The 72,089-nt window shown below is 37.5% G+C and overlaps 4 protein-coding genes across 8 annotated transcripts; 3 read left to right on the top strand and 1 right to left on the bottom strand.

The window, feature by feature from the left end:
* Positions 1-2,589: 2,589 nt before the first annotated feature.
* mlh3 (mutL homolog 3 (E. coli)) lies at positions 2,590-10,703 on the top strand. Of its 2 annotated transcripts, XM_079802390.1 has the most exons (13): positions 2,590-2,904; positions 3,055-5,534; positions 5,615-5,716; positions 5,799-5,875; positions 6,015-6,119; positions 6,214-6,298; positions 6,862-6,930; positions 8,476-8,584; positions 8,721-8,880; positions 8,964-8,987; positions 9,662-9,740; positions 10,011-10,159; positions 10,544-10,703. In XM_079802390.1, the coding sequence occupies exons 2-13, from the start codon at positions 3,056-3,058 to the stop codon at positions 10,637-10,639; spliced, it is 3,534 nt and encodes a 1,177-aa protein (XP_079658516.1). In that variant the 5' UTR covers positions 2,590-2,904; position 3,055; the 3' UTR covers positions 10,640-10,703. The 2 variants fall into 2 exon arrangements, with proteins under 2 accessions (XP_079658516.1, XP_079658517.1); XM_079802391.1 differs by lacking the exon at positions 5,615-5,716 and having other exon boundaries at positions 3,055-5,333; positions 10,544-10,702.
* Positions 10,704-10,750: 47 nt separating this feature from the next.
* Positions 10,751-19,618, top strand: kansl2 (KAT8 regulatory NSL complex subunit 2). The gene is made up of 10 exons (XM_079802392.1): positions 10,751-11,010; positions 11,772-12,024; positions 12,117-12,295; positions 12,839-12,953; positions 13,542-13,705; positions 13,785-13,951; positions 17,055-17,145; positions 17,515-17,768; positions 18,908-19,111; positions 19,218-19,618. The coding sequence occupies exons 2-10, from the start codon at positions 11,774-11,776 to the stop codon at positions 19,311-19,313; spliced, it is 1,521 nt and encodes a 506-aa protein (XP_079658518.1). The 5' UTR covers positions 10,751-11,010; positions 11,772-11,773; the 3' UTR covers positions 19,314-19,618.
* Positions 19,619-20,570: 952 nt separating this feature from the next.
* Positions 20,571-54,588, top strand: nckap5l (NCK-associated protein 5-like). 4 transcript variants are annotated; one of them, XM_079802547.1, is made up of 12 exons: positions 20,571-20,773; positions 40,683-40,811; positions 40,896-40,964; positions 43,598-43,636; positions 43,848-43,967; positions 44,300-44,386; positions 44,466-47,635; positions 49,636-49,771; positions 49,866-49,941; positions 50,208-50,507; positions 50,631-50,779; positions 52,477-54,588. In XM_079802547.1, the coding sequence occupies exons 2-12, from the start codon at positions 40,692-40,694 to the stop codon at positions 52,726-52,728; spliced, it is 4,518 nt and encodes a 1,505-aa protein (XP_079658673.1). In that variant the 5' UTR covers positions 20,571-20,773; positions 40,683-40,691; the 3' UTR covers positions 52,729-54,588. The 4 variants fall into 4 exon arrangements, with proteins under 4 accessions (XP_079658673.1, XP_079658671.1, XP_079658674.1 ...); XM_079802545.1 differs by having other exon boundaries at positions 20,576-20,773; positions 44,297-44,386; XM_079802548.1 differs by lacking the exon at positions 20,571-20,773 and adding an exon at positions 33,121-33,624.
* Positions 54,589-54,970: 382 nt separating this feature from the next.
* Positions 54,971-66,445, bottom strand: ctdsp2 (CTD (carboxy-terminal domain, RNA polymerase II, polypeptide A) small phosphatase 2). The gene is made up of 7 exons (XM_079802544.1): positions 65,770-66,445; positions 60,926-61,077; positions 60,591-60,692; positions 60,361-60,417; positions 59,191-59,283; positions 58,829-59,014; positions 54,971-56,431 (listed from the first exon to the last, which is right to left on the bottom strand). The coding sequence occupies exons 1-7, from the start codon at positions 65,828-65,830 to the stop codon at positions 56,306-56,308; spliced, it is 777 nt and encodes a 258-aa protein (XP_079658670.1). The 5' UTR covers positions 65,831-66,445; the 3' UTR covers positions 54,971-56,305.
* Positions 66,446-72,089: the final 5,644 nt, after the last annotated feature.

Raw genomic sequence — 72,089 nt, 5'->3', positions numbered from 1 at the left:
TTACTGTGAAAGCTCAATTATTAACCTGGAAAATACTGTAATTTCACACTAACATTTTTAACATTGTGAATATATTTTTGCAACTGCTTTTTCTTTGCAAACCTCATGACAAGCATAAACCTTATCACATTGATTTAGATTATTTATTGGTGTCAGGGATTCTGAATGAGGGAGGACCCAGGCACAGAATGAACAATGAGACTTTACTAACAAGACTATAGAAAGGGCACAACAAGGAGATCGGTGTGAAAGTTCAAACAGCAGGGCAGGGGACAGACAACACAATGACAGGCAGGGAGGATGACCACTGAGACCAGTTTAAGACGACAACGGACTTGAGGACAGTTTGGGAGGCAACACCAGGCAGGATGATGGTGGGAAAAACCAGGCAGGAACAAGGAACCCGAGGCTTGATGCTTTCTCTCAGAAGTAGCTCCAGTCTTGGCTGCCAGGCAGTTAGAAACAGCAGGGGAAACTCAGGGCACAGGACAGGAACCAATGCAAGACACACACCCATACACCGAGCCCCAAGAGACAAAAACAAGGAGATAACAGACAAAACTAACACCTATGACTAAAGAAAACAAAATAACCTAAATAATAACTGGAGCTACCAAAGAGAAAAAGTAACATAGCAAATGATAAAAATGAGTGGAACGCAAAAACTAAATAAAACAAGACTGCAATCTCACAGGAAACTAGAGAGAAAAGAAATAAAAGATTAGCCAGCAAATAAATAAAAAACAAGACAGAAACCAAAAAAGAAGGGAGAACTAGATCAAAAATAAAGACTAGCACTAGACTAGAGAAAAAAATGTATGAACAAAGAACACCTTGAATTTATCAAAAAGGATATAATCAGCCTAAACTAAATCTAGCACTGACTGAGAAGATGAAGAGACTTCGATTAACGCAACAAACCAGCAAAGACATGAGGGAAAGGAGCACAATATAACGGGAGCAGAGCACATGAGGATCAGGTGAGCTGTTAGGGCAGACAATCCTGACAATTGGCCCTGTTCAGTGAGCTCACCAAGTTTCATTAGAAGATAGAGAATTATAACATAATAAACGATAATAATAATAATAAACTAGAAGCTAGAGTTTTCCTTAGAGGAAACATTTTCTTATTTCTATTCTGTCACTTGCTCAGTCTCATTGAGTTAAAAGCATGATATCATAACCTCCTGGGTGCCACTGTCCTCGTACGAGGACATTATATTTTAGTGAATTTCTCTGACACCATGTCACAGTTCAGCAGAAGCCAGCTTTAAGTCTCCCAAGGAGTTTGTAGTCTGCGCTCTTTGTACATACAATTTCTCAACACAATTATGCTCTTTTCAAGGTCTAGCTTACGTCATTACTGCAGGTTGAATGATTCTGATTGGCTAAGAGAAAATAGATAGTCATAGTAAATTTCCACTCATGGACTGATAATCAGATGCACGTCTTCATAGATCAACTGTTGACGCTTTCACCCCGGAATTAGGCTCGTTGTGACCTTACAGGTCGGGAATAGGCGCCAGCCTCTCCCTAGGATGCCCGTTGTCCACCTCCAATACTGATAGCGCACATACACAGATATACAGCTTCCTCAAGGTTGGAGTTGGTTGGGCGTCAACTGAAAACAACACAGTTCTCCAAAACATACAGATAACATGTTCTTCTCCTCAGAGAGAAGTACAGGCAATATTCATCTTTATTCTTTAGTGTTTCAGTAAAAATAAATAATATAAATGAAAGACAAATCTATCTTTCATCTCTGGAAGCCGTGCTGCAAGTAAGCACTGTTACTTCACTCCTGGCATGGGCCAGATATGTAGGAGGATCTGATTATACATTTAATATCATATATATATATGAAACAATATATATATATATATATATATATATATATATATATATATATATATATATATATATATATATATATATATATATATATATATATATATATATATATTGGTGAATGAAAAAAACAAAACAATGTAATTTTATTTTTAAACAACTGAGTCCCGGTGTCCACTTACGAGGACATAGCATAACATATGAATAAATGATCATTAAAATTATATATATTTTTTTTAATTATCTCAATTTTTTTCATGCTCTAAACAATGTAATGCCACGAAAAAAAGAAAAAACAATTCAAAAGACTTTGTTTTCCTGAGTCTTAGGAGGATAATATAGCTAGCTAAAAATTACACCATGCAACTTGACTTTAACTAGCCTACATATATCCTTATAGTTGTTTTTTTATGTCATTGTTTGTTTTAGTTTTATCTATTGAAAAATCTTCTCTGATAAAATATAATCAAATTATGCATGTTTATCAACAATAGGTTTCAGCAAAAACAAAATAACTTTGGTACTTTCTACAAAACATTTTTTTTTCTAAAGCATCAATGTGAAATTAATATTTATTGCTATTATGAAGTATTTTATTCATGACATTCAGGGTGATTGGGACACTTTTTGCCATTGAGATGACTTGGAAAAAGTGTCCCAATCACCCTGAATTCACACATCTTCTGCACTAGTATGTTGCCTTGTCTACGGTCGCTTGCTTCACGCTTATCCTTCGACGTCATTTCCGCTGCAGTTCACATTGTTGTGTGAGTAAAAGTAGATTGAACCTATAATAGAAATAATGGTTGTACCATATAAATTAATTAACGAATGAAATACCATACAAACGATATCTTCATCGCAAGTTATCGAAACGCCGTAATACATCAATCGGCTAAGGAAACCGTTGTTTTATAGGGACTGAAATGCATCTTTACGACAGTTAGCAAACTTACCGGTGTTGTTACATGGCAACCGTCAAAGCAGACAAAACTGACAGGCGTCTTTTTTTCTGCACGTTCAGTTACAAATAACATCTCACAACCCACCAAAGAGGTATAGACGCATATTAGTTTAATTCATTCAAATGAAAAGATAATTATACTTCTTTCATGTGTGTCTTTATTTACATTTTTGAATAATGCTTCATTTGGTTTTGATTATCATCTCCGTGCATTAAAGTATTTTAACATTTGTGTTTTTTAGAATGATCAAGAGTTTGCCCCAAGATGTTCAGGCACAGCTGCGCTCTGGTGTTGCTATTTTCTCATTGCAGCAATGTGTGGAGGAGCTCATATTAAACGGTGTTGATGCTGGAGCAACATGTGTTGCTGTCAAAATAGACATAGAAGCCTGCAAGCTGCAGGTGATCGACAATGGTTTAGGAATGTGCCGGGAGGACATGGAGAAAGTGGGATTGCGATACAACACGAGCAAATGCAGCTCGCTGGAGGATCTGGATAATCTCAGATTTTATGGGTTCAGAGGGGAAGCGATTTCCAGTATTGTCTCCCTTGCAGAAATGGTTGAAATGTCATCTAGGACTAAGCTGTCGGTGAAAACATACGTTAAAACCTTTAATGAAGCAAATGCATCGGATGTTTTTGAAGCTCAAACTGTTCGTCCCTCCGCAGGGACGACTGTGTCTGTCCACAATCTCTTCCACAACATGCCAGTCCGAAGAAAGCGAATGGATGCTGTTTTAGAAACCGAACGCATCCGTCAGAGAGTGGAGGCCATATCTCTGATGCACCCATCTGTGTCATTCACAGTGAAAAAAGAACATTCGGCTCACATGATGGTGCAGCTCTCTAAAACCAGCAGCACCTATTACAGGTTTTTGCAGATTCATGGCTTGAATCGAGCCCAAAAGCTCGGAGAAGTCAGTTACGTCCATGAGCAGTTCGAAATGACCGGTCATATCGGCCGTGAGGGTCATTACAATAACAGCTTGCAATTCCTATTTGTAAATGGGAGGCTTCTTCTGAAGACACGCATCCATAAAATACTCAACAGCCTTCTGAAGAGAGTAAACAGTGCTGCGAGACAAAACAACAGCCCGACCGCTTATCCTTTAACATCGAGTCCCAAACAAAGGGGTGGATGTGATGTCCATGGCGTCTATGTCTTAAATATCAAATGCCATTACTCAGAGTATGACATATGCCTCGAACCAGCCAAGTCCTTGATAGAGTTCAAAGACTGGGATAATGTGCTCATCTGCATTGAAGAAGGAGTAAAAGCATTTCTTACTAAGGAAAATCTGGTGACTGACTTTTCCATGAATGGCGATGGACCAACAAGTAGTCCATTGAGGAATGCAAAGACTCCTGTGGCAGAACAAAACCTCAGTGCTGAGCAAACACATGAAGCGTGTGACGCACCGCCTGAGAAAAAGGATAATGCAAGTGGTTTGGAACTCTCCGGTGGTGTTCAAATGTTGGAGCAAGTGTCAATAAACACCGAAACCGTCGCCAGTGAGGAATCAGATGCTGAAAAAGCTCTTCTGGGTGGCGATTTGCCTTTGCAGACCACATGTGCAGTTGCTACAGAAATGAATAACAATAGCAAAGAAAATGAAAATGCAGTTTGTCCAAATACAAGCCATAAGGATTTGCCAGTTCATGTTAACAACAAAAACAACAGCATAAATGTGATGGGAAGCAAAAAACAAAAGATTTCAATTCTGGATGTAAAAGGGGCACAAGATAGTTTAAAAAGATTTGGCTCTCCAAAAAAGAGAAAGTTGCCATTAAGTGACATTGAAGAAGACAAACATGTTTTTTATGGTACCAGCTCAAAGACCTGCAGAACTGCACCATGCCGTAAATTAACTCTGTCTTTTGAAACAGGATCCCTTGACAAGTTCAAAAGGTTGTTTGGGAAGGATGCTGAAAAAAAACAACCAAGTATGGAAAAAACAAGCCTTTTACGACCCGAATCCTCTAGACAATCCAATGACTGCTTTGTAGGATCTACTTTGTGCTTAGATGATTTAGACAAGCCCTTATTGAGGAACATTTCAGGTGTTCCATATAGTTCTGAATGTTATGCAGAATCTTCACCATGGAACAAGGGAGAAAAAATATCATTGGCTGCCAAATGTTCTCACTTAAAACATGACAAAATGGCATTCAAAGAGGTCAACGGCGATACAGACTTTCTTACTATGGAAACTTTGTCTTTTCCAGTTGTACAAGACTCGCACTTTGAAGAAAAGTCCTGTGAATTAGAAAAAAGCCTCTTAGAAGAAGATTTTTTATTTAGATCCTCTGGAACTGTTGATTCACTTGTCCATGATTCTACTAAAGACTTTCCAGTCTTCGCTCAGATTGAGGCGGACACAACAATACCATCCTCCATTTTAGAAGACTCACACCTCTGCAACAAGAATGTGACCTCCTTTTTGGGAAGTGTGAACAGTGTTGATGAAGCCGGCGTAACCTCGCAGCTCGATCCTCTTTGCAGCAACACAGGAAATGCAGGTCAGACTACAAATGACAGTACTGAAATAATCCCAATGTCCAGCAGCTGGCTGGCTCATTATGACAGTTGCTTAGGAAAGCTGGTTTACATAAACCAAGTTACAGGGCTCAGCAAATACGAGACTCCTCCTGTGGAGGAGACTCAAGTGCCATGTACCACAGATGTCACTAACATGGCAGTCAGTGTTATTTCAAGAACAGGTGGGAGAAATTAAGTGAGACGTTTTTGGATCGCTAATGTACAGATATTTATATTATAATCAGCTTGTCTTTGCTCATAGGATTTGAGTACAGGTGCTATCCATTTCACACAGACATTGTACTTCCCTTTCTGCCCAAGCCCAGAGCAGAAAGAGCTCTTAATTCAGGGACAGACAGCAGAGGTACAGCTCTAGACTGACATCAGGACTGAAATCAGCTTTTAAGTGCACATTAACTAATTGTTTTTCTTCTTACTCTATTAAGAGGATGCCCAAGGTCCCGATTCATTGTCGACTTTATTCTCAGAGTGGAGTAACCCCGTGTTCATACGGCCACCAGAGGTATAAAGACTACTGGTTTAATTAATTAAATCATATAGGCATTTTTAATACATTCAATAAATGTATTAAATGTAATACATTTAAACAAATATTTTTATAATATTTATATTTGGCTCACACTGTTAATTATTGCGAAAAGGTTGCTGTGGATGTAACCAGCGGTCAAGCTGAGGGTCTTGCGGTAAAAATACACAATATTCTTTTCCCCTACCGGTTTACCAAGAATATGATCCACACAATGAGAGTAAGTAATACAAATCTAATCTTTTTGTGCAGTGAGGAACCGACACTTACAGTGATGAAAATGAATGGAAGATTTTGTTATTTTTTTACCTCAGGTCATCAATCAAGTGGACAAGAAGTTCCTTGCTTGTTTGATAAATACAACAGAGCAGGAGGTGTCTGAAAGCAGTACAAATGAAGGTACCGTAGCCTGAACATCATTACATTGACTAGTGTGAGGATCAGTGTTGCCACAGTTACTTTGAAAAAGTAATCTGATTACTCCTTTAAAAAGTAACTTAGTTATTTTACAGATTACTTGATTTTAAAAGTAACTAAGTTAGATTACAAGTTACTTTATTAGTTACATTCAGCATTTGCCAACAATACCCACTTTATTGGAAGTGCATTTTTAACAGTAACGTTCAAAAATGTATCATTTTAAGTTGAAATAAAAAAATATTTCCTGAAAAAAAAAACATGTTTTAATAAAAAATGTAATAAAGACTTCTTGACTTCATTTAACATAAATACTCTCCCCGAGACGCAAGAAGAAAGCAAAAATATATATTTTTACTAAGGAAAATGACAAAAATAGTAACTCACAGTGACTTGGATAAATTACTTTAATCTGATTACTGGTTTGGAAATAGTAACGCGTTAGATTACTCGGAACTGGAAAAAAGTTGTCAGATTAGAGTAACGCGTGACTGGCATCACTGGTGATGATGTCCTAAACATTTGTCATTGCCTTCTACCTGCAGGAAATCTCCTAGTGTTGGTTGATCAACATGCTGCCCATGAAAGAGTTCGACTGGAGGGATTGGTAACAGGTGAATAGTAATGATGTACGGGTTAAAGGGATAGTCCACCCAAAAATGAAAATTATCTCATGATTTACTCACCCTCAAGCCATCTTAGGTGTATATGACATTCTTCTTTCAGACGAATACAATCGGAGGTATATTAAAAAAAATGTCCTGGCTAATCCAAGCTTTGTAATAGCAGTGAATGGTAAATGGACTGCATTTATATAGCGCTTTTAACAGACCCATGGCCATCAAAGCGCTTTACACATTGCCTCACATTCACCCATTCATACACCGGCGGCGGTGTCAGCCATGCGAGGCGCCATCCAGCTCGTGGGGTTAGGTGTCTTGCTCATGGACACCTCGACACTTGGTCAGGTGGATCCGGGGATTGTTTGTAGACAACCTACATGAACCACTGAGCCACTGCCACCTCAGTAAAATATCTTGCTTCCACCAGACCGCCTTCTGTATTCAACTTATGAAGAAAGTGAATGTCTCTCGCAGTTCAAAATGCTTGCGCCACGTCGCGTCAGTTACGCTTTTTCTGTAAGTTGAACACAGAAGACGGTCTGGCGAAAGCTAGATATTTTACTTTATAACGTGTTAAATATGGATATTTTGTTTACCCAACAAACCTATCAGTTTGCTTCAGAAGGCCTTTATTAACTGCCTGGAGCCATGTGGATTACTTTTATAATGGATGGAATCAAATTTTGGGCTCCCATTCACTGCCATTTATAAAGCTTAGATTAGCCAGGACATTTTTTTAATGTAACTCCAATTGTATTAATCTAAAAAAAGAATGTCATATACAACTAGTATGGCTTGAGGGTGAGTAAATCATGGGGTAATTTTCATTTTTGGGTGAACTATCCCTTAAAGCACCAAATTAGCATGTTAGAATGATTTCTGAAGGATCATGTGACACTGAAGGAGAGTAATATTGCTGCTAAAAATACATCTTTGCCATCACAGGAATACATCACATTTAAAAATATAGTAAAATAGAAAACAGAGATTTTTGATATTTGTAAAAGAAATTCACAATATTACTGTTTTATTGTTTGTTTGTTTTTATCAAATAAATGTAGCCTTTGTGAACATAAAAAACTTCTTTCATAAACAATCTTACCAACCCCAAACTTATTAAAAGATAAGAACATAGCAAAGTCCATGTAAAAGCATTTGAAAAAAAAGGTTAATAAGCTTTAAAGGGGCTATATGCGTTTTTCTGAAATTTAAACTCGCGACTGACACCTGTGGCCAAAAAACAGAACTGCTCTTATTTTCTGCTCGCTCTCGTAGCGGTGGTAACGTCACATCCGCAGACAGCGCGGGAAAAAACGACCCGCCAGAAAATAGGAAAAATAGGATACAGGTTTATAGGTGCACCCACTGTGAGCGGACAAGGTGTCAGTATGCTCATCAGGAGATGTTTGAGTCATAAATGGTAAAATAAAAAGGCTATTGTTACGTTTATTTTGGGGAAAAAGTTGCATATAGCCCCTTTAAGACGGACATACGGATTCAATGTATTTTTCCCACACTACTTGTTGTTTGATGTAGACTCCTATGAGGATGACCCAGACGCACCTGGAAAAAAGAGGCTATGTTCTTCAAGTGTAACCCCACCCTTGGAAATTAATGTAACTGAGGAGGAATTCAGACTTCTGAGGTCAGTGCAGCTGTTTAAGCTGTTTGAACATTCCTGATTCCATCGTCATCTTCTCTCTTAAACATGCATGTGTGTTCAATTAGTTCTGCACCTTTGCCGAAACAAAATGCCATAAATCTTTCTTTTGTTCTTGAAGGTCTTGTCAGGCCTTCCTGAGGGGTCTTGCTTTAGATGTAAGGCTCCCAAAGAGTGAGTCACTAAATGTGTTGTTGGAGAGACTTCCTACGTGTTTCATAGAAAAAGAAAGCACAGAGCTCCGCCGTGGAAGGCGGTCAGTAATTAAAACCATTGCAGAGGTCAGACTCAGTTCTTATTTTATTTTAATTTTAATTGATTTCAGCTTCATTTAGACCCTTACACGGTATATTTTATTCTGTAGGACTACCTGCGAGAACACATTGAGGTGAGCTGGCATGTGCATACGTGATTTGCAGTGCTGGGTAGATTGCTTACAGATTGTAGTCTATTACTGAAAACAAATTACAAAAAATTGTAGTTAGTAATGTAATCTAATACATTACACATTTTAAATAATATAATCTGAATACTTTTTAAGATTACTTTTGACCTAATTTGATTATAACATTGTACCATATATTGTACCATATTGATAAAAAATACAAAGAGAAAGAAAAATAACATGAAGTGCATTAAAAATTACATTACGTCAGGATTTCCCAAGCTAGGGTTTGGGAAGGAACTGCGGAGGCATTGTAAATTGAAAAGCTACAAAATTAATTAAATCTTAAAAATGTTAAATTAAAAGAAGTCATTGTAAAATAAAAACAATCAAAATAAAACACTAACAAAAAGATAAAATATTTTATTTGTTTATGCTTTGTGGCCTTTTCACAGAAGACCTCATTCACAGCAGCGCCATCTTTTAATTTTTAACACAATATAATCTAATTACAAGTATTAATTTTTGGAATATGGTTACATGATCTAGATTACATGTAATCAGTTACTACCCAGCACTGGTGATTTGTATCTAATATGTGAACAAAATTCATTTTTGGAGCTTGAACAGGATATACAGCGTATTTATGATATGTTGTTTTTTAACTCATATTGCAGATTCTTCGCTCGACAGGAAGAGTGAGAGGAACGCTGCCTCTAACAGTACATAATGTTCTCGCTTCACAAGCTTGTCATGGTTAGTGTTATAAATCCACCATTGAGTTCAACTTAAATATATTCTATTTATTAACTGTTATAGGGAGCACGGAAACAGTCTCCCCTCCGCCCCATTTATACAAAAGAAGCCATGATGTGTCTAAACATTTTTGTGTACACTTTGTGTACATTTAACAATTGTCAAATATTTTTAGTTGTTTTTAACTATGTAGGCAATATTGCGCATTTTCAAAATATTCTTGTTTAAATTGAATTTAGTTTGTTTATTTATCTTATTTATCTCTAACAGGAGCAATTAAGTTCAATGACATTTTGAGTAAAGAGGAATGCTGTAGTTTGGTGAGCTCGCTCTCCTCTTGTCATCTTCCTTTCCAATGTGCTCATGGAAGACCTTCCATCGTCCCTCTGGCCGATCTTCACCACTTAGAAGATCAACAGGTATGTTTCAGTTGTAACACTTTATTTTACAGTGTCCTTGTTACATATGCTACATGTACTTACCATAGTAATAACAGTACATTTTGCATAATTACATCCAACTAACCCTCAACCAAGCCCTAATCCTACCCTAACCCTATAGTAAATCATTAATATTACTCAGTACTTAAATATATAAGTACACTGTAACAATGACACTGTAAAATAAAGTGTAACCGTTTCAACTAATCTGCAGCAAATTTTGTTTGGTTGATTTAAAAAAAAAGGGTTGAATATCATAAAAGCTGATGATGAGTATAACATTATCAGCCGTAACCCATAGCCTTCCTTTTAATTTCGTATTTTTTCTAATATTTTATATGTTTCATTTGTATATCCCCACAGGATCTTCCCAAACCAAATCTGAGGAAATTGAGAAGGATGTACAAGTCATGGCAGCTTTATGGAAAAGATCAATCTCTTGCACAAAACAAAGCATGAATTTATAAACCAAAAACCTCCTGCACTTCACCATTTTTGAATTAAATTATTTATTTTAGAGTTCGCCTGCTTCTGTTTATTGCTGGACGGCTTTTATTTTGTTACAATTTTGGCGCATACAGTTGCTCCCACAACAACAACTGCTCTGGGATGGAGTAGCCAATAATAAAGGTCTATACTCGATCGTGAAGTATTTTCCACCAATGAAATGGTCCCTTACAAAGTTGTGGTCCAATCAACGTAAGCGTAGGAGGGCGCTAAAATGGATGAGGTTCCTAACAGAGCTCATTGTTAGTGCGTTGCGTTGCGTTGATCTCTGGAAGAGGCAGCAGGAAGATCTCACGTCAACGTTAACAAGTATTACTCCATAGGTGAGTTTCACGTAGAAATGATACATTATAACGTAAAACAGTTTTAGACTCAATTTATGATGTATGTTGATAAATTATATCAGTTTTTGTGAGTTAAAATCAAGAGTATCTTATCCTCCCAATTCAAAGATGGCCGAACAGCAGCACTGACGTATGAATTTGGCGCTTTCTGCACAAGATTAAAATGTCAATCTTACGATCTCTGATAATGTTTAAGAAATCGCAGCCTTTGTTATGCTAACGTTACAGTTTTTTTATTTGCAAAGTTAAATAATTCATTTATACAACTGTTTGAATGCTCTTGAAGATTACTGTATAACCCACATTTAACGGGATCTGAACGAATCTCGTGTGCTGATGTACAGTAAAGCCTTAACGTTACCATGATACTTTAAAAAATGAATTAGCATTTAAACAAGTTATTGCTAATCTTTTGAAGATTCGCAATAATCAAGTCGTATGTGGCATTCCGGACCATTTGGCCATTTTGTTAATATACAGTCAAAACAATGAATTGCATCATTCATGACATGTGGTTTGCAGGGACTTAGTATCAGGTCTTGGAAAACCTAGAAATATCGGGAAGTTTTACAATTTTGATGCGGATGTATTTAAATGTTAATAGTTTTTTGTGTGGTCATGCTCTAAGCATCTATTAAGCTGCATTCTTTTCTAATTTTAGAAAATGTTTGCAGTAATGATAAAACAGTGTTATGGTGTCTGTATTTGATTTGGTTATGTTGACTTTCTCTCTGCATCAGTGATGAACAGGATTCGGATCCACGTGCTGCCATCCAGCAGAGGTCGAGTGACTCAAGCTGCTCGCTCTCAAGAACCTCAGACCTGTTCCTTCACCCAGAGACCCTGTTCACAGCCTCGTTTGGAGGGCCTGGAGTTCTGCATCAAACATGTACTTGAAGATAAAAATTCTCCCTACAGGCAATGTAGTTATGTTTCCAACAAGAATGGCAAACGCTGCCCCAATGCAGCCCCAAAACCAGAGAAAAAAGAGGGGTGAGTGTGTTTGTTTACTCTCTTAACATGGTTAAAGAATGTACCTGCTATAGACTGCTGTTTGACTAGTAATGTGTTTTTCTTTCTGTTAGGGTAGCGTTCTGTGCTGAGCATGCACGCAGAAATGCTTTAGTTCAACAAGCTCAAATGCGGAAGGCATCTGCTTCTGGACCGTCGCCCGAAGTTCTGCTGTCCCAGCTCAGCGGCTATAGTCGGCCAGAATCTGGAGCTCACAGTCAGGAGGGCCGGAGTGAAGCTAGTCGCATACTAGGTGAGATCTAACTTGCTTCAAATTGTGCTGTTACTTGTTTTTGGACTCGTAATCGTTGAGTAATCTCTTTAAAGGCTGGATGTGTTGCAAAAAAACCTGTGTGTGTGAACTGATAAATAAAGTGACACCAGTTTGGTTGCTGCTCCTGAGGAAATTACCCGCAGTGAAATCAACCAGCAACAAAAGACCCCATTATAACAAGCTAAAAATGTAAATGCTTCTTTGAAACAGAATGCAGCAATTTTTGCTTATTCAATTATATTTGTTTATTTTTTAGATTTTTAAACTCGCATCAAAGGATGCTAACTAATGGTTTATGCAGTGTATTATTTTAATGATTTTTATGGTGATATATTCTGCCATTTATATATTTAAACAGAAGTACTAAAATGATTAGTCCTATTATGTTTTGCTATTTGACACAAAATAAATGTTTAATAGATTTGGACATAACAGAATAAAATCATGATAGAAGCGATGCAATGTCTTGTGTTTTTTTAATTTATGTTGATACATTTTGTCTGTATTTATTTCCTTGTATAGATGAAGATAGCTGGAGTGAGGAGGAGCAGGATCCAATTGTTTTGGATCAGACGTGGAGAGGAGACCCTGACAGTGATGCTGAAAGTCTTGATAGTGACCACGAAGATCCTTTGAAGTGAGACATTACTCATTTTATTTTTTATCTGCTTTGTCAAAAGCAGTTTGAATACATTTCCATTATCTTTCATTGGTAACAAACCTCCACTCTCTTTTCTCCTTGGGATTGTCAGATGCCAAGAGAATAAATCTCCCAAATGGGGCTTTTCTCTAAAAAGGATACATTTTCTTCCCAGTGTTTTACTTAATCATCTCAATCTGGCAACCATGTGCACACACTCTCTGTGCTGCAAAAAAGTGTTGATGATCTGACAACATTGACAAACATTTATATTGGAGTTGTGAAACTTTGTGAAATTCTGGCTGAATGAGTCTCATACAGCAAATCTGTGCTCCTTCACAAAGCCACTTGTGACCTTTTCTGTGATGAACTGTAATAAATCCAAACATGATTCTTGACCGTATTGTTTGTGATCATGGTTGGTTATATGAAACGGCACATTACATTACCCCCTTTTAATCATTTTATATGATAATATATCTCATAATATGATACTAATTATTATAATCATGGTTATCAGTTTAACCATTATTGTGCAGCCCTACCTGAGATGTCAGCTGATGGAGTGTGACTTATTTTCCATAGGCATGCGGGTGTTTACACAGCAGAGGAAGTGGCGCTCATCACACGTGAAAAACTAATCAGACTTCAGTCCCTCTACATAGACCAATTCAAACGTCTGCAACACTTATTAAAAGAAAAGAAACGGCGCTACCTGCATAATCGCAAGATTGAGCATGAGACAATTGGTAAGGCTGCTGCTGTCATTCGTGGTTTCATTCATGTATTTGGTCAACATATAATATAATCAGTTTTTTTTGTTACAAGGAGGCAGCCTGTTAACGGGTCCAGAGGGCCTGTCCATGAAGGAACGCGAGAACCTGAAAAAATTAAAGGCTCTGCGACGTTATCGCCGTCGCTATGGTGTGGAGGCGTTGTTGCATCGCCAGCTCAGAGAGCGAAGACAAGCGATTACTGAGGGAGGCACGCCACAGGTATGGATGGACTTTCTAGTAACGTCTTAAACGGATAGTTCAACCAAAAATTAAAATAATTTACTCACCCTCAGGTTGTTCCAAACCTGTATAAGTTTCTTTGTTCTGCAGAACACAAAAGAAAATATTTAGAAGAAAGAGCAACTATTGACTACCATAGGAGGAAAAAAAATACTATGGTAGTCAATGGTTGCTCTCTCTGCTTTGTTACAAACAGTTTTCAAAATATCATCTTTTGTGTTCAGCAGAACAAAGAAACTCATAAAGGTTTGGAACAACTTGAGGGTGAGTAAATGATGACAGAATTTTCATTTTTGGGTGAACTATCCCTTTAAAGGTCCCATGGCATGGCATTTTTCTATTATTTTATAGTGTTTTCTGAGGTGTACTTATATTATTAGTATGATTTTTACATCATAAAATGTCATAATTTAGAAATAAAAGGCATTTTTTCTATACTGCTGTTTGCCCTGTGGCTGAATGCCCTGCTTCAAGAGGCGTGTCTGCTGTGAGACTTCAGTAAAAACGCTCCACTGTTGTGATTGGCTGACATCTTTGCATTTTAAATGAGCGGAGGGGGCGTGGTTTAACGAGGCACGAGCAGGCACGAGTCTGCCAGAGAGACGGATGGACCTGAGTTCACTTCTCATCAGTTCTCTCAGCATGTCTCAGTTCAGGGTGAACTGTTGTAGTTACTAGCATATACTTCAGGTTATTAGTTTATTTCTAGTCGGAGGGACTGTCACTCATGTCAGAAAGTTAGTAACTTTAGTAAATTATGGATCAGCGCTGACTCGAGACGCGAACCGTTTAGAACGATTCAGTCCGATTTGGTGAACTGGTTCGGTTCACTAAAAAGAACCGATTCAAAAGAATGATTCGTTCGCGAACCGGACATCACGGAGACTAAGCGATTGCTAACAAAGTTATTTATAGTAACTACTGAGTTATGAGAGCGCTGTCAGTCAGCGCGAGTTTATTGTGTTTGTATCTGAGAGTTCTGAATAAACACGAGTCCCAGTCACACAGAGTCCTCTTCATCATTATTCTACCAACTTTGTAACACATGCAATGTTCCATTACAGCGAGATGAACGAGTTAGTAAGTGTTGAGTATAGCATTATTTCTAGATATGTTCCAATCATATGAATAGCGTCATTGACGCGCATTGAGTAACTTACACAGCGCAAACAAAGTCACAACAGCTGTAATCGAATGTAACGTTAATCCAGTTTATTGTGGGGAAAGCTGGCTAGCCTAGCCGGATACCCTCACGCTTACCCTCCTTCTGCTTAATCTCACGCCGCGTTTGGCTCCTCCGCTGTGGGCCAGATGCAGTACTGGGGGTCGGGGATGTTGGAGGCCGAGCTTCGGCGTGCGTGAAGTTTATCTCTAAAGATGTGACTGCTGATGTTAAACAGAAAAGACTGTATGCACATTTAAGAACAGATAGACGCGACAAGGACGTACAAAAACACTGACTCACAAGATAGAAAACACGAAAACACCGTTCTGTCGGGAGAGAGAGAAGCCGCATTGTGTGCACAAATAATAAATAATAAGCTACACATAAGAAATCAATGATCACAGATCAGAAGGAACTGAAGAAAGACTTCTGTTTTCATTTGTACATCCAAACACTGAGAAACTGCCAGTGTTCACTCGTTCACAAGTAACGTTAATGATCTCGAGTGTTTGCATGGGCGTGCCAGATTCTCTGGGTGGAGGAAAGGGAGGTAACCGCTCCTGCTTGGACGTCAAACCAGGAGACTTCAGGATTGGCTCGTCTGGCCTGTCATTTTCTCAAAGGCAGAGAGAGACAGCCAGAACTCGGGTTTACACCGATCAACATTTCTATCCACTTGGGGACAATATTCAGGCTAGGGGAACTCATATTAATGTTGAAATACCTCATAAAATGAAATTTTCATGCCATGGGACCTTTAAGGTTTTGTTTCTCGGTCTCAAGATAGACAATAAAAGGTTTAAACTGGTTTTAACAGACCTGAATGACATTTGATTGTTAGACTGTCAGATGGGCATCAGCAGGGCCGTATGCAGGGTTTCATAATTCATAAATCCAAAATTTAAGGTAGTTAAGGGGTTCAGGGGCATCCTCTCACGAGAATTTTGATTTCTCTGATCTACATATGTGCATTTAAAGATGTTTGAAGGCCAAAAAAAAAAGTCAAGTTAGTGAGCAGTAGATTATTTGTCAATACCTGCTCTCCATCAATCTTTCCTTTTCTCTGTCACCTTATCTTGTCTCTTCCAATCCTAAAGCTGGGCTTTTACTGAGAGTCTTTTCATTTTCGTCTGTCTGAAGAAAGTAAACATGGGGTCTACAGAAAGTTATGTATTATGAATCATTTTCGTAGACAGGTTAATTTACTGAAGGCTGAAAAGCTAGGTAATTAAGTTTATTAAATTAATTCACAACATGTTCCCATTCAATATTAATCTTAAGCCTAATATAATGAAAGCGGCTTTGTTAATGTTTCTTGTCCCCTCAAATTGAGTTACTAATTATTACATTACATGAATCACGTAAATTTATATAGGCCTATTTTCAATTCAAAATGGCTAAATTAGACAAACGCTTATTAGTTTGCATCCCTGATTATCTTAGTCGGTCGTTTAACATTTCTTTATTAAAACATGTAAAATATGAAATGTTTAGTTATTTGCATCTTATCTCGCACATTATGACCGTTAACTGAAGTGTCGTGCTAAGCTGGAATTTGCACTCAGCAGCTTTTGTGAACATAAACTAAAGCCTGCCTGCCTTCTTTGATTTGATTGGTCATCTCAAATATTTTGACATTGAGCGGTGAAAGACCACTGAGGCAGCATAGTTGAAAAGATCTTGGTGCTGTGCAATATCCTTGCAACACAAAAGTAGAGGTAATACTAATATATTAGGCAATTATTTCACACTTTTATTTTATACACCTCTGAAAAATAGATGTCCGGACCTTGGTGACCTCACAGCTGGCTACGGCCATGGGTGTCAGTCTGAGCCTATTGACATGCTCAGGTATTTTTTATTAATAGAATTGGTGCATCTTTTAATTCTTTTGTGTGTGGTTTTTTTTTCACACAGGCGATGCGTTTAGGCCAGAGATGTATTTCCTTTGTGGAAGGGACACGATGTTCAAATCAGTGTCTGCCAATGACTCGACATTGTGTCTCTCGTATCCTTATTTATTTCTGGTGTAACTATACATTTTATGTTCAGATCCTTTTTTTTTTAACTGACTTTTGAATGAAAATATACATGTATTTAGTTAATAATATATTTAAATTATATACATAAACATTCACATGCTCTTGTAGCCCTGAATCAAGGCCCGCAGCTTGCTGTAGTTGTTGGTTTCAAACAGTGGCTTATACAAAAGTCTTCTCATTGTGTGTTCTGTTGACTTCCCAGAATTATTTAATGGGAGAAGTCGATTCAGTTTGAAGGAACAGTTCAAGTTTTCCACCTCCACCAGCCTCCCATATCTTTGACATTTAAAAGTTATTTCCTCAGTTCTCCTTATCTCCTTAACCCTGCACAATAGACATTTATCAAGATAGTAGCCAAGTTTTATTCAAGATATGCCCTGGTCTGAAGGACGTTCCATGTGATCGGCCTGTGCACATGGGGCAGTCGGAGGAGCCTCGCTGTCCTCTGCACCTGTCTCTGCCTCCACCCATGTACCAGCCTGAGCAGGAGTCTCTTGCCCCGGAGCAGCTGGCGTCTGCGCCCACAGACATGTACCTCAGTGCTGCAGAGCTCCAGCCAACAGAAAACCTACCTCTGGAATTCAGTGATGTATGATTTGTGTTGGTTTTTCTCATTAAAATGAAAATCGCTGTGTGCAATTGCTTTCCTTGTGTTTTGGCACATCCCATCACAGAAAGTTGGCAGCATCAGAATAATTAACACCGTAATCTGCCCTAAATTTGTTCACCAAAATATCTTACCCCCTCTTCAGATTGCTGAGGTATCCATCAAGTATCTACATGCCTGCTAACAGTGCTGCTCAAACATGTTCCCTGCTGTGTAAATCATATCCCGTAGCCTCACATTAATGACAAGCAAATTAATCTGAATGTTCAGCAGTCATCTTCCTTTAATTGTATGTCTGACATTTTTTTGTGTGCCCACAGTAAAACCTCTCATTTAATTTCATTTTTGGAAACGTCTCATTTTCCTGTTATGCTACAAACTATTTATGTGCTTATCCATTATTTTTTCCCACTGCCTGCTTTCAAAAACACAAACAACATTGCTGAATTTTGTGTTAGTTATTTGGCCGTCAGTGACGCTTCAATTTTGATTGTTTTTTATTTAGTTTATATATATATATATATATATATATATATATATATATATATATATATATATATATATATATATATATATATATATATATATATATATATATATATATATATTAAATGATAAAGTATCACACCTAAAACTATTTTCTGGGTTTCTTGGATAAATATTTAGTGTTTTTTTTTTTTTTTTTTTGTAGAAATGTGCTATTGATTGAGACATTTCAAAGGAAGTTTTTATTATGAAAAGTATCTCAGATTAATACCAATCAATGTATTTTCTGGTACGTTGTTGTTACAAAAAATATGAATACCAAATCAATTATCAGCCAAAAGCAGAAATTAGGATTTATCTAATTTCCAATTTTTACATTTAGTTTACATTTGCGTTTTTCTTTCTTTCTTATAAAGCAGTAATAATATAACATTGAACTATTATTGATGAATATCCATTTTTCATACTGTATATTTTAATTTTGACATTTTTTTTTATTAAAAAATAATTTTTTAGACAAAATGGCATGGGATTTAACATCAGCCATTGGAGACATACAATAGATACTGTCCAGAACTTAAATATTAGTGCATCCCTAATCATCAGTGATGTAATTATAGTCTCTTGGTGTGCAGGATCTTGACGTTGAAGATGAGGGATTGCAGTGTCCCCCGTCCCCCTTGCTGTTCGACACAGCGCTCGCATTAGAGGACCAAACCATCAGAGAGATTGCAGAGGCCCCCATGGACATTCTGACCGGGGCGGAACATGGAGATCTAGACGGATCTGCCCAAGATGCTGAGCTCTCGGAGAGAGACGAGTTGTCTGTAGAAGATGAGGTAATTATCACTGTTGCAATATGTGAATGATGCAACCTCAGTGTTGTCTCTTCCTTGCAATGGCAAGTGGGCACTTAAGCACCAGAGCTACTGTCTTGTTTTGCAGGTTGAATCTGAAATACTTGAAGCAGTTGGACATGCGGTTTCCACGCAGAATTCATCAAAGGATTCTGACACGAAAACAACAGATGCCTTATCCTGAGCACCTTGTGACCTGATTTTCTCAGCTGTCATACTGTTGATATTTCGAAGAGTTCAAATGTCTATTTAAAAGCCATATTCCGGAAGTCTTTCATCACAATTCAACTCAACATTCTCATTACTTAAAATAGCACAATGGCACATGTTCTGATAAAGGTTGTGTTTTGTGAAACTAAAAGAACATGCACATAGTTGTACAGAAAGTCCAAGCACCATCTCCACTTTTATCCAGTACATTTCTGGTTTCATATGATATTCATGAATCATACTGGGATTTGTTCACTAAAATAAACCTTTACATCTCGTCTTGCTCTTGTTAATTATAATTTTGCACTCATGAAAGGAGTTCCTCTGGGATAGTCAGGGTTCCCACGGTCTTGGGAAAACCTAGAAATATTGGAATTTTTATCATCACAGCCATGGAAATTTCTATAGTGGATTACATGGTTCTAGTAACGATCGGGTGTGTTTCCCAAAAGCATCATTAGCCAACTTTGATCAAGTTCCATTGAACTCTGGGTAATGATTGAACTTGCAACTATATGGGAAATGCATCCCATCTCTGTAGAACTTACCTGCAAGCCGTTGTTTGATTTGTGAGCAAATTGTTTTTATGAGTTTTTTATTTAATTATATAATTCAAACTGGTTCACAGAGAGATTCATTATATATAAATATAATGTAAACACAAATGACTGGAAAAGGTCATGCAAATCGGTCAAAAAGCAAAAACCCTGAACAATGAAATGGTGTCTTGATGTTTAACATTTACTAGTTGTGTTTCCTGCTTGAAAATTAAGCAGTTAGGAACATTGTGGCCAGCAAGTAGAACAAGATTAGTCGAAAATAATAGTTTTTAAATGAAATGATACATAGATATTTGCATACACACATTTATATATTTAATTGTATACACTCAAAGGCAGAAAAAAATTAAAGATTGGCCACAGAACACCGAATTGCATCTCTATCTTACAATAAATGTGTATAAAATACAGTTGAATGATCACTGCTTAGTCACAAGTCATGATTAATGAAATCACTGCAGATGCGGAACGAAAATAACGTGATGACGTCTTCGCTCAATAAAATTAACTGGGTTAGTAAATATAAAAAAAAAATACTAAGCTACTAAACAAGATGAATGTGTAAAGCAAAACTATAAATGAAAACATGCTTTTGAAAATGCTACGTGGAGCATAAGATAGGGCCTTTTACTAAAAGTGGGGCGGGCAACACAATTTCAAGCCATGACATCACTTTTCCTGCGAGTGCTTTAACCTAAACACGGGAAGAGAGACGGATGGGAAGAGACGACGATAAAAGCTCTAATCGGCGGCTGGGGAAACAGATAAACATGTCCACTAGCTGTGAATTTAAAAGTACAGTTCAAGGTATTTCTTAGCGATATTCATCGGGGATATTTTCACACCTTCCGAAGCAGCACAAGGATCGCGCGAGGTAAAGATCTCATTTTTTCTCCAGCTATCGCGCGCACATTTGTACGTTTACGTGTCAAAAGTATGCTGATTTTGCACAATGTAATGTACTATGGACATTATAGGGGCTTGTTGTGGTATTAAATGTTGATGCGCGCGGTGTACGATTGGAAAGGGGAATGTGGGGCATTAGCCATCCGGCTATCTGGGACACCGGTGGGGTTGTAGACTGAGGATGCTTGTCGTGATATCCTGCTTTGCTCAGAAATGCATCTGCGCTTGGCTCTTTAAATCACTAATTCTGCAACAATACAGTTTTCTAAGATGGCTTTATATATGAACCTTGCATCATTTATGGCAGTGCACAAAAATCACAATAATCCGATTTTATCCTAAGCCTTTGCATCAGTTCCCCCGGATCACTCTTGTTTTATGTAGTTAAAGCTATAGCCCTTCCTCTTTCTACAGCACAGTGAACGTGCAACCTGTTTATAGTTACACACTTTGGCAACCCACAACTTTTGTGTTTACTTGTGTGTGTGTGTGTGTGTGTGTGTGTGTGTGTGTGTGTGTGTGTGTGTGTGTGTGTGTGTGTGTGTGTGTGTGAGATGAGAACGCAGACTGCATTGTAAAATTGCTAATTTTGGCAGTTCATTTTGCTAGAGACCCTAAAACAGCAACTAATTCAAGAGTAATTGAGGGTAAAAGCATGTGCCCAGCCCCTCCCCTTTAATATTTTACAGATGTTTTTCACATTTGCAAGTCCCATGTTCAAAACCATGTTAACGCCGGCTGGCAACCTACAATTCTCCCACATTTAATATTCAAGATTTTGGGGGGATTTTTCAATTAGAGGAACTTTTCTGTCTCTTAGGTTGATTTTAAAGAAGACTTTTAAGCAATCATTGGTATTTTAAATGGTCATTTTTGTTGCATCTCTTTAATTACTTTTCTAAGTAGGCTAATGTTGAAATGTTCAATTTGCTCTGTGCTCATCCATCCATCCATCCATCCATCCATCCATCCATCCATCCATCCATCCATCCATCCATCCATCCATCCATCCTCTATCTATCTATCTATCTATCTATCTATCTATCTATCTATCTATCTATCTATCTATCTATCTATCTATCTATCTATCTATCTATCTATCTATCTATCTATCTATCGTACAAAGAGTCACCATTCTTGCTGTCAAAAATAACATCTCGTCAAGTGGAAGTTTAAAGATCAGAAATTCCTTTTAATTCATTTTCACACTGGTCAGTTTTTTAGAATTTTATTTCAGAAGCAGTCGATTTATTTTAAGTTAGTTGACTTCTAGCTAAATTGTTGTGATATCAAGTCCAAGGTTTTTTATGATAAATGCTTAACATACTTTAAAAAACTTTCATTCAAGATTCCATGTATTCTGAAGTGCCGCTATTTGAAGAATCACCCGTTTATTCTTACATAGGGCTCTTGGAATTTTGATGCCCAGATAGACCATTGCACAGCCGATGAAGTAAATAATGTCCCCAAAATAGCTGACAGCAATCTAAGGCGAGATAAACTCCAAATTGCTCAGTAAACCAAATGGCCACAGAGGACATTAGAGGCAGCAGGGGGCTTTGCTGCCAGTTTGCTGATAGTCATGGTTGTGTGGTAATTTTGCGAACTACTCCCATGATCACAACATTATCTTCATTTAGCTTTTGATCTTTTTGCATGCCCGGCAGACATGCATTGTCCTTAATGGGAGTCAGATGACATAGGCAAGATCACATTATTAAAGATTCCAAGACACTTAGTGAGGAATTCAGAATGTTTTCTTTCTGTGAAAATATAAAAACGTTTCCATAGCTCCAGATTATCTGTTTGTGCAACTATATCCATCTAAGCACTTAAATATATATGTATGTATTTATCCTTGCTTATAGAACACACACACACACATGCCAGTTAGCTCTAGGCAGTTTGTGTAAAGCAGATTTTCTTGTTGGACGTCTTTACTCTGCAATGCAATTACAGTCTCATTTCTGGGGGCAAATCATTTTTATATTCGGCTTAAAACATAACTTCTAGCATTATAGAAGAGAGAGACTGATTACCATAAAAATGCTAACTTTCCTTACACCTACATGAGCTTTTTGCATCTGCGGAAATAGCTGACTCTGTACTAATAAATACAGCAAATTCTGTAGAAATCCTCTGACTCATTTTAAACCAGTATAGTTTGCATTCATATGTAATGGCTGTGCCAAAGTGCTCACGCAACTATTGTTACCATGTATACATATTTAAATAAGATGCTATCAGTCATAGCGCTGTAATGCCTTTCAACGCGTTACAGCTCCCACATGGCCTGAAGTTGTTACTCTGTTATGTTGTAGCCTGCGAACAGTGCTGTTCGTTGTTTTTCCAGGTTGTGGCTCATGATGTTATTCCATGGATTGGAGCCCAGAATGGTTGGGGGAGATTGTGCTTGGCCACCTGATCCTAGTGCACGGCAGAGACGCCGATCAGCTGCTATCGCAAAACAGAGCCACATGAGCCGCATACAAACAAAAGCCCTGTGAAACATCTGATAAAGGAATGAAATCACACAGGGTGCTGTGGGAAAATTTACTAGTGATATATTGCAGATTTCGCCCCCGGCTTTAATGTTTGTTGTTAAAAGGTTTATGCCTCTTAATTTGTTATTCGGTGGAGCTTTAAGGCAAAACACCCCAGGTCAATAGGGTAAAAAAATTAACTAATAGTCACCATACTTCCCCAGTTGGTTGATTACATTTAAGAATTGCAAACATTTTTTTTTTTTAAAACAAGTTTTCTGATATGTTTAAATATGCAACTGAGGCATGCACTAATTTGCATGCCTTTCCAGAAGAGAAATCTGAACATTGAAGGAAGCCAGGTTCAAAGTTCCTGTTTGGTTTTGTTGACATATTAGAGTCAAAGGTTTTTACAGATGGGGTTTTGGATATCATTTTATTTATGAATAAAATAATAGGCAAATAAAAGTAGGCTAATGATATGTGAACAAAGCCCTCTGTACAAAGCTGCAGAATATAGATGGGAGCAAAACTGGAAAGTTTGGTCTATGTAAGTGCTGCTAAGGTGGAGATTTCTGACTCATTTTAAGAAAACGACCTTGAAAGATATATATTGTAATTGAAATCTACAGACACAAATAGATAAAGTGCAATAAAATAAACACTTTAAGGAATAGTTCACCCCAAAATGAAAATTCTTACACCATCGAGTTATTCCAAATGTGTATGAGTTTTTCTTCTGCTGAACACGAAAAGGATATTTTGAAGAATGTCGGTAACCAAACAGTTGATGGTCCCAATTCCTTCCATAGTATCATTTTTCCATTGGTGTCCATTAACTGTTTGGTTAACCATCTTCTTTTGTGTTCAGCAGAAGAAACAAATTCATCCAGGTTTGGAAAACCTCTAGGGCGAGTAAATGAGGACAGAATTTTCACAACTGTCCCTTTTAAAAAAAACCCCACATATTTTGGACGTTTTCTTTCCGCTAATCTGAAACAACACGTTATGAAAAGCCAAACAGCCCAAAACTGACCAGTGCATGAAAAAACAGTGTTTTTGCCTGTAGTGCTTTTCATTAAGGAACCACCTCAGAAAGTAGGGAAGTGAACCCTTCCTTAAATTTAAACATGAAACTGTAGAGTTTTTAGCTTGCACAGTTTCATCCTCGTGCTGCGTCCGGTCATCTAAACATGGCTCTTTGGACAATCAGGGCTGAGGCATGAAATTGGAACTTTTGGCAGTGTCTGTTTGGCTCCGAGAGCCTTCATATAACCGGGCAGCTTGATTGGGGCCCAGTAGTCTTGCATTAGTGTGAGAAAATGAAAGCCATCATTACAGCAGCATCTTTCTTGTCAACATAAAAGGCTAAGAAGTGTACTGATGGGCCAGCGTTGGCACAAAACATGTTTAAACTCCCTCCAGACACGCAGGGTCTCGTTTTACCCATGCTGAGTTCGGACGGCCATGTCTGTTATCAGTTTCTCTGCTGGCGCGTTTCCCCCACCCTGCTCCCTGGCAAACAGTTACCATGGTTATGGATTGGGGGGATCATATAAATGTAGAAAACTCATCAATTACTCTGGGATGCTGGAAAGATATGCCGTATACACAGCAGGGGAGTGGGCTGCCATCTCCCCAAGACATTGCTACTGTTTTCACAAACACTGCAGAAATACGGATGAGAGCAATTACTCTTGCAGCATTCTCCCCCTCCAGGCTTTGTTGCATTTTTGAGGTGCACAGTGAGGCTTTCTTGCACATCCTTGCCTGTATTTTACACATTCATGTATATGGGTGACTGGCCTGATGTTCTTTTTCTTTTGTCTGGGTCTGTTCATTTATTACAGGCTTATATAATATCAAATAATTTTACTTTTTATGAAGGTGAGGTTCAGGTTGTAAAATGGCAAGTGGTGTGAGTCCCCAAAATTGTATGAATTAATAATTATTAATAATAATAATAATAATAATAATAATAAAAAAAAAAAAAAATTGGTTTAAAAACCTTTTGAGGATGGATGCTCACATTTCTTTCAGGTGTAAAAGGTCAACATATGTTATTTTATGCTTCATGGTTACACCACATGGCATTTCTAGTCATTAAAGGGTTCACAAAAATGAAAATTAGCCCATGATTTACTCACCCTCAAGTCATAGGTGTATATGACATTCTTCTTTCAGACGAATAAAATCTGAGTTATATTACAAAATTCCAGGCTAATCCAAGCATTAGAATGTCAGTAATAGTTGCTCTGTTTTTGAAGTCCATAAAAAATGCATCTGTCCGTCATATAACATGCTCCACACGGCTCTGTGGTGTTAATAAAGGCCTTTTGAAGCGAATCGATGCGTTTGTGTAAGAAAAATATCCATATTTTAAACTTTATAAAGTAAAGTTTCGGCCGAGGTTTCCGCCTTCCGTGTTCAATTTATGAAAAAAGTGTCGAAAGGTCCTCTGCTGATCGAAAGACGACCAGGTACCCTCGTCATGACGTCACGTACGCATCTTGAGTTTCACGGACCCACTTTATATTAGGTGGCCTTAACTACTATGTACTAACATTTTAATTAATCATTTGATACAATGCACTTATTGTGTACATACATGTTTTTACATTGTACTTACACCTGCATGTAATTACATCTGTAATTAATTTCTGTAGTTACATTTGTAATTACACAGTTGATACTTCCCTTACACCTAACCCTACCCTTAAACTTACCCATACCACCACACCTGTCCCTAACCTTACCCGTATCCCACCTCAATATCAGCAAAGGTGTTTTGCAATACAATTTGAACCCAGTAAGTACATTGTACTTATGTTTTTGATGTAAGTACATAGTAGTTAAGGCCACCTAATATAAAGTGGGGCCAGTTTCACTTTCAACTTTCAACACTTTTCCACGGAAGGCGATCGGCTGGAACTTTACTTTATAAAGTTTTAAATATGGATATTTTTCTTACACAAACGCATCGATTCGCTTCAGAAAGCCTTTATTAACACACCAGAGCATGTTATTTGAAGGACATATTCATTTTTTATGGACTTCAAAAACAGAGCAACTATTAATGACATTATATTGCTTGCATTAGCCTGGAATTTTGTAATATAACTCTGATTGTGTTCATCTGAAAGAAGAATGTCATATGCACCTAGGATGACTTGAGGGTAGTAAATCATGGGCTAATTTTCATTTTTGGGTGAACTATCCCTTTAACCGTGTTCTTTATGTTCTAGTATAGTATTAATTAATTAATATTTTGAATTAGATTTTGATATATTTAAAAATATATATTTTAATTTACATTTTAGTAATTTCTAACATACTTTTGTCATTTAACTGTTTTTTTATATTTAACCTTTTAGCTATACATTTTTCAGTTTTAGTCATTTTAATTCTTCAACTTATTTCAGTTAGTTGCCAACATTTCTAATTATATATTTTTTTAAATTTAAGGTTTTATTTCAGCTTTATTTCAATAAACTAAAATATAAAATAGCTATATTTGATAAAATAAAATATCTAATTTTTTTTATTATTATAATAAAATATTGTAATAGTTTTAGTAAACAATAACAAAATCAGTCATTCACTCATTAAACTTTTGTAGAAAATGTTAGAAGTTTTTTTATGTAAAATATTATTTTGAACGGGACAAATGTGTTTTAACTATATATATATATATATATATATATATATATATATATATATATATATATATATATATATATATATATATATATATATATATATATATATATATATATATATATATATATATATATATATATATATATTATTATTATTATTATTATTATTATTATTATTATTATTATTATTATTATTATTATTATTATTATTATTATTATTATTATTATTATTAATTATTATTTATTTTTTTTTAATTTTTTTATTTTTAAATAACTTTTTCCCCCCGTCATGGACACACTTATGTCATTGACACATACATGTTAAGGTATATATTATTACAGTGGGTTTGTCAAGAGGACATTCCTATTACCTGTATACTTAGCAAGTAACAGTATCTTTTACGTTGAACAGTGGTGCTTAGAGAACCTATCAGCAGTGACCTAGTGAAAGAAATGCACCATTGCAAAAATATATGGCTTTATTTTGCTTCACATTCACACTGAAGAAAAAAAAACGAAGCAAACATTTGCTTTGGTTTCTCACAGTACGCCAGTCTTTAGCAGCTACAAACATTCAATTCATAGTTTTACTCCACGGAAATATGCTTTGGAATGTGGCCTTAATCAATTCAAGCAAACCAGGTCAATGGCACATCCTGTTTGGGGAGAGAGGGGATAAATGTCTATGATTTGGTTGGGCAGCAATGAGAGTCAAACAAACCTCATCATCAGTGGTGTAGATTGGGGCATTTGTACAGCACTATACATTTGATATGGCAAGGGTCCCTTTTCTCTGGCACAAAGAGACTACAGTCACGGACCCCCTTTGAAAAGCCACACCACCACCACCCTGTTTGAAAGCCGGGAAAAATGGCCTCACATGCTTTCATTTCCCTTCTTTTTTTCTCTCGAAATGAAAGCGTCGGTGGTTTAGGATCCTGCGACCTTTAGCCTGTTAATTACACCAACTATTCCCCCGAGAGGCTTACCAAAGCTGATGTATGTTATGTTTATGTTAAATATGCATCCTGCCCTGCCACAGGGTCATTTCTTTTAAAACACCCACATTATCAATCTGGCCTGTAAGAGCGGTCCGTTATCTTGGCAACCTTTTTTGGCAGACAGAATCCACATATTTATGTAGCGCAGAGGATTAATGGCAGGACGGAAGTACACGCACAATACATTAATACGGCTTAAATATAGATTCTTGCGTTTCTAAGTGGACTGTGGCCACATGCGGCAGAACAAAAGAGGAAAGGTAGGGAGCTGAAATGACTGCGGCGGCCCAGCTGGAAGGTGCCGGAGGGCATTCGCTTTGAGCCACGACGCCTGGTGTCCAGATGTTTAGTGGCTGTGTCCATGTTCTCTGGCTCTGCAGTCTGCTGAAAGCCAGGCTTCACTGCACTTTACTGCAGTGCCGGCACGGGGACACCGGCTCGGCCAGCACAACTCACATGCCAGCCTGCAAACCAAGCGTATAGCCCACTGTTTTATTATGCCGAGCTGTTTATTTTACAATGGGAGAAAATTTTTCCAGGTTTGTTATATGTGTGCCTTTTTTGTTTCTCTTTGTTTATCAATGGAACCAGAGCCCATTTTCCCCTCCCTCTTTTTTTTTTTGTGTGAGCGTAGCCAATACAGTAACCGGTGTGACATTTAGTCAAGGTGGTAACCATGACTACAAGATTATTCCACTTTGGCTTTACCAGATGTCCTTGTCCAGCAGATGTAGCGTTTACTCGTGTGTTTGTGACCTCCAAGGCAAATTTGCTTTGTCAGGCGGATTGTTTTGTCTCAGCATGTTTGTACAGTTCGTACATGTGTGGTATATTTGGAATTCGTTGTTCACGCAGATCTTTGAATTAATGTTCTTTCCATCTAGGAGGATAAATACTTTTAGATAAGTGTGATTTAAGTTATTGTTTATTGGAAAAGTCATGGTGCTCAATCGTCAGTGTTTACCACTACATAATTGTTGCTGTAATACAGAAGACGCATTCCCCGCGGGGCAGAAGGACCGGTCAGTTTAGCACAGTGGCGTACTGCCCCTCCCTCTCCCCCCTAGACTAGTGTCACATTTCTAAAAGGTGGATCAGCCCCTCCACCGCACATGGAGTTCAGCACATTACCGCCCATTAAGCTGTCTCACTCTCAATGGGGGCTTTTTTGCCATGAGCCTGATTTATTCCTTTAATCCTGAGTCATCCAAATGCTTTGTCATTGACCAACTGCTGGCAAATGGAGTTGGACCAAACACTAGCAAATGTCTGTCGTGAGGATTCTTTAATTAGGGATGCAGCAGAATTAAAATTCAGGCCGATATCAATAAGCAAAATGTTCATGTGGCAGTCATAAATTAAAAATTATTGTTGTTGTTGTTATTATTATATATGATATGGTATTATCTAAAAGAAAAACATTAAAATCAGTAGTAGATGTCAAATTAATGTTGTGATGCCCAAATGAAAGCATCACATTGATTGTATTTAGGGGTAGGCAATATACCTAGGACTATCCTCTCTCTTATGTTACACTCATGTGACGTTGCTGTGCTGCGGCGTCACAAAAACGTATCGTTTGCATGCGTTTTTAAGCATTGCGGTCTAAAAACAGGTGATTTTTAAACTGTTGAAACGCAATTAGTAGCAAAAGAGAACTCATTTCCGCGTGCCGTCTGAAAGTTTCTTAGCGCTGCCTGAGAGACCTGAAGCCAAGAGTTTTTATTTATTTGTCACATACACAGTTATATACACAATATACAACTGGCAGTGAAATGTAAAGTGTTCAGCGGTGAAATGCCGCTGCTCATAGAGCACATGAGAAATTAACTGAGTGCTTTTTGCTGCCTAATTGGGCTTGAGCGGTTATATATACATACCTATGTGTCAAAGTGACCATGTATTTTAAGAAAAGTAATAGATGCTATTTAAAAAAACAAAAAAACAAAACGTATCTCTTTGTTTCTGCATCTTTGAAATATAATTTGGTTTCCAGGAAATTTCAGTAACATCCTTCTCTCAAGTGTTTCATCGTCTCCCACACAGAATCCAAGATTCTCTAATCAGCTCTATCAAATCACTGTTGTTGTAGTTATGTAACATTTGTGAGTTCCAGATATTGCCCAGTCAGGCTCAATCTGCAGTCTTGAAATGTAATTGCCTGCATTACTTCCTTTGAGATTGTCTAATTAGGCCAAATGTCCAGCTGTGTTTAAGGAGATGTAGTTGAGCAGAACTGTTACAAGCATGTTAATGTCACTTGGCACCTGAGGCTTACAGACGCTTTCAAGTGTGCTCCACTTTGCATGTCATTGCTGAGCAGTGAATTGGTAACACACTGGAAAGCCAAGACGACCTCCCAATAAGAGCTCTGCTCTGAATTCCTGACATTTAAGACCATCATGTCACAATACACCTCATTATGGATCCGGATCATTGTATGTAATGCCGTAAGTCTATCCCTCTTGGGTGTTTAGAGACGTGAAAGTGGAGTTTAAAGGATCACAATGGCCTTTTGTCCAGAAAGCGCTCACCCCTTGACTGTTGACTCCAAGAAAACACGTGACCCCCTTGCATTTGGGTCATTTCATCCAATTTGGTCGACTCATGTGAAGACACTAACAGCTGAGGTGGAATTCCTCCAACAGACATGTACATATGAATTAGTATCTGGCAAGGGCATGAAGGGAATGAGGTTCATTCACCGTCAGGGACAAGCTTTTTCAGCCCTTTGGCCTTGTAGACCAACCCTGTTGCCATAATGCTGAGATATTTAGATAAGGTTTTAGTGCCTGTAAGAATTTTGCTGTCCTAGCAAAGGGATTTTTTTTTTATAAGGGAGGATTACGACAGTATCAAAATCTCCTCTTAGGTTACCAGTAAACATGTGTACATGTGCAGTAATCTAGTTAGAGCGAAGTATAAGTATACATGACACAATGTGTAATCGGGCTACATTCACATTATATAGAACACTTAGTCCAATTTCAAAACCCTTAATGCCACAAGCATGTATTTGTGCGGGTTCTAACCCTGTGAGAAACCTTTTTTACTCAGTTAACACTCTTGAAGACATTTTTAACAAAGTTAAACCAAATACAGTTTTAGAGTTTATAGCTAAATAATTTGTAAAAACCTGATGGAGTTTTCCCATAAATTTGGTACAAAAAAAACTCACATTTGGTACAATTTGAATCATACTAAAGCATTTACATGACAATTAAATATTGTTTTAATCCACCTGAAATTAAGCTTTTAAAGGTGCACTGTGTAAATTTTAGCGGCATCTCACCCCTCCCTTTCAAAGCACATAGAAAAGCTACGGTGGCCGACACAGGACAAAAATGTCGTCGTTGAGACAATGGAGAGTAGCTAGTGCTCTATAGAGCAGTTTGTTCGTTTAGGCATACCGTAGAAACATGACGGCGAAAAATTGGGACCCGCAGTGTATGTAGATAGAAATGGCTCATTATAAGGTAATAAAAACATAACAGTTCATTATGTAAGGTCCTTATACACCACTGAAAACATAGTAATGTATTTTATGTTGCATTTCTGTTAATAGATCCTCATAAGTACTACACACTGCACCTTTAATGTGCATGTAAATACACTTAGTTTTTCCATCATAGGTAATGTACATGGCTTTATATTAGGTATGTAAGAAATTACATTTACAAATACATTTACAATTATTCTCTTGTTTGCGTTCTGCTCTGACTGTTTGCGTGATAAAATATTCATTATCAATACAGTCCGCTGATGACCGCGCATTAAAATAGGCTACTTTTGGCACGGAAAAAAGTTAAAGCCTGTACAAATACAAGAAATCGTGAAAAATTTAAATAATTGGAAATCGTGTATCAAACATTTACATGTTTAATTGATCTATTAGAACTTTTGTTAATTTGCCTGCTTAGCTCGCTGTTTCCTTTTTTAATTATATGTCATTACGTTGCTGTCTTGAGACTAGCCAATTCTAGCTGCATTGCTGATCATGGTTTTGAGTATCGATATATCTGCCATTTCCAATTAACACAAGAACACGCAGTAATCTCATACATCTTTATCCAGATATTTTAATCACACCCGCAATTTTGTTTGAAAAAGACTAATTCTTTTTATCACGATCAGAAGATCTGGAATCAGTCAAATCATTTAAGATGTATTAACCCTTTATTTAAATTTAAAGTTAGACATGAACCTTCTTCGTATTCCTCAATTAATTCATTATAAAGAAAATATTAAAATGATAAAATAATTTTCCCATACATTTTTTGGTAAAAAAAGAATTCTGCACAACAATAATTGATTCTCTGAAGACTGATTAAGTACAATTATCCTTTATTCCACAAGGTGGCTATGTCTGATACACAATGACGAAGTAACGTTTCACTCATAGTTACTGCAGGCAGAAAACAAAAGAAGAGGAAGTAACGTCAGCAAAACTTGAAAGGGCTCAGCGATTTACAGCAGAGCAAGTACTGAACGCAATCAAATATTAGTGTCACTATCAATTGATGGTAGATCTGGTAAACATTTTTATTTTGAAGAGGTTTAAAACGATAGTTTTGAGAATATGTTTGAGATCGTGATGAATGTACTGGGAAATGAGCTCTGATGAGGACAGTGATGACGGTGTAAAACATCTGCTCAAACTGAACCCTTCCAAGCTCCAAAAGATAACAAAATATGCTTTATTTTTATTTTTCTGTAATTGTTAATCTAGAGTTTTATACTATCGCAACAGGTAGAGATCCATCCGTGTTAGATATAGATCTGGGTCGCCAAAGACCCGAATGTGTAATAATGATTGTCGAAACATTCATGCATTTAAGGGTTAAGGGAGGTACAAAGAACGGACCCCTGAATGAAACCGAACATTGTTTTTTAAAAGTTGCAAAAAACAAAACAAAAATTACGCGGCATCTTAACGTTTAAGTCCGAACACTCCATAAAATGGCCAAGGGCATCCACTTGAATGCGTATAGCTCAAATTGTGATTTTTAATTAAAAAAAAAAGTATTCTCTTGGCCACAGTGTTATTTATCCAGGTCAGGTTTTGGTCGTGCACTTCTACATTGACTTCCACAGTATCTACAGTTGCAATCCAATCAGTGCAAGTCTGATAAAGCAGTCTCAATCCTCTTAGAAAAGAAGCTCCTGCTCCTTGACAAGGGGCCGAGTTGCCTGGGTAACAAAATTTTTTTTTTTACCCTTGCGCCTGTTCGGATATCCGTCCTTGTCCTCATCTTTGTTCGGGGTGCCTTTTTGAAATATAACCCCCTCTATTTTTATGGCCTCTCCAGCAGTTGTAGGGTTAATGTTTAGCTGCAGCCGTTGGAGGAGGGAGAGACACTCTGAGGAGAGGTGGGGGGGGGCTGGCCCACAGCTGTTGTAGTAGGCTGGGTCTATTGGGGTAGGATGCCTGCCTCACACTCCCTTGAACAATGGGAGGACATGGAGGCCACTGCAAACGGCAGAGACAGTTTCCTCGCACTTGCCTAAGGACAGGCACTGTACTACCAATGTAACGTGAGGAGGATTTCCTCGGAGGAACGCTAAAATATCACAAAAGGGTTTCATTGTGGCGTTTGCAGATCCTGCTCCCGTATCTCACATATGCCCTGCATGGGCTGCACTGAAACGTCTGGGATGCTCTGACTGGAATTAAAGGTAATTTTATGCATAGCTGTTAGCAACTGTATTTTTTTTTAGCCGTGGTCGAATCTCGTCTATACGCTTCTCGCTGTATTTCAGTGACTTGTGTTAGCAGGCACTTTGTCAGGAGTGTGTTTCATGAACCGTTGGATATCAGATTTGGCTTAGTATGGAACAACTATGCATTTATCCGTTGGCAAACAGTTCTACAGCAGTCTATACGATGTATATTTCAGTATTATCTTGCTGCATTAACGTTTTTGAAAGCTCTAGGTAGGTCACCATGGCGTTGATCATCATTTTTGTATGCTAATCATTTCAAACGGTTTGCTTAAGCCGGTGTAGCATGCTGAAACGACCTAAGTTTTCCTTGTCATGAAAAACAGCAGATGCCATTTTTAAAAGGACTATCAAAAAGTCTATTTCATCGCCATCTAGGTTAGAGAAGCAGTTGCATGCTAAAATGTTAGTAAGCACAGGTCTGTTTGCATTGGTTCAGGGACAACGTGGTTTACATCCTTCAGTGTGATGCCTGAAGGACTCATTGTTTGGGTGTGAGTGATCACCTTATTTAACTCCATGCCAACTGTAAGTAATTGAGAATTAGGTTGGAGTTCATTTACAGTTAGTACAGTTAGTTACTTTGCGAATCAAAGTAGTCCTTGAACAAGCTGAAGCTTTTGCTTAGTCCTCATTTAAGTGTGTTTCGGTAGCTCATGCTGCAGTCAAGGCCTTGCAGATGGAGACGGTGTACTTCGTGTAGATAGGTGCACTGCCGCAAAGGAACAACAATAGTGCATGAGTCTGCAGATGGCTGCATGGTAACTTTGCTGAAAGCTACAGAGTAACATGGCTTGCCTTTCATGTTTGGAGCAAAATGGAGGACTAGACAGTCCATAAACATTTGGCGGGGCCTTTGCTGTCACCGATGCGACAGCCAGAGCGAGTGGATGAAATAATCTTTAAAGCACACAGAAAATTGCAATGGAAATCTTTACCCCAGCTGCATAAACCTGCATTATTCAAGATTTTATATATTTAATGCCACATTCAGGAATAGAAGCTGCCTCGCCATACTTCAGAGACTCCTCATCCCCGGGAATAATTTACATCAAAGAGAAAAAATAATGCCCTTAGGGACTTGATGAAAAGTCTATCATATGTTTGTTTGCTTTTCCACAGAATGCTTTTATTCATTATAGCTCTATTCAATGCATTTGCAAACTGTCTATTTCCTCTCCTAGCATGATTGATCATTTTATCAGCTCGTAAATCATGCGAACAGATCAATAATTGGGTTATGAAGGTGTCTGAGGGCTCTGTGCCCATTGTGCAGGGTGTGAATAATCAGAGATCGTCTCTTCGGATGCCGATTGGCTGTTTCTTAATAACTCCTCGAGTGTGGGGGATGGAGGCGGAGCTCCCAGCACATTTTGGGATCCCAGAGAGCCCTACTTCTGTTTGATTGCCTTCACACTGGCTTTATTCCACCCCTCCGAGCCATGCAGGTCCTCCCCCTACATCCACTTTCCCTTTTTTATCAACACTCTTTTAAATCCTAATTTGCATTATTCGAGATATCACTCGCAACTGTACGAGCCCCCCTCCCAGATATGCAAAATGACAAGCAGATCCATGGCAGGCATTCATTCGTTCATTCATTCATGGCTTATTGGTGAACTGAAGGTGGTGAAAGAAATATGGATTTTTTTTGCACCGGCACAAAGGACTAAGTCAAATACGCTTGTACTAAATTTCTTTTCGAGAATTAGAATTTGCTGGAACTGTTTACATCTTTTAATTACCAGATTAAAATGTTTTAATCTTTCAGCGAATCTGTTTTTGTAATTGCTAAAAGTATATAAATTACAGTCTTGATGCCCTTCTCTTGTGCATTCTACAAATAGGCCCATAAATGGTTCAATGCATGATGGTAAAAATGAATTTGACATTGTGTGCAATCTAAAACTCCTCCGTCTTTCTTTCTGATTCAGTAGACATTCTCCTCTACATCATTTGATCAAGTTTACCAACCTCTCGAGAAGCTGTGTCCTCTATACTGTCAGATAAGAGTGGCTCTCTTGTGTTTGATATATCCAGCAAAACAGACAGTGGCCTCTGGTGTCTGACTCCACCAGGCTTTGTTGGAGTCTCGTCTCCGAGTGGAGCTTTGATTTCTAGTCTTAGTCACATTCAGTAGACTTCTCTCCTCTGGGCATCATACCAAGCCAGTGACTCAGAAGTATTGGAGAATATAAGTCCTACCAACATTAACAGTAGTCTCTCAGAAGCTTAGCCTCAATAAATGTACTGCTTTACAGACAAATGAGTTTGGGGCCCCATTTTGGGTTTGCCACAGTGCTTTATTGCTATGTTTACTATACAGCATATCAGTGGATTAAGGGGCTTGCATTGTGCTTGAGCGCTGCCAAGAATCCTGTTGGCATGGGTGCTTGTTTGCCTCTGTTTTTGCTTGTCGCTAAAACCGACTCCACTATACTGTGGTATATACAAGGGCTTTAACTATCCTAGATATTATGGCGGATACGTACACCCCTGGAATTCCGAATAGTGGTTGATGAATGTGGATTTTTCAATGCCTGATTCACCCAAAAATGTTATCATTTTCTCTACCAAACCTGTATGACTTTCTTTGTTTTTTGTGGAACAAAGAAAGGTGAATTTATAAAGCATATCCCAGCCACTCTTTTTATTATATAGAACTGTCAATATAATGCTGTCAAGCTCCAAAATAACAAAAAAATCAAGTCACATTTATTTATATAGATCTTTATAAAAAACTAACATTTTCAAAGCAACTTCGAAGAATAAACAATAAAATAAGTGTTAGTTAAAATTAATCAGTTATGAAATGTACAATTTCAGAAGGAAATAGTGTGGTTATTCAGCTCAATGTTGTTTCAATTGAGTTTAATAACTGTCAATGGCTGGGGTTCCATCCAAACGTGAAGCGAATCTTTTCAAAAGTTCACAAAAAAACGAAAATCAAACAAACAAATGCTAATTAGCTGCATTTCCATCAAGTTGTTCGAGTGGATGATGGCGGTATTGGTAACCTAGTAACCAACAGTAAATAAAACACTATCAGCGGAAACAGATGATTAGTCACGTGGGTTTAATACTCGCTACGTCAGAATTTATTCGGCAAATGCGTTTCCATCTCCCATTATTCGCATTAACTCTTTTTCACACAAGTCAAAAGATTTTTCCCCCCATACTTCAAAATGTGCATAAAAACAGGGTGATTGAAACATCTTATGTTGCAAAAAGCACCATAAAAGTATCATAAAAGTGGTCCATATGATTCATGTACTATAGTGATGTCCATTTTTTTAAAATGCTCTGTTCTTTTGTGTTGGGTCTTTTAAATGAATCAGTTGATCAAGTTCAAAATAATCTCAATTTCCTCGAGATTCAGACTAATTCTATTTTCAAATTCAACTCAATGATGCAGTAAACAGCTCAGCAGAGGGAATGATTATCAGTAAATATGGAGTTTTCTGTCTTTTTGTTACACAAAGTATTGTGTGGCTATTGAATACTTTGTGTATAGTACACAAGTCATAAATGAACCGTTTTTATGGTAACATTTTTGGAGCTTGAACAGACCTAGACCCCATTTAATTTGATTATATTGAAGTGTGGTCAAGAATAGATATTCTTCAAAAAAACTTTTTGTTCTTGAAGAAACAAATAACAGGTTTGGAACAACATGAGGGTGAGTAAATAAAGACACAAATTGCATTTCATCTATTTAATCAACAAAAGATTCCAGTACAGATCTAGGTAGGCTGTCACATGCAACATGACAGTGTGTATGCAGCAACTTAAAGTCCAGATGCAAACTGATGCTAATCTTCTTAGATCCTTGTAAGAGCGCAGAGGATTAGCCCTGTTGGATTGAACACAGTACTTCTGTGTTTAAGAAATGATTGTGCTGTAGGTGAGGCTATTAGGACCCTCAGGGTGTCTGTCCTCGACAGAACCACAGTTTGACAAATGATGCAAGAGCATCACCGCAAAATAGTCATGATTTGAATTCTGATCAGTCTTCTCAAAAGCAGGAAATGTTTCTAATAACAATTTGACTGAATCATTTTTTCCAGGTGTGGTAGGAGGACTGAAACTAAAAATTAGATACATTTAGATAAAATGGATAATTAGATCAATCTAGACCTGAAGTTGAAGATGAATGCAGAATAATATTAAAATATTTATTATGTTAATATTAATCACTATATCAAAATGAATTAATTAATTTATTCAACCATCATGACCCATTTTCAGTAGCTAATGTTAGTTTTAGATAGTCTAAACGTCTCTTGAGGAATGTTGGGTGTTGTCTCTCTGGAGGCTTTTGAGGAAGGTTAAAAAGTACAGTAGCAGCAGAGGGGAATTTCTTCGCTGACAGTCATCTCTCCACTACAAATATTATCAAAAATGACCCCAAAATAGGCTTTCGAGGCTCTGATTCACCAGAATCGGCTTACTCATCCATACAATTTTCATTTCTTGACAGAGTGGTTCATAGATGAAAAGAAAGATGACCGAGCCTGCTGCTGATCTCATGAGATTTTGCCCAGCCCTGGCCACCAGCAATTGGAAAACGGTCAAGCATTCACAACATAGGGTAAAAATCGAGCAGAGACATGACACCGTTCTAGCTAATCCTGTATTGCAAATATTGTGGAACCAAAATGCCACCGCTTACGCATTATATGTAGATTTAACTTCCTGGTAGCTCGAGATAATTTATATCACATGACTCTTTTAGACAGACACGCATGAGAACTTGAGCGTGACACAGTGAAATTCAGAGGACAAGACAAGAGTTCTAACCTGGAATACCGGTTAGTTGTACTCCTCTAGCTATATTCGTTCTTCAGAGGGCTATCGTATGAACTTGCTTTTTAAGATATAACATTTCATTAAGGCTTTTTGCCCAGGGCTTTGGATTTTTACGATATTCATTTCTTGGTGAGTTTTTTGGCTTTTTATTTTATTTCATTTTAGTTTATTTATGTAGATAATTTATTTATCAAACAACTGGTACATTGTCAGTAAAACATTTTAAAGGCATTTAGTTTAAAATGTATGGATTTATAAATGTATTAAATTCTGTGTTTTTGGATAAGAGTGTCTTCTGAATTATCTGTCTTCTGAATGAAGTCTAAATGTATCCGTTCTGTATGTGTCACAGTTATGCTACAAATACATCTTCTATTGGAAGGCTATGCCTTGTGTCTTTGTGAAAAGAGTCTGTCATGTGAAAGGAGCCTCCTGGCACTACAGGAACTACCAGCTCTATAGTGTGGCCCGGAGCCTGTCGTAGGGCCATCCTTTACTGTTAAAACAGAGCAGTGTTCTCTGGCCCGCTGCAATCCGTCAACCCTCTGACCCCAATAGCCTTTGTATTCATTTACTTCCAGAAATGTAGTTTCCATTTTAAGCTATTCACTTGCAAAGAGTTAGACGTCTATAGATAAGCTTGCCACATAAATGAGCACACCGAATACTTAGAGGATCAATTATGAATGAATCCCATGAACATATTGATTTTTAGATTCAATTTTGCAATGATAGTCATCTGCTGCCTACATCCGGTGTTCATATTGAAGGTCAAATTTATGATATAGTGCAGTGATGGGAATGGGAGGAGGAAGGTGACTGGATGCTACTGTTGTGGTATAGTTAAACAATGAAGGTGTTTACATCAACAAAACACTGATAGCCATCGGCTTTTCCAACACATGGGAAGCATGTTCAAATGAGATTTGATATCATTGGGATTTCCTTGAGTTCAAAATGTTAACATTTTGTTAGGAATGCACAATGTATCAGTTTGTCACATTGTTTTTTGGCTGATAAATGTTCTTTTTAATGTCATTTGAATTGGTCCGATATGTTAATATGAATTTACATTTTGTGATTACCAAAACAAAATTTATAATTTTTAAATTTGTATATATTTTATAACCAATATATTGGTTAATGGCTTCAAAATATAAATACTTTTCGGTATCAACCATATCAGTGTAGCCTTACATTTATGAATACAAAGGTGTTTATATGCAAAGCGAAAAGGGGGTAAGGGGCAAAATTCTTGGTTTGCCAATCAGATTCTACTTGATTCGTTTGACCGCAATAATTTATTAACACACAGATGCTTGGGAAAGCCGTACATTTAGATATCATTGGTTTAATTTCAGAAAACCTCAGAATTTAGAGTCCGCGTATTCTTTAGCACACACTGGAACACGTCTTTGAAAATAGCTTTTGTCATCTAAGTTTGAATGCAGGGCACGAGGATCCGATTCTGTGCCCCAGTCAGTAAGTCAGTAGGTCATGAAACGGCATGATGGCTGGAATCCTCTTGTGTTTTCAGTCCTGTTCTGTCTAATCCCCTCTGATGACACTATTAAAGTGAAGATGTGCTTTTGCCAGGGTCTTGAGTTCTGCTTACTCATTTACAGCCGTCTTAAAAACTTGATAATTACGCTAACTATTTTACAACAAGATTACAAGGCACACCGCTAGTGTGTTTGTTCTGTAACTCCTAAAGTACACAAGAATGTTTGGAAATCTGGTTTACAGATTGTTTAACCAGTTGTTTATAATATGCAAACACAGGGTTTAAAAAGTAAGAATCTGAAATTCTGGACAGGAATGTGTAATTTGCTGCTCATTAGCACATCAAATGGGAATTGCATAAATAATACGGGTCTTCAAACAAGTTTTGCCAAACTCTCCCCTCATCTACCATTGGTTGGACAAACGGGTAGTCCCATCCCAAACTCAAGTAGTCCCACCACAGTTGCCATGTCAGGCAGCTCAAACTATTTTGACTTACTTGTAGTCTCTGCATATTAAACTTGGAGAGAAGAATGTATTGACATCAAAAACATTTGACACTTCAGCTCTAAGAAAGATTATAATAAGAGAGAATAATTTGTTACGTTTATAAAGAGCTTTTCTTTCACTCATAAAATAATGGCACATTTAAAGGCTATTTTTTTCTCTGTATTAAAAAATATTTGTTTTTATGTCTCAAGGTAAAGACAATGTCGGAAGAGGCCCAAAATAGAGTAGATGAGGACTTTGAGTCTGAGGAGGGTGATCTGGAGTCCTATCTAGAGGAAGAGAGTAGCAGTGAGCTTCTGGAGCGAGTGAGAGAACTTCAAGTAAGTTCCATATATACTTTAACCAAGAATACCGTTTTGTTTACTTTTCTTCCTTGCTGTTGAAACTGTTCTATTTTTGTACAGGCCGAGAACTCTGCCCTTTCATTAGCAAACGAGAGTCAGAGAGAAGCATATGAACGATGCTTGGATGAGGTGAGTTAAATATTGTTTCTTACCAAGCCATGCATTTGCCTTGCTATGGAGATTTGCAATGGTTTTGCCTAATGCAGACAGCCAAATCATTAAGGCGCCTATATACTTTAAGAAAAATCGAAGAATGAAAAAAATCAGACCAAAGCGCAAAGCTTGTTTTGTGCTTGTTTCGGGAGTTTGAAACAGCCTGCCGAAGCAAATTTTCTGGAGAAGTTCACTCTTTCTGGTAATCTGCAATAGGCAGGTGTGCGCTGAGGTTCCATTTCTTTGACGTGGAAATCTTCTCCAATTAATTTTTTTCTGTTCAGTCCGTCGAGGTCAGCTGTCTGTGAGTAAAAACATGAATGCACTGGAGAGCTGCTTTATAGTAGAAATTGTAATTCTAACTGAATGAAGTACTGACAGTGGTTTTTTTCATGTGTAATACTCTAAAGCTGCTTGCTTTTAAACAATCTATGGTATAAAGTGCTATATAAATAAATGTGACGTGGCTTTACTGGAGCGCCGAATTGCAGCGCTCATGCAAACCATATATCCATATAGCTATGATCTGATGCGTTCATAACTACTGGTCTCTCACTGCTGTCATTTTTGTTGTTTATTTTGTTATTGAAAGGAAAGCACGCAGCACATATTTACATATTAATCTAAACAATATATCGCTGCTCACGCATTTTTGAAGTTCTTTTTACCCCTAAGCAAAGTACAAAAAGAGAACTTCATCATGATTATATCAGGGCCTTTAGTCAGATAATGTTTTCATTAGTCAAAACCATTAGTCAAATCAGTGTTTCCCCTACCATTGTTCAGGGGGGGCGCCCCGCCCTCCCAAAACGACCCCCCGCCCCCCCTGAATGAATGACAAAAAATATTTGTCATTACGGTCGACAATAAGAATTGCCCGATGGTTCAGTGTCAGCGTGAAAGACACTCCCAGAGCTGCATCTTCACGGAAACTGATCATTTGCACATTTTTAAGCCGTGGCAATTTAAATATTCAAGCGCTCAAAGACGAGAAAGTGTCTCTCAGTTTGATACTCGCGAAGGGCAACACACACACACACACACACACACACACACACGCACGGCCACGCGTCTCACAGCGCGCGAATATTCACACAAAATTATATCAAAATGACTGTCTTCGTAAAATGAGTATCATCGTAAACATAGTCGGTTAGGTCTTTTAAATGAACGTAAACATGAAATTTGCCAGTCACCGCCAGCATTTATGGTCATTTTCACAAGTTTTAATGGTACACAGAATATCTAAACATGCAATATATCAAAAGAAAGAACTGTTTTATTCCAGCTTCATATATTATTTTTTTAATCAACACTTGAATGTTGCAAGTTTCATGAAAAGCAACATTTTGAGCATAAAGCTGAAAAAAAATCACGTTTTTGTAAAAGACTAACGTTACGTCCGAACGATGAACAAAACACAGATGTTGTAGATCGAGTTCATCAACACCCCAAAGCTTCAGTCCTAGAACTCGTCCTGGGTTGACATTTCATTCAATAACATTGGGCAGTTGTGATTTATATGCTGTTTAATGGTGATGATCGCGTTATTTTACATAATGCATCTGCTTATGATGGCGCGCGTTCCTTCTTCTTCGGCTGTTTTGATCAGGAGATTCTGTTCTCGTGCAGGAAATGCGCTACAGCGCCCCCTACCGTATAACAGTGAACACACATGGAAAGCCGGAAAATATCGTCATTGGCTATATAAATATTGAGATAACAAAAGATAAAATAAAAAAAAAATCACACTGCTCTTGACTGAATAACTTTTAATAAGGGTTAATCTGTATTTATATGCAGTGGCATATAATTTTATTCAGACTATGCAGTGATATTTTACATTTGATTACTATTTTTGTACCTGACAATCTAGTTTAGACCTACATGAAAATAACTGTTTATTTCATTTGTATATGTTTGTTCTGCTGTATTTATTTGTGCATTTGCTCATAATTTGATTATTTATTCTTATTTTATTACTGATGGTCTTTAACAATATAAAAAAAATATATGAGTTAGGATATTAGTTTTTAGAGTCATAACCTTATTTATTAAGCTTATATGGCTCAAAAACAATACTAGGCATATTTTATTTTATTTGTGGGGTTTTTTTGTGGTGGGGTCAGTGAAAATTCTGACAGGGCGGGGTAAAAATTTGAACCCCCGAAAAAAATCCTTAGCATTGAGCCCTGAAATATATTCCCCCCCAAAAAAACAACTACAACAAAAAAACACGGATTTGCGTGTAGTAACTTTAATGGTAAAAATGTAAAAATGCAATGGAGAAGGTGACGAACCTAAACAGGCAAAAATTTGTTTTTTTTTTCTTAAAAGCAACAAAATCCAGAGCAACAACTCAAGCAAAGCCAACCTCTGTTGTGTTGTAAATAGTTGTGTTATGTATAAATAAATGTTGTTTATATTTATTTACCAAATTAATTAATTTATTGTCTATGGCAACACCACGTATCCGTAACACTCCAGCTCCGCGACACTTGTAGTTTCGGGAGGCCCCCCCCCCAAAGCTGTAAACCTAGGGGAAACACTGCAAATGATAAATAAAATCGCCCTGAAAGTATTATGTTTAATTCATGTTTTTTTTTTAGGTGGCCAACCATGTTGTCCAAGCATTACTCAATCAAAAGGTAAAAGCTGTGTGGTTTTGCATCAGAAACATATTTATAAAAAGCTTTACTTGAACTGCAAAGTCCAAAGATTTTTTTTATATTTAATTTGTTTTTATGTATTAATTATTGTTTATTATACATTTTTAATAATGGTTTTTAATATAGTCATTGTATATTTTATAAGTGGTATATATTTTTGAAATGTTTATGCTGTAAATTATTCTTTTAGGATCTTCGAGAGGAATGCATTAAGCTGAAAATGCGTGTGTTTGATTTGGAGAGGCAGAACAGAACACTGTGTGAGCTCCTGCAGGAGAAATTGCACAGTCAATCATGTGTACATCAGCAGGTAAATAATTAAATCCTTCAACTTTAAACTAAAATAGGACTTGCACTATGCATTTTTCCATCGTAATTTGATGTTTTTTCACAAAACATTCTTCAAACTCCAAAGGGATGCCCTATTAGGTTTGTTTGCAAAATGAAGAAAATGGCTCAATTAACCTCTTCCTGTTTAAATTTCCTGGTGTGCTTGGCATTTTTTACTTATGACTACAAGTATTTTTGTGTGTAAACAGGCAAAATACCCTTGTTGTGTATGCATAAATGTTTTGCATAATCCAGTAATTGATTCATATAATAAGAAGCTTAAAGCTTACCTGATGTGTCTTATCAAAGCAGCCAGGACCCTGTCTGGAGCACATCGGCGAGCTGCAGCACAGTGAATCAAACAAACTGATTGAGGCTCAGAGGAACGCACAGGCCAAGGTAGAAGCCGTACACAAAGTCTTTGTTGAATCTGTCTTGTATGACAAATTTTCCTCATCCTTATAATTTGGTTCCACAGGGCAACAGCGAATGTGCACAAAATAGCATACCTGAGACCCAAGGCTCATCCTCGTCCATGGAGGCCATGTCCCCATTCTTGAAGAAAAAAGCACACATTTTGGAAGTCCTCCGCAAGCTTGAAGAAACAGATCCGCTTCGGTACCATCGTTCCTCTGGCATTCCCTCGATCTGTGACTATAGCCAGGCTCTTGCCTCTAAGGAGGCTGTATTAGCCTGCAGAGACAATTCATCCAGGTGCAATGCACCCAAAGCACATTGTTCCCATTCCTGTCCAGATGTTTGCACACATCAGCATTTGAATGGAGGAGAGCACAGCAATGTAAAGTGTGGTAGTTGTAGCACATGCTTGATGCTGTCCAATAAAGATTCAGGCAGCTTAGCCAAGAGTAGCCACAATTGTTGCACTTCATCCCCCATTACCATCGATAACCTCAATTTGGCTCGGCCCGATTTCCAAGAGAACATGGAAATGCAGAGTCTCGTGAAACCTGCCACAGGTACAAGTGAACTGTTTGTAAATAGGGCATCTGGAGATATGTCCATTCTTTCTGCGGACCTAGGTCTTAACCCACCGAACGATCCCCACCCATTAGAAGCCCCTGAATCATACTCGAGATTGACCATTTCAGAAAGAGATCAGCCCAGAGGAGTCTCAGATCATGTATCTGTAGAAACAAGAGACAAGAATAGGTTATCTGACCTTCTGCTTGAGTCTCAGTCCAACAGGTCAAGCAGCAGCACCTGCAATGAGACGATTTGTGATGATAGCACAATTGATGTGGCACTGCTGGACTCTGACTTGAAGCACTTAAACGCTGTAGCGCCACAAAGACTCGAGAAAGAAGAATTCACAACGAAAGAAGACGCTGACTGTGTCTGTCGAGCCAGCATAGCCACCTCAAAGCTGCCTACTCTTGGACTTAAAGACAATTTGCAAAATACACACTGTGAGATGGACAGCATTGAAGCAGTTCACAAAGGTCTGTTATTTTCTCCCAATGAGAATCACACTGCCTCAAAAGTACTGGATGATATCTCTGTCCCTGTGAAAGACACCCCATCTGACTCTCAGTCCATTAGATCGAAAGTTACGGTCAGCCCGAATCAAGTTTCCTGCCTTAGAGAGGTCAAGGCCTCGCCCTCTAAACTGCTCAAGTTCCTTAAAATACCCACTATTGGAGAACGTACTGCAGGACCTGCTCCACCTCGTCTCAGTCCTCAGTTGACTCGTAGCTCGAAGATTCCTTGCCGGAGCAACAACTATGAGGTGCACAATTCGCCCGTAGCCACTCGAAAAGCCACCACGACAGAGAGGCAAAGACAACTGCCCCCTTTTAAATCGGAGTCACACTCTGCTCCGACTTCTCCACCCCAACCTGACGACGTTCCTGCACCATTGCCAAAAGAACTTGGCTGTGGTATCCCTAAAACATGCCGAGTAGCCAAGCCTATACAAAGTTCTAATGTTCAAAAAACCCCTCAGAAAATTCCACACTACGAAAACGTCTCAGATATCTCCAAAACCGATGTATCCCAGCTGCTTGGAGAAGTGAGCTCATCTCTTCAAAATTCCAGCCCGGCTCATGAAGGTGCGAAAGGAAAGCAGACCAAGTTTGGTATAGAGAGACCAACGAGTTTCAAGCAGAAGGACATTTCACCAGAGTCTGATTCTTCAGACCAAGAGGACAGCTCGGAGAGTCCGGTGTGGCATAAGCAAGTCAATCATCGCAGTCTGCCTAGTCAGTCATCATCCCAAAAGGCTCAAAGTGGGATTAGCACGAGGTCCAGGAGCCAGGAGAAAACCGAAATGGTAGATAATGATTCACAGAGCTCTGAATCACCTTTTAAAAGGAACGATCCACCGCCTGTTCCTAAGAAATCAGGGATTGGTAGACATTCAGGTGAATCAAGTCATTCTTTTAAAGAACGACTGGCTGCACTTGGCAAGTTGAGGAACCCGGAGGAGTACACCGCTTGTCCTCCACTTGCAGAGAAGAAAGAAATTCAGTCTGCTGCAAGCATACCAACACGAACTACCGATAAAAGCAAAACTGCTGACAGAAACTCTGATTGTAAATCCGGAGAATATAGACTTCCTAAAAATACAGATTCCATTGAGGATAAATCATACCATTCAAGTCATCTTGATGGTGCTGTTTCGAAACAACAAGGAGCCTTTCAGCATGTTGAGCAAGCTGTCAGGTCTCTTCCGTCTTGCACATTAGTCTCCAAACTTGAACATGAATCCTCTAGAACATTCTTAGCCAAGCAAGAAAGCCCATTAGTCTCCAAACTTGAACATGAATCCTCTAGAACATTCTTAGCCAAGCAAGAAAGCCCAAAATCTAAGATGCATCCACCATCTACTAACCTAGAGGCTGCGCAGGCTTTGCGCAGCTATGCTAAGAATACAACACCCCATAGCCTTTCGTATAATGCAAAAAATATCACTGGTCCCCAGAGTGGCAGCCCCAATAAAATCCCACTCAAATCACCAACTAAAACTGTGCCACCCTCAATGAACCGAGATGGGAAGCCTAATCAAGAGTTTCAGAGGTACATGTCCAAATCTGAGGACAGAAGCCATCTCAGGGCCAATAAGAAGAAGAATTCTTCTTATGGAGAGAGTCTTCCTCCTCCTCCACCAAGGCCGGTAGAGTCCGGTGAAGAAAAGAGGCACTCTGCCCCCAGCGCACAGTCTTCTATCGAGCAGAAGGTCATGAAGGGCATTGAGGAAAATATGTTGAAACTGCAAGAGCAAGATAAAGGGCAAATGACCGAAGTCAAGCAAAAGGCTTCCAATGGAATTGCCAGCTGGTTTGGTCTGAGAAAAAGCAAGCTTCCAGCTCTTAGCCGTAAACCAGAAACGTCGAAATTGAAAGATGATAAGAGAGATTGGAAACTTAATATATCCTCGGTGGGCAAGGATTCTAAGGGGGTTGCGAAGAAAACAGAGAGTGAGAGCCTAAACATTTCAATGCTGATTGAGAAGGCAGAGGGCTTGCATAAAGCTCTTGAAGAAGAACGGGCTTATGTGAATGGAGTGGCCTTGGACCGACAAGGAAAGGGACATTCCTGTGAGGTTGTGATGGACCAAGCCCAAGGTCAGCTATCTGTGATGTACAGAGGAGTGCCATCTGACAACTTCATGCAGCAACTGCTAAACCGGTAAGTACAAAACAACTTATAGTTGTTACAGCAGGGGTGTCCAAAGTCCGGCCCGCGGGCCAAATGAGGCCCAGGGATGAATTTCAAACGGCCCGCAGCGTGTCTATTAAAATATATTATATGTGGCCCGCCATGCATAATTTACAAATCATGCAGTTTCACAATGTCAACATAAGGTGGCAGTACTAGACTTTAGGCCAGGGAAACATTAACGCGCCAAAGCGGAACAAAACAGTGCTACTTGTGCACAGCGCAACTCGCGAGCTCTGACTCTGAACAAATGTGTTTACTTGCTGAGTGTTTCAATCACGCGACCACTAAACATCCCGTGAGAAATGTTCAAGTTCAGCGCAGAGATCTCCGGTACAAGCTGCAAATCTCTGTGATTTTGATTTAGTTTAAAGGCAGTTGAAACAGCGCTAATCAAAAACAGTAATGTACAAATCAGAAGAAACACTGAGCCGATTCAGTTAAAATACTTTTTAAACAACAATTCACCACCATTTATCATGGATTTACTGTGGTAACACTAACTGTAACGGTGGTAATTTGTCAGAAAAGTAGGTTAATATCTAATTTTATTTCATTTTTAATGTAGACATGTATTAAATGAGCAATAAAGGCCAAATTGCAGACTATTTTTTGTCAGAAACTTGCAGTTTTGTGCATTTGTAAATATGTTTATAGACTAAGTACCATAAAGCCATTCTAGTATTCTAATATTTTTTTCTTTTTGCCTTGTGTGCACTGCAAAACATGCTCTTACTTAGTATTTTTGTCTTGTTTCTAGCCTAAATATATCTAAAAAAAAAAACTTAAATCAAGATGCATTTAAGTTAAGTGACATAAGATATTTTTTCTTGTTTTCTGGAAAATAAAATGAAATTGAAGTAAGTTTTTGCTTAAAACAAATATCTGCCAATTGGGTAAGAAAAATAGTCTTGTTTCTGTTTGCATTCTTGTTTCTGTCCCAAAACAGAAATCAAGAAAAATTATTGTATGTCATTTTCCTTAGAAAAAGCATCTTGATTTAAGATTTTTTTTATATTTGGACTGGAAAAAAGACAGAAATACTGAGTAAGAAAAGCATTTTTTGCAGTGTGGTTTTACCTGTGGTGATCTAAATAAAGCACCCATTAAAACTTTCATCAACCAAAAAGTTTTACAGAAATTGTTAAATATCTATACATTTACATCTGTGTCCTATCCTAAAGTTACTCTACTGTCAGCTCAAGCTTTTGTCAAATCTGTAATGTTTCCAAGAAACAAAACGTGTTGACAGATAGATAGATAGATAGATAGATAGATAGATAGATAGAAAGAAAGAAAGAAAGAAAGAAAGAAAGAAAGAAAGAAAGAAAGAAAGAAAGAAAGAAAGAAAGAAAGAAAGAAAGAAAGAAAGAAAGAAAGAAAGAAAGAAAGAAAGAAAGAAAGAAAGAAAGAAAAAGAAAGAAAGAAAGGAAAGGAACCGGCCCCCGGGTGTGTCCACAACATTGAATCTGGCCCCCTTTTAAAAAAGTTTGGACACCCCTGTGTTACAGTAACTATTTTAAGGATGGCATAAGTAAGTACACATTTCAAGCAGGCAATTTCACAAAAAAATTTATTTGAAGACATTTTCTTTTCATGCATGAATCATTAAAGCAACCCACAAGTCAAAGACAACATGAATTCCATGTGAACTTAACCTTTAAGTACATAGTTGTGGTGCAGGTTTGAAGGTAATTAAGGTTAATTGAAATAACTGATGAATGAGTAAGGTGAGAAAATGTGTTTTGAGACCTTATTTGAATATGACTTGTGAGTCAGCTGTCATAGTGGCTAGGCAACTGCATATTGCTTAATAAAGAGAGAGAGAGATGATTATCATAAAAGTAGCTGCTGTATTCCAAGTATTCTATGACCATATGCTTTTCTGAGGAACAGACTGGAATGTGACAAACATATGACAAACAATGAATAGTATTTTCACATACATTTTATTCTGATTCTTCTGTAAGGGTTGATGGAAAGGACACTGGTAGCATCAGTATGGCACATCGACGTCTCTCGTTTGACTGTAAATCCAGACCTGTATTCAGTCACCAGAGTGTTGGCATTGCAAGTCAGACAAGAAGCAGTGATGACATGGAAAAGGTAAAAAGTGATATTCATGAATATAATGCACATTGTTGTTTTGAAAGTAGTCAATAGTACTTTTAATGTTACCTTGACTATACATTTTTCACAGGTTTCTGCGTTACTGAGTAAAGATGTCACATCAGATGAGAACCTGGCAGAGACGATTCATCATGAACATTTTGCAGGTAAGGCATGATTACAATGCATGACATCATGGCTTTCAATGTTTCCAGAGGCAGGAATTTGGTTAGCATGTAGCGACAAAAACGGGTTTTAACCTGTCACTGGTGATGAATAATCTAGGTGCGTCTGAATTTCTGTGGCTTCCATATGCGAGTCATGGAAGTGTTGCAAGCATTATTGTAATGTTTAGGGTGATCCTTTGTCATTCCTACCTACCTACCTACATGCATGCATAATATTTAATAATATTAAAATTCCTCTTTTTTAGGATCTGGAATCTCTACTCACACCCTTGATAGTGGCATTGGCACCTTCCCTCTTCCTGACTATAGTGCAAATGCTGGTTGCAAAAGCATTCCCAAAGGGAAGGCCCACGGGGAGTGTGACCCTTCTCATCTCCAGGGAAAACATGGCTCAGGGATGAAAATGTCCCATAAGGCCTGGACTTTGGAGAGAGAGTTGTCATGTTTAGAAGAGGATTATATGGGGGGTCAGGATATGGACCATCACACCAGTACATTGGAAAACAAGATTCCATCCAGCCAGATTGGAAACATCGTTCATGATGGTATATAATACTTTAGCTGTCATTTAAGGTTAATCAATTATGGGAGTTTTTACAGTAATTACAGGAAGAATTCCAGGGGGTGTTTTTCGCCCTCCATTTCTCAGCTTTGATTGATCTTTTCAGGCACCGATATCTGTGGAGCACCTATGAAAACGGGCCCCACAAAGAACTGGACTTTCCCAAACCTCAAAGCATCTGCCGAACCGTCTGAGGTTTATCTTGCCGTTGGTGACGGAGTGGAGCCAGTGAGTCATAAGAGTTCATTTAAGAGGGTGAGCATCACTTTAGATCCTAGTTTCACCCAACAAGACTATTACAACAATCCAATCCAAGTCCGTGTTTTATTACAAATGTTCAAAAGTTTGGGATCGGTAAGATTTTTAAAATATTTTTGAAATAAGTTATGATCTCCAAGGCTGCATTTATTTGATTAAACGTATTGTGAAATATTACTACTAGGGGTGTAACGAGACCCTCTTCACGATTCAAAACATATCGAGATGCTGAACTCACGATACAATATTAAGGTTAACAAAAAAATTTAAATGCTAAATTTGGTATTACATTGGGGGTGGAAATGAATAAGTGTGGATTTGGTGCTGGTAACCCAATGCACAGGATAATGGTGACACCAGATTAAAAATATTCATGATTCTGAAGCTTTTTAGAATTATTTTAGACAAATATGCACTCTGTCACTGACTAAATATATTTAAAAATAATGTAGACCACTTTTTACTGGTGAAATAAGACATTTGGCATTATCAGGACCCATAAATATTCCCCTATTGCATTATTATACATTATATTCAACATTATATATAGTAGTTTAATGTAGTTCTGACACTAAAACTCTTTAAACTTAATTTTCCTTCCACAGTCATTTTCATTTTGGATGAAATATACACAATATATATTGTCACTATCCATGATATATATTGTTGCAGTTTTGTATTGCGATATATTATGACACCCCTTTTCTATTTTTATATATTTTTAAAATGTTTCTGTGATGGTAAAGCTAAATTTTCTGCATAATTTCTCCAGTCTTCAGTGTCACATGATCCTTCAGAAATCATTCTAATATGTTGATTTGGTGCTCAAGAAACATTTCTTATTATCAATGTTGAAAACGGTTGTACTGCTTAATATTTTTATCAAAGTCGTGATCCAGTTTTTCAGGATTCTTTGGATTATAAAGTTCCAAATATTCTTTTGTAACATTATAAATGTCACGTTTGACCAATTTAGTGCGTCAGATGACCCCAAACTTTTGTACGGTAATGCATTTCTTTTAGTATACACAGTAAAGTTCAGCGGCGTGTTTGCTTTCTTACATTTAGATGTAACTTTGCCATCATCTAATGTTCCCGCAAAGTTAATCTTTAAAAATGGTTACGATATAACAATCTAGCAACTCTCAAAATTAATATCCATTTTTCATACTCATTCAGAACGTGCTACAACTGAATGATTTCTTAGACACTCCACACCACATTGTGTTGTGTTGACTGGTCTGCCTGCAGTCCAGATCTGTCTCCTACTGAAAATGTGTGGCCCGTCATGAAAAGGAGTATCAGACAATGGCGACCGTGGACTGTTGAGCAGCTGTCTTGAATAAGGCGAGATTGGGCAAAAATCCACTTGCAAAATTTCAAAAATTAGTGTCTTCAATTCCCAAACTATTAAAAAGTGTCATTAAAAGGAAAGATGATGTGACACTATGGTAAACATGCCTCTATCCCAACGTTTTTGGAGGGTGTTGCAGCCATCAAAATACAATTTAAGCTGTTCAGTGAAAACATTGGAAATCTTTTCTTTGTACTTTTGTCAGTAAAAGAAAGTTGAAAGAGAGTGAACAAATCACATATTTTATTGCATTTTACAAAATGTCCCAACTTTTCTTGATTTGTGGTTGTACTTTCCATTGTTGTTCACTGTGCATTTTTGGGCTTGTTTTTCCCTGCAGCGCAACAAGACTAGTGATTCCGTAGCCAGCCGTGAAGGAGACCCGAGAAGTCTTCCTCAACCCGGACAGGCACGTAGAGGCAAAAGCCGTATTCCTGCAAACCCGGAGATGGTTAGGGACACTGGTTTGGAGTTGGTGAGAGAGAGACCTGATGAGGGCCTGTCTCCGAGCCATCCCCAGGTCCTCGAGACCCCCGAGTCCCTGAGCGATTCCCTCTACGACAGCCTGTCCTCGTGTGGTAGTCAAGGCTGAAGTGGTTTCAGAGGGACTGAATGATAACCAGGTACCAACCTTTTTGTAACCCCGATTCTCGTGACACTTCAAATATTTTTCGAGGAAGGATATTTACGGGATAACCCATTTTTTTGGACCAAGAAAAGCTCATGCCACATGTTACCCCTCCATACACGAAATACCCACGTTTCTATCCTGATGGTTGGAAAGAAGGACTTTTACAATGTGTTTGTGGTGGTGTCATTTTAGCCCATTATAACAACTCTATCATCTCATTCGTGTTCTCTGTTTCAAGTGGTAGCAAAAGTAGTGACGTTCAACTCATTGTTGTTCAATTTACGTTTCAAGGATGAATCCAAGCTCATCGCGACAGTCTTCCAGTTTTTAATCTCACAGAATGTTCTGGTTCTCACGCAACATCAGTGCACACTCTCTTTGGTAACATTTGTGTAAAGTTATTGGAAAGTGAATGTTAATATATGTGATTTTCAATTAATTTAATATGCATATTTCATGAAAAAAAAAAGAAAACAGAAAAAAAAACGCATCCGTGTAAAACTTGCATCAGCCGTAGAGTTTTGATTCATTGTGTTTAAAGAAAAAAACCCTTGTAGCAGCAACATACAGTAAATGCGATCTATATAAGACAGAGCTACAGTGTTCCACGGTGATTTATTATTTACGTTTATTTATTTATTTTCTTTGAGTAGTGTGGTAAGACAAGACCACCTTTTATTGGTTACTCCTTTTACGTTCTGTTCAAACATGTACTGTGCCTGACTTTGTGTGTATGTGTCTCGCTGTGCGTCTATAGGATAGCTTGTTCTCCAGATCCGGCCATGACTTGTTTTGTTTTTTGTGTATGTTACTTTTGTTTTGCAATGATTTCAAGAAACTTGTGACTCATGACCTAATTCTGAAAACTGTGTATTAATGGATCACCCTGAATCGGTGAACTTTAACAAAGCTTAAACTTAAACCCAAGAAGTTTGGCTTTGGCTGACTAGACATGAGAGAAAAATAATCATTCCTTGTGAATTTTGAAAAGGTGGCTGATGATTTCTTTACTCTTTATGTTGACTCTGCCTTGCGCATCTTTCCACAGCTGTTAGAAATTACCCTCCTGTGAGCCAGGTTTCATGTTGATTACTCAGCAAAAGGGGTTTTCTTTGGGATATGGTCAGGGTTTTTTTTTTCTCCGCCCACGAACCCATCGTATTTCTTCAGCATTTTGGTGCAATTCAAGTTAAGGTGCATTGCATGCATTTGACTGCTAATCCTGTGTAATGGATTACAGGCAAAAAACGTTCCATTTTCAAGTGGTTGCTCAAAAAGCCATAGGTTAGTAGATAAGTAGTACAACCCAAATCCTTTCCAATCACCTCAATAGCTATTTTTTATGAAGCGACCACAACAAAAAGACTACCGTAATTAAAAACATTCCCAAGCATATATACTTTGTCATCCGACAGTCTTTCCAGGCCTGTGTAAAAATTTTTGTAGAGATAAATTAACTTTGTAGTCATCCTCAATCTTATACGCATGTTACTCTCTTGATTTGTCACAAAAATCTTTTTTTTATTTTTTATTTTTATAAGTAGTTTGTGTTACTATCGTAGTTCTCCAATTTGCCTGCCGTTATAACCTTTTGTTATTTACTTTGTTGTAATTGTCAGGAATATTTTATATTAGTTTGGTATGTTTACAAAAGAATTTATGATGAAGTTGTTAATATATCTGTAAAATGTTTATATAAGGTGCTATCTGATTTTTGTTTTCACTTTGTCCTGCAAAAGCCATAAATGTGTTTTCATAATCTCCTTTCTAAGCAATTGCCATCACTCAATAAAACTCAACTCAATAAAAACCTTTTTAAGTACGTTTTTTTGTGGTATATTTTTTACAGAATGTGACGCATATTTTCCTATACTGAGATTCTGGCGCCCCTAGTGGTCAAAAGGAGGATGTACGACTTGCTTGTCAGATGATGGCAACAATTTAATTTGATTGGAAATTTATGAGATGCTCTATTTAGTATATATTTTTTTAAAGAATTTGAATGCTTGTTTTGTGGTGTTTTATAATTCAAAAGTGGATGTTTTAATGCTATTTACATGTTTGAATTCTGTACAGCGCTATATATATATATATATTTAAATATATATATTTAAATATATATATATATATATATATAGCGCTGTACAGAATATATATATATATATATATATATAGCTCAAAAAGGCTCAATGAGACAAAACAATTACATAATGTTGCACAGAAAAACAAATTTATTGTCGGCAATACAAAAGTCAAAAATATGTCAACATAGAACTTATCAGGGCAAATCTTTGAACCAAAAGGCAATAATCTGCCCTTCGAACACTGTGTTTATTAAAAAAAAACATGGCCATTTTGAATATTTGTACTACAGTAAAAACAACTTGTAATATAAACATGATCATGTTTAAATAATATAAGGTGAAGTACAGAGGTGGAGCATCTGGTCTGCATCAACAGATCAAAGATGGACATTTTCAAGTTCAAAGATGTATCAAACAAAGATGGACATTTTTCAAGTTCAACCAAATATACACATAAATGACAGCACAAGTAATTGTCTGCATAAATACAGCAGAGAGAAGGACACTAACCGAACAAGATAAATCTCTTTGGTTCATTCTGTTGTGTTAATTCTGCTCCTCGCGTATAATAAAACCCCCATCAAGTACACTTGAAGCAGATAGAGATAAGGCCACTTTAAGATGAATACAGGAAGGTATGTAGTTGTAATTCACATGAAACAGTGTTAAATACAGGTATTTTAATGCCATGTTAACGCACCTCAACGACAGTAGAAACTGCAGTTTAAGCAAGGCCTTGTGTAAAGTAATAAGACTTATGAGAAACAAACATGCATGGGTGCTTGGTGTCACATTTGCATTTATGGAAAAACTATGCATAGCATGTTGGATAAAACAATGTGTATTCCATATGTGCCATTTCTCAATTTCTGTGGCATTTCGCTGGAGTCTGGAATACATTAGCAACACTAGTTTTCCTTTAAAGTGATTGCGAATGCTGAAGATTAAAAAAGTGTGAGGTTGAGTTCAGGGAGAACTTGCATAGAGAGACTGGCCTGAAAGTTTATTGTGCTTTATGTGCTGAGCTGTATAACAAAATACAGTGACTTCAGCTTCACTGTTGCGGATTACTGATGACTCGATTAGACCCTGCAAACTGCTTAATCTCCCAAAGGATGTCATTATAAACGTAAAAAAAACCAACAACAAAATAACAAAAAAAATATAGAAAAGTAAAAAAGGAATATAAAATCTGTAAATTGTTATTGCAAAAGGCAAGCTCAATGACTGAGACTAAGCTGGCCTCTGACCACAATATTTATAATCACAAACTGTTTAAAGTCCCTCAAACCGTGTAGCATAACCGCACATACTTTGTGCCGAGCAGAATTATGAGCTTTCGTGTTTGTTTTCAGGTCAGAAGGCGGAGTCTACTGTCATATGAGCCGCTTGTGTGTGATTGGCAGTCAGTGCTACACAACATGGAGCTTTGCCCTGGTCTGGCAGTGTAGGGATTATGGACCCCTGAGTTGTTCGAGTCTGCTGTAGACATCATCAGCCTGACTTAACTCTTCAAATACTGGGATGAGGTGAAGCAGCTCCGTGTCCTCTGAATCATCAAACCAGGAGAGTACAGGAACCTGTTAAAGGCACACACAGGTTATTATATGCCTATAGCTTACTGGGTTTAAGTAATATAATCATTTTGGGATTATTTAAATATTAGTCAGTGCATTTAGTAAATTAAATGAACATATTTCAGTCGGTGGAACAAAAATATTTTGTAATATACAGTGGGGTCCAAAAGTCTAAGACGGCATGGAAAATTTTGATAAAAGGCAATATAATTTGTTTACATGTTTGATAATGTATAAAATACATATATTTTGTAATTAAAGATAATTTTTTTTTAATAGAATACTTATTTGTTTCTATATAATAGATTGCCTATATACACTATTGTTCAAATGTTTGGGATCAGTAATTTTTTATTTTGTTTTTGAAAAATGTATGTTTACCAATGCAGCATTTATTTGATCAAAGATACTGTCAAAAACAGTAATACTGAACTACTATTACAATCTCAAATTCATATCTGCTGAGTTATACATTTAAATCAAACTGATTTCTATTTTAATATATTTAAACTTTTTTTGTTTAATTGTTTTCCTTTAGAAATACTTCGTAACTGTCTTTACTGTTATTTTTGAACAATTTAATGCATTCTTGCTAAATAAAAGTATAACCTTCTTTATATAAATATGTATAAATGTATATAGTATTTCATCCATCCATCCACATACAGTTTTGGTCAGAATTATTGGCACCAATGGTAAAAATGATCAAAGATGGCTGAAAAAATAAATCTGCATTGTTTATCCTTTTGATCGATCATTCAAAAAATTCTCAAAAACCTAACCTTTCATTGAATTAAAAGAATAGAAAGTCGGGGGAAAAATCACATTATGAAATGCATGTTTTTCTCCAAAACACGTTGGCCACAATTATTGGCACCCCTAGAATGTTTTATGAGTAAAATATCTCTGAAGTATATTCCTATTAATATTTAATTTTTTTGGCACACCAGGGTGACTAAGAACATGAAATTGTCTAGCAATGACTTCTTGTTTCACAGGAGTATAAATATGAGGAAACACAAAGGCCAAATTCCCTTAATCATTCATCACAATAAAACCTAAAACCACAGAATATAGTTCTGATGTGAAGCAAAAGATTGTTAAGCTTCACAAAATAGAAAGTGTAAGAAAATAGCTAAAGCATTGAAAATTCCCATTTCCACCATTAGGGCAATAATTTAGAAGTTCCAATCAACTAAAGATGTTACGGATCTGCCTGGAAGAGGACGCGTGTCGATATCGTCCTAATGCACGGTGAGGAGGAACGTTTGAGTGGACAAAGACTCTCCAAGGATCACAGATGGAGAATCGCAGAGATTAGTTGAGTTTTAGGGTCAGAAAGCCTAAACAAAATCAAATAAAAATCAAAAAACCCCTACATCACCACATGTTGTTTGGGAGAGATTCAAGAAAAATCCTTTTTGCTCCTCCAGAAATAAACTCCAGCATATTCAGTTGTCAGACACGACTGGAAATTTAAAAGGGACCTGGTTCTGTGGTCAGATGAAATTATTAAAAGAGCTTTTTTGCAGCAAACCCCCCAGACAGGGATAAAACGTACCGCATGTCCACAGTTAAATATACTGCTGATTCTTTAATTTTGTGGGCCTATTATTTTGCTGGAGGTCCTGGACATCTTATTCAGATACATGGCATGATGGATTCTAGCAAATACCAACAGATAAAAATCAAAACCTGACCGCCTCTGCTAGAAATCTTATAATGGGCCGTGGTTGGATCTTCCATCAGGACAACGGTCCAAAACAAACATCAAAATCAACACACAAATATGCACAAAATGAAGCTTTTGCCATCCCAGTTCCCTGACCTGAACCCTATAGAAAATGAGGGGCTGAACTGAAGAGAAGAAGCACCAACATGGATCTGGGAATCTGAAGGATCTGGAGAGATTCTGTATGAAGGAATGGTCTCTGATCTCTTGTCATGTGTTCTCCAAACTCATCAGGCATTACAGGAGAAGACTCAGAGCTGTTATCTTGGCAAAAGGAGGTTGCAAAATGTATTTCATAAAAGGGTGCCAATAATTCTGGCCAATGTGTTTTGGAGAAAAGTATTTATTTCATAATGTGATTTACCCCTCACTTTCAATTCTTTTACTTCAATGAAAGGTTAGGTTTTTGATATTTTTTTGAATTATAAATCAAAAGGATAAACAATGCAGATTTATTTTTTACAGCCATCGTTGATCATATTTACCAGGGGTGCCAATAACTCTGACCAAAACTGTATACGTATAGATAGAAGAAACACTATCATATACATACATATATCTGAGACTTTGGACTCCACTGTATGTGTCAAATACAGTGAAATAAATAGGGAGAATCTGCAGGGCAGGGTTTAACAAAAAGCTAAAAGCAGCAGGACAGTGAAACCCACAGCATTCTCAGGGTGGAAGATGTAGGAGGCAGGGGAGTTGTCCAGGATCAGGGTTTTGTGGAGCTCCCGGCCGAGGCGACTCAGGTCTTTAACATAGCAGCCTTGATAGAACACACAAGATTCACGGAACAGCCGCGTCCGGAACACGCCACACTGATCCAGCAGGTCGGTCACGGGGTCTGCATACTACCAGAGCCATGAATGTGGAGAAGGAGGGATGGGTTAAGGAAATGTGATACTGGAGGAGAAAATAAATCTGACACTACAAGGGCATAACTCTATAACACTAACTAACCAGCATCTAGTAAGGCATTTCTACCATTTTCCTAAAGAAACATGAAATGTCATACACGTTTTGATACCTTAGCAAGGCTGGCAGTGAACAGAACACATTCAAACAGTTCTCCCATCCTCTGGAGAAACTCATCCACGTATGGCCTCTTCAACACATACACCTAAAACACAGATGAGTTTGTTGTATATGAGACTAATGTATTTTAATGCATCATTTAAATTAACCCCCAGTTTCACAGACAAGGTGTGCATGTTTGAGTTGTTTTAACTGAAAGCAACTTCAAATATGTCAATGCAATTGTTTTGTCTCAAGATGCACACCAGTAATGTTTTTTTCTAAGGCACATTTTAAAAATCTATACTTATATGTCCTAATTGCGGCAGTGGCTCAGTGGTTCATGTAGGTTGTCTACAAACTGGAAGGTTGGTGGTTCGATCCCGGTTCCACCTGACCAAGTGTCGAGGTGTCCATGAGCAAGACACCTAACCCCAGCTGCTCCCGATGAGCTGGATGGCGCCTTGCATGGCTTGACACCGCCGTCGGTGTGTGAATGGGTGAATGTGAGGCAATGTGTAAAGCACTTTGGAAGCCCATTGGTCTGTTAAAAAAGTGCTATATAAATGCAGTCCATTTACCATTTAAACGAACTAAGGCCTAATCCTGGCTTAATCTAAGCCCTGTCTGTGAAACCAGAGTCTTAAAATACTTAAAAAATTCTGTAAATCACAAAATGTTGTGTTGTGCACTAAGGCTCTTCTAGTGCTGTTGCTCGTAACCTCCTCCTGAAACAAGTAACCAAGAATAGGCTGTACTAGTGGGAACTAACCTATCCTGGATTACTTGAACCAGGCAGAGGCCAAATGCAGATTTTCTGTGAAAAGTGGGCAAGAACAACAAAGGTTTAGGGAATATTTTAATACGAGTTCAATCTACACATTTTAAAAACAGAAGTATTCTGGTTGCTTTTTATCACTATTTTGGGAGTAAAACAAAAACAAAATCAAATGGGCAAATATTGTCTCCTGTGGTTGTACACAACATGACGTCACAATCCTCCTCCACTGCTGAAGTGTTGTTCTTACATCAGTCCAGCAGATGGTGCTCATCATTCACTTTTGAATACAGAACAACATCTCCACTGTTTCCTCGAGCAGATGCCCTGCACGCTTCAAGTCAATGCGCACTGGCAGGGGATTACTGGTGTTTCTCACATACACAAACATTTATCAGATCTCACCTGGTGTGTGGTCCCCTCAATCTCCACAGGCACAATGAAATCTGCATTGCTTATTGGCTACAAAAACAATGTGGATATGGAAACAGTTATTAACCCTGTTGTTTACATGCAAATGGTATAGTTATCGAACAGATTGCATTTCATGTATGAATCTATTCTGAAATGTTCAGTTACATAGTATTTCCTTAAAATGCTACATTTACAATATCAATCAGTGTTACTGGGTGTACCTTAAAAGAGCTATGCACCAGTGTTTCGTCCAGATCTATGACCACACAGATCTTCCCTTGGTCCTGAGAGATCACTGCTGGCAGCAGACACTCTCCTGGTATCTGTGAGGCCAGAACACAGAGGGTCAACAACACCAAGAAAAATGTATATTTGATTCACACACGCACACACGAAAAGTACAGTACATTTAATTTTACACATCCAGATTATAATTAGTTTTTATATTTCATATTTTGTATTAATCTACCCAAATATATGTGGTGCAATATTATTTTTATTGAATATGAATTGGTATTAATTGAATAATTTACATATAAAAATAATAGGTTCTTACTTTGGCAATGGTCCCATTGTCCTCGGGTGCTAGCAAGGCATCATGGGTAGGTGACGTTGGCAGTTGGGCATCTTGAGCTCGAAAGCAACAGATGAGCTTTTTGAAGATATTCCGACTTCCAGGTTTCTGAGGCGAGTTTTTATTCACCTGATCTGTTTGAAAACAATAAAACCATTTTTTAAATGCATAATTTGCATATATTAGCTGGTATTTAGAAACATAGCATAAAAAGGCTCTTGTTGCGTGGTTTATAAACAACCCCACTTGAATTCCATTAAGTGCTGTCAAACCACACCCAGAGTGCATTAGTAAATATTAATATTTTCAATTAACCACTTTAGTCTTCAATAGATGACAAACAAAACTTAAATTCACATTCACCCATCAGCTAGATACATTTGCATCGAATACGCCACTGAGGCTTGATGGATCTTTTAAATAATTCAGAGCACTGGCATGAATTGTATGTTTTCGTCAGTAAATGCGGCGCCTATCAACATCAAAATGACCAAATGCTCAGCCGCCCCTCTCCAGAGATGGCACACGTTGCACAGAAACAGAAAATCTGTTTTAAATGAGACTGCTGGCCACGGCTGGTATATGTTATATAATTTCAGAGGGCGGGAAAGCCCACACATTTCAGCTGTACCTTCAGAGCAAACCATACACACACACCACTCCTGCCATTTCATCACAGCAGAGTCTGGCTATAACAAGCCCTCGAAGTGCAAACGCCACAGACGTAACTCCTATCCACAGAAATAAGAGCTACGTTTTGTAACACAACGTCGGTAGCGGGCTTTGTTGTGCATTACAAAGGGGCTCCTTGCATATTTAGTGGGCTTCTGCATAGTTTTGCTGGCAAATACTTGCATGTAAGAGGAACATGATTTTGTTCAGACATGCCTGGTGAGATTCCCAAGAAGCAAAAACGAAAAAATGGGCATAAAAGCTCTTGTAACATGAAAGTACGCCATGCAGTGATTAGAATCTGTTTTTCTTTTCTTTTTTTTATTCCTATGGTGATGTAACTTCAGTCCTAGTAATCTTTTTTTTTTTTTTTCTCAGCAGAAGGAATTGACCATAATGTGAGCAGGGGCTGATCCCAGGCACCTCTTCCTATGGGACTTATGTAGCCATAGGAATCATCTTATGTAACATACGAGCAGCATGTACAGCAGAGGGAGGATGAGAGAAAATGGCCTCCTTCGTCATCATTTACTCTGTGCTGTATTTGCCCATCTGTACACTCTCTGATAACGCCCTGCTTAACAAAAGGACTCAGGAAATGGAGTACAAGGAAAATGTATCCATGAATTCAAATGCACTTTCTTGAAAACATTTGTCACATGCAGATCGAGCCATATTGTAAAGCTTTGTGAGTGGAGTGGAAGGAGTGTTTTGTTAAGGACTGTCAAAGGTTCTGCTAGAAGCTTTTAAAGGGTCAGTGTTTCTAGCTATTGCATTTCTGCTCAGATCTAAACAAACGAGAGTGCGGTTTTTTTTATTGACTTCCCAAAAGGCAGACAAACAAAAGAAAACTGCTAAAAATCTAGAAGTTGCTAATTTCATCCTCTGTGATTTGTCATCTATTTTTCCTAGATAATAAAGTTCTCCAAGGCGAATTAAATGGCAAGCATAGATTTGAGTTTCAGTGGATTGTGTGTAACTGGAGTCCAAGGAATCTGTTAAGAAAACAATAACATGTTCTTGATATTTATAATTAGACCATCTAACTTAGAATTATTTTGCTGTGTTGTGTTGCATGTATCTAACACTGGCATAACAGCAGCAGTTTTTTCTTAGACAAAATGTCTTAGATTTGGTCTACAATGAACCGATTTTAGACATAACGAATTACCAATACATATGGAAGCGATTTTTCAGGCATTCACATTGCTGCCTGAGCACTGGCCTAAACTGAACACATTTCTAATGCACTTAAGTATATCAAAATAGTGTTCCTAATTTTAAAAAGGAAGAAGAACGCTCGAAATAAGAATTCACTGAGCTCTTAGAGCACATACAGTGCGTATATAGTGACTTAATAGTGACAGACCGCAAATACGATCAGGTTAATAAAATATGTGGTCATTTTGAGATTATGCCTTTGGATGGTGCAAATTTTCGGTTCAATTATATTACGCCTATATTGGCATTACATCACCTGTCAGTCACCCTGATATCAGCCTCAGTATTGGTTGTTGAAAAACATCCATATTGGCTGACCATTGTATTTCAACTAAGTATTGTTTATCATTGCATTTTTTTTTTTACTTCGTTATGATGTACATCAACTAAACCATAGCTGGATACTCAGCTAATGACAAGTTAAGACATAGTCTACTACATTATACATTTCTAAACCGGAGTCCTTGCTTGATTTGAATACTGTTAATGCAATATATTCAACAAAGTCATTTAATCAAATTCCACAAGGTACTATAACAAATATATATATATATATATATATATATATATATATATATATATATATATATATATATATATATATATATATATATATATATATATATATATATATATATATATATATATATATATATATATATATATATATATACACACACAAAACTTTACATAAACATCAAAAACATTCTTTGCATTTGGCATCTGTTTGACGGGTCAATGATGACACTCATGTTTTTGTACAGATCTATTGTTATTCAAAAATACTTTTTAAGAAATGCAATTAATACAGAAAAGGCTTGAATACATGGCTTTTATGACATTTTCATGTTTTCTGAATCAAAATGAATTTTGATATTTTACCGTGGGGGATTAAGGTAAAAATGTCTAGGTAGTGTAACTGGAGATTGTAAAACAGAAAACAGTTTCTTTAAAAAAAAAAAAATCTTAAAATTAAGCATACATATGTATTATTATTTCTCATAAAATTATTATAATTAATATTAGAAAAACGTCTAACAGACAAATTAAAGTCAGTGTGGCATAACAACGAGCAGGAAGCCATTTTGTTGTCATGTCATAAAACAGAGGACCCCTTTAGAGCCTGATGGCTGTGAATTGCAGCCATTTGGTTTGTTAAAAACAAACTTTAGACGATTTTTAAGCACCTTTTTGATATTCATGACTCAAAAACGTATTCTATTTTTTACCTTGCAAAAAAATCTTTGAAAATGTTTTTTTTTAAGACGAGTACACTTATGTGTATGCAAAAGGTGAAAAGAAAACATGCAGTGCTTTTTACTTGGTTAAACCACTTGACATTGAATCAAAATATTTGCACAAAATGTTATAAAATTATTATAATTTTTTTTTTATAAAGAAATGAAACTACCATGAATACAAAGATTATGTCTTAGAAACTAACTGGCACATAGGTTTTAAATTATATTTGTAAATTTGTTTAACCGTTTTATATTAATTTGGCTTACATTTGCACTATATGTCCACATCCTGAGCACCATAATTCCTGAGAACCTTTGCTATTATGGCCACACACACACACACACACAAAAAAAACAAGGAAAAAAAGGTCACACTGGACACTTGATGCCAGCGAGTACAAACTGAGTTCAATGGGTCTTCAAGGATTTTGTGCAGACTTGGCTTGGCTATTTTCCCAACATTATGGCTGCTCGCAATTCACTACTACAAGGATCGTAAACATCTGTAATAACAGCCAAATTGACACCAGTTAAGTATGGTCATACTAGAACGAGTTATGTTTATATCGTATTTGCGTCAGATCTAAAATAAGCGCACAGCTCTGCGCATTTTGACAAGACACAAGATAAACACTGGTCAAAACACCGAGAGGAGATAGACTGGCCCACAGGGTAGTAAGTAAGGGGTTACAAAATGGTTACTTTCCGCTTAATGGTTGTTTTCCGCACAACCCTGTGGCCTTTACTCGTTAAAGATCTAGATAAGGCCTTCATTAACCGTTAAGGTTTAAACGTGTGTAATGGTAGCGTCGCGCGGCAGATGGAGGGCGTGTGCTGAGGGGTGTGTTGTGCATTCCAGCGCGGCACCTTGCGCTCTCCATTAGGCCGATGTTTTTCACATTTCAACTCGATATTTTGTACAGTTTTACTTCAGTACGAGTGTGAGATGCGCGTGTGTAGGTAAGTCGATCAAACAGAAAATGTTTTTGAAACATATTCTGCACAACGTTAGAACAACATGTCACTCAAATTATCCATTAACCAAGCGATGAAACGACGTCCACAGAAGAGGAAACAACACGAAACGCGAATTAACATTGGTTACACGTTTTAAAAACGGCCAAACACCAGAATTGCATCTATTGTGTAACGAAACCATCAGTAAATTAATATTTAAATAAGCAAATAATAAATAAATAGAAAACAATGGTTTATTAAAATACATTAACGTATCCAAATAAAATAATGATAAAAAAATATACAGAGAGAAAAACATGTCAGATTTCTGCAGGTCGTCTAAAATCCTTTTAAAAACTGATCATATTACGTAAACATTCAGCAAAGCCTGACTGCAACAGCAAAGCATGTAAATAATAAAAATTAAGTTACGCTGAGATTTATCTTCAGTATACTAACAAAGCGCTTATATGTCCTAAAATGTGATATTGAGCTTATTTACATTTGGCTGTTCGGAGCGGAATTCGTTAAGTTTCAACGGTCGGAACTTAACGAATTCCGCTCGCGACTGTGACATGTCAATCAGCTTAATATGACAAATAACTGTCACAGCGCGAGCATCGAACATGTTCGAATCGCACACCGAACAGTGGCGCGATAATAGCGATAGTTAGAGTTGACAGCAGCGCTGAAACATCTCCATATAACGTTAGCATGTGACAGTGCGTCGCCTACCTGTTTTCGAAGACAACCGAGAATCCTCTCTCTGCACTTGAGTGATGATAGAACTTTCCATCTAACAAACGCACAGCCAACCAACGTCCAACCAACCTTTTCCAGCGACGAACAGTCGGCCCGCATTTAGTGGCATTAAAAGCTATCGAGGCTTGAAATGAATTATTTCCGTCCGCACCAAAATATCTCAAACCTAAGGCGACAAATTATGTTGATATTTATTTATTCCCGCCTTCTATTCTCTTCCACATGGGAGGGGCATGGCACTTTGTTTTTGTTTTATCTTATCTGCTATTTTCTAGGCTTCGCGTCTCGGTTTACTTTATCGCTCGTATATTTATCCATAGCCCCCTCTAGTCTAGGTAAAGCCCTCACTTTTTCTCCAACAACATGGAGAATCCAGGCGAAAGAAGAAAAACAACCGAGGACATGGGGCAAGGACGGTTTCAAGTTCCCCTTACTACAGATAAACAACCCCGTAACTGGGGTAGATCCAAAACAGAATTTTAAAAAAAGACACGACCAATTCGCTCCGGTGTATAATTTAAGAAGACAAGAAGCGAAAATAGCCATTAACTGATGATTTTTATGTTTTTCCGTGTATTGTTTTCCTTTGGACGGACTCGGAGGGGCGCCTTGAAACAGCTGGTCGCCTCGGATTGGATCACCAGGAAGTGGGAGTAGCTGAAGCATTCTTCTGTTCTGCACACTCCACACCGAAAACATTCCAGTGCTGGTTTTGTCGCAAATCATCAGTATTCAGAAGCTGTAGTCCTATTAAATCTAAATTACAGTGCTGGAATGCTAATTTAATAATGAGGAAATTGCAAAGGAAATATGTGATGCGACTGAATTAGTAATATCTGGAAAAAATGGTCATGTTTTCAAAACGCATCACACCTAATCCACCTAATCATTTTCCTGATCCTCCGCCTCTTCATCACTGCAATTGTGATGATGATGATGATGATAATGATGATGATGATGATTAATTATAGCTATAAATGGATCAAATCATAATATTTGCTACTATTATTAGTTCACAACTTGAGCAACCTGGGGATTCTGCTAAAATTGATTATTAAATAATTTAATAAAAATAATAAGCATTAGTCTAACAAGTGTAATTTTAGTGTATTAATAAATAAGCTAGAGCACAATCAAATCATTAATTAAATCAAAGTTGTTTTGAATAATACAAATAAATTGAGTGCTGAATGCTGTTTTTAATTACTCAAATGAATGCAAGTGTCGTTTTGATTCCAGCATGAGGTTATGAAGTATGACGATACTAAAATCTTTTCATTAATCAGATCATTAAACATTTAGATTAGATAACAACTTGATGCTTTGACAACAGTATGTCATGATTTGAAACGTAGTTGGCCAGGGCATCATTGTAAAGCTGCCATTGACTGCTGTGTGAAAAAAAGATACATTTCTAAACTATGAAAGTTTAATTAATTTTGACCCACCCTAATTGCCCTGTATGATGCCTAGCACAACCCATTTAGGTGCTAATTTAATGATGCAACTAATTATGTCCAAAAAAACAACAACAACAACAACCAAACGTGCAGCTGCATTTACTGCAATAAATAATTTCCATGAACGTTACACAATTGTTTATTAGTCGAGGCGCCATTATTGCAGTGCATGTTTTCAAACTATTCCCTTTCAATCAAGGAAACAGAGGTAGAGAATGGTAAGTGATAAAAGAGCCACAGACTTTTTACCAGCCTGAGTGCTGCCCAGAACTCCTATGTTGGAAATCTATTCTATTCCCAAACGGGACCAATTCTATACCACAAAACCAAGACATAAACAAGAACTGTTTGCAGAAATGTGGAAGTTGTGCAGATGTCAGATATGTGACTAAAATAAGAGTAAGCCGGAGAGTTCCAAAACATGTTCTGCTTTTGAAAGGGTGTTTTTTGCAACTCTGCAATGGCAGGCATGGGATCACCAAAGAGCCCTTGGGTTTACATTGCATCACAATATCAAACTAATACTTTTACAGAAGGAAATAAAGAAGACACTAAAATTTGCTTTTATGGTAAAAGAAGCTTTTTCAATTCGGCATCATTAATAGCACCATAATTAGCTTTTATGTATTACAGAAACTTTAACGCACTTCCTTGCTGTAAACAGTGCCCCTTGTCTGTCCTGTCGACTAAGCATTCCACAGAGGTCAAAGCTGAGAGATAGAAATACAGTTAATGAAGCTCTATCTTGATTTAACAAGAGTCGAGATGCTGGCACTCTTTGAAATGACTTAATATTTAAATAAAGTCAGCAAATAAGCTGGTTGAAAAAATTATTAGTCACTCATATGGTGGAAGTAATCATAGAAAGCTTTGACGGAGGCCTTTCACAGGCAAATTCTAATGATTCAAGTAATTATTGTTCTTTTGTGTAATTTGTTTTCGTAGGAGAAAGGCATAAACATGATATTTCCATTACTCGCTCCATTTCTCATAATTTACATTTACAACAATATACGGAAAGAGCGAAACTTTGTGGATCTGTAGAGTAACATCATGGAGTTGTACCTGCCTGCAAAAAGTTCATTAAACCCAAATGGTAATCCTAGAACTTGCCCCAAACCAAAAAGGGCAACCTAATTGTTGTGTTTTTATAAGGTTACAATTCTGGTTTGGTGCCTTGAACAAGGACGGGGCGAAATTAGAACCTGTTCCCTGAGACTCGAGCATCTCTGGTGTACATATCAAGACAAGCAAACACGAAAACTGACAAGCTGTTTAACATACTGATCAGATACATTCAGTTTATTATACAAAATACACTGTTCAAAAGTTTTTTTAGATGTTTTTGAAAGTCTCTTGAGCTGTCCAAAGTTTCATTTATTTGATTCAGAATAAACCTCTAACATTCAAAAAATACCCCATACACACACACATATAAATATAATGTACATAATACATTATGATATAATACAAATATACAACCCCAAATCAGAAAAAGTTGGGACAGTATGGAAAATGCAAAAAAAAAAAAAGAAGTGATTTCTAAATTTACTTTGACTTGTATTTCATTGCAGACAATATGAACAAAAAATATTTCATGTTTTGTCTGGTCAACTTCATGTCATTTGTAAATATGCATCCTTTCCTGTCATTCAGACCTGCAACACATTTCAAAAAAAGTTGGGACAGGAGCAATTTAGGGCTAGTAATGAGGTAAAATGGTTAAATAATGATGTGATTTGAAACAGGTGATGTCAACAGGTGAATGTAATTATGATTTGGTACAAAAGCAGCATCCAAGAAAGGTCTAATCCTTTAGGAGCAAAGATGGGCCAAGGATCGCCAGTTTGCCAACAAATACGTGAGAAAATTATTGAAATGTTTAAAAACAATGTTCCTCAAAGAAAGATAGGAAGAGATTTGGATATTTCACATTCAACAGTGCATAACATAATTAAAAGATTCAAGGAATCTGTAGGAATTTCAGTGCGTAAAGGACAAGGGCGCAAGCCTAAGCTGAACAACTGTGATCTCCGATCCCTCAGGCGGCACTGCATCAAGAATCGTCATTCATCTATAAGCGATATCACCACATGGGCTCAGGACTACTTTGGCAAACCTTTGTCAAGTACCACAATACGTAGTTACATCCACAAATGCCAGTTAAAACTGTACTGTGCCAAAAGGAAGCCCTATGTTAACAGTGTCCAGAAGCGCCGTCGACTTCTCTGGGCTCTGAGGCATCTGGGATGGACCATCACACAGTGGAAACGTGTACTGTGGTCAGATGAATCAGTATTTCAGGTATTTTTTGGGGGGAATGGACGCCGTGTGCTCCGGACCAAAGAAGAAAAGGATCATCCAGACTGTTACCAGCAACAAGTCCAAAAGCCAGGGTCTGTCATGGTATGGGGTTGTGTCAGTGCCCTTGGCAAAGGTAACTTGCACTTCTGTGAAGGCACCATTAATGCTGAAAAGTACATAGAGATTTTGGAGCATAATATGCTGCCTTCAAGAAGACATCTTTTCCAGGGACGTCCATGCATATTTCAACAAGACAATGCAAAACCACATTCTGCACACATTACAAAGTCCTGGCTGCGGAGGAAGAGGGTACGGGTACTTGACTGGCCTGCCTGCAGTCCCGACCTGTCTCCAATAGAGAATGTGTGGCGCATTTTGAAGCGCAAAATGCGACAACGAAGACCCCGTACTGTGCCCACCTTAAGACTTGTTTGCAGGAAGAATGGGACAAAATTACACCTGGAACACTTCATCACTTGGTGTCTTCAGTCCCTAAACGTCTTTTAAGTGTTGTGAAAAGGAATGGCAACATTACAAAGTGGTAAATGCTTTACTGTCCCAACTTTTTTTAAAATGTGTTGCAGGTCTGAATGACAGGAAAGGATGCATATTTACAAATGACATGAAGTTGACCAGACAAAACATGAAATATTTTTTGTTCATATTGTCTGCAATGAAATATAAGTCAAAGTAAATTTAGAAATCACTTCTTTTTTTATTTTTTTTTTGCGTTTTCCATACTGTCCCAACTTTTTCTGATTTGGGGTTGTAATTAAATAATATGGAAGCAATGTTATATTTATTTATTTTAATAGTATTACATTAACCGTAATGTTAATACCACTTGTCTTGCAGTAAAAATAGTAATTGTAAATAAAAGATGTGTGGAAAACAGTCAGTCGTATCACAACATAGCGTGTCCATGTGTTAAAAATGGCGAAGTATCATCAGGATTCATTCAGTCTTCAGGCTCTTTGTACATATCAATAATCAGTGAACAGGATATAAGCTACTTAATCCTGCCTAGAGCCCCCCACCCTCAGTGACTTACAGTCCGTGCACTCACTGACCTGAACGCATATGCTCAACGAGAGCTGTGCCCAGATTGACCAAATCTGAGGTTTCTGTAAGGCTCAGACTCAAGTCTGAAGCCATGTGACTTGCAGGAAGGGGAAGGGGACCCCCTCCCACAATCACTCTCTCCCCCACTCCCCAAACCTGCCCCTGAGTGGCCCCTGCCAGGCTCTGTTTCCAGGAAAGGGGCCTAGTGGACAGGCGCAGGGGCCTGCGTCAGGGAGAGCCTGGCTCATTGAGAAAAACAAAAACAGAGAGGGGAGGTGGGAAGACTCTCCCTCCTTACATAACAGTCTCTAGCAGTGAAAAAAGCCTCTCTCTACCACCACCGTACTTGAAACCCGTCTGTCTGCTCTTTACACAATGCCACACCCTATAGTAGAGCTCTGCTAAAACTTCATTATTTGGGACTGTTTTATTTACTGGACAAAAAAACAAAAGTCTCCTTTTAATAATTTAAAGATTGCCAGCTGGATTCTCTTTAGATGCATTGAGCGTGGAAATGACATGCATGTGTAATGTTGGCTAAAATCGTTGCTGCTGTGCATGGATTTTAAGATGATAATAAATAATAGCTGGAGATAAATCGAATTTTGCGATAGATAAGTGTGAAGAACGTAATAATATTTTTTTAGGGTCGTAGAGTTCGGAGGCACATATGATGCTCATACCAACAGTCATGAATTTTGACACTTTTCTGCCTCCCTGTGGTTACACTAGAAACTTCAGGAAGTGAAAAATAAAAGACTGCTTGTTGCGAAGATTCTTTTCAACATTTATATATAGTCAATTAAACCATTTTAGTCAAAGTGCTTTTATTCAAATCATCTTGCAAATGAGGAACATAGCAAGCAATGATAAATTTGATCATTTATCAAGAGTCAGTGGTATTCAGTGTCAAAGTGTAAGTTAGAGAAGTGCAGAAGTGAAATTCAAAAAGTATAGAACATTCATAAGTATATTTAATTTATTAACTGACAATTAAACCTCTAAAACTCTAAAAATGTCGACCATGTCGGCTTGAACAGGATATGATCTGCTTTGCTTCTTCCCAAACAGGAACTGAACTAGACAAAAATGTCAGCAAGAATCGTACAACAAACTAAGAAAATAGTCATTGTCAAATTAATGAGTAAGTGAGAACATATGAGTGATATGAACTAATCTGTTTGGCAAAATTAGTCCAGAAAATTAGCAGTGACAACACTGTTAGGATTTTATTCAATTAAAACTAGTATCTACCAAAAACATATTTGAGTGAAAGTAAATGTTTTTTACATTTATTGTACTTACAAATTTAAAAGTAAAAATTAATTATAATTTACTGATGAAATCGTCTTTTTGTGGCCAATTAAAATTTCATAATGAAATGAATTTCACTGACTGTAAATCGAGAGGAATTCCCAGGAGTGTGATTTGACATTTGCAATTACATTCAAATCAAAATATGTATCA

This window comes from Gobio gobio, assembly GCF_949357685.1.
Source record: "Gobio gobio genome assembly, chromosome: 21".
Classification (NCBI taxonomy): domain Eukaryota; kingdom Metazoa; phylum Chordata; class Actinopteri; order Cypriniformes; family Gobionidae; genus Gobio; species Gobio gobio.
This window is presented reverse-complemented; position numbering and strand designations above follow the sequence as displayed.

Bases quoted from the DNA above. Each gene is read 5' to 3' on its own strand.
- mlh3 (XM_079802390.1), top strand. From the start codon at position 3,056: ATGATCAAGAGTTTGCCCCAAGATGTTCAGGCACAGCTGCGCTCTGGT. The intron at 5,717-5,798 runs GTACAGCTCTAG...TACTCTATTAAG, and splicing joins TTCAGGGACAGACAGCAGAG to AGGATGCCCAAGGTCCCGAT. The intron at 10,160-10,543 runs GTATGTTTCAGT...ATATCCCCACAG, and splicing joins ACCACTTAGAAGATCAACAG to GATCTTCCCAAACCAAATCT.
- kansl2 (XM_079802392.1), top strand. From the start codon at position 11,774: ATGAACAGGATTCGGATCCACGTGCTGCCATCCAGCAGAGGTCGAGTG. The intron at 13,952-17,054 runs GTATGGATGGAC...TTTTTCACACAG, and splicing joins CTGAGGGAGGCACGCCACAG to GCGATGCGTTTAGGCCAGAG. The intron at 17,146-17,514 runs GTATCCTTATTT...CCTGCACAATAG, and splicing joins GACTCGACATTGTGTCTCTC to ACATTTATCAAGATAGTAGC.
- nckap5l (XM_079802545.1), top strand. From the start codon at position 40,692: ATGTCGGAAGAGGCCCAAAATAGAGTAGATGAGGACTTTGAGTCTGAG. The intron at 43,968-44,296 runs GTAAATAATTAA...GTCTTATCAAAG, and splicing joins AATCATGTGTACATCAGCAG to CAGCCAGGACCCTGTCTGGA. The intron at 50,508-50,630 runs GTATATAATACT...TGATCTTTTCAG, and splicing joins TGGAAACATCGTTCATGATG to GCACCGATATCTGTGGAGCA.
- ctdsp2 (XM_079802544.1), bottom strand. From the start codon at position 65,830: ATGGAAAGTTCTATCATCACTCAAGTGCAGAGAGAGGATTCTCGGTTG. The intron at 61,078-65,769 runs GTAGGCGACGCA...GTTTTCAAACAG, and splicing joins TCGGTTGTCTTCGAAAACAG to ATCAGGTGAATAAAAACTCG. The intron at 59,015-59,190 runs GTATCAAAACGT...TGGCTCTGGTAG, and splicing joins TCACTGCCAGCCTTGCTAAG to TATGCAGACCCCGTGACCGA.